Raw genomic sequence first — 72,089 nt, 5'->3', positions numbered from 1 at the left:
AAAAAAACAAAAAAATATTCCTTGTTTTCCTGCCTCTCCTAAACTAGTTAGACAAGTTTACAGGCCTTGCTGTATCCTGGGCTGTGTTGTAGTTCCTGTGTTGTCCATTGCCTTACTTGGATAGAAGGAAGTTTCTTAGCTCACCAGTGGGAGTGGGGAGCCTTGAATAGCCTACCTGTCCTTGAGGGAAGTGACCTCAGCACAAGAAGCTGTAGTAATTGGTCATTTTGGACCATTTCTAGCTCTTTTGAAGTTCCCTGGTTAAAATCTGCCTCTGGCATTTTAATGAAGCCATATTGCTCAGACACAGCTCCACGTGATCCTGTTGAGTCTTCCTGGCTACAGAGAACTGAAAAAAAGCGACTGCTTTCCTGATTAAGTATCCTGCTGTTTTTTATATTTGTTTTACCTTCTACTGCTTACCTAGAGCAAGCTTTAACTGTTTTCATAGTTATTTACTGCATTTTTTATTATCTGCACTTAAAAGTACATTTTAGTGAAATTAGTCTAATTCAAGTCGAAAGTGTTTGTTTGCTGTTTAATTTAATTGTTTGGCTGCCCACTAAAGTGTGCTAGCCTGTACTACTGACTTATTGCCTTTTCTGCATTTAGCTGAGTTGCCACTAGAGCACCATCGGGCAGCCGTTAAACAAGGTTAAACTATTTCTGGCTCCGTAAAGTCTGCTCTTCATTTTTCCCTTAGAACTGCTCTACTTGTAATCTAAACAGTCTATTCTCTATCTGTAAAGCTCAGCACTTGTTCCTAAAGCATTTTTTAGTCAGGTAAAGCACTTCTATATTATACAAAGTACTTCACTAGCTTAAAACCCCCTTGAGTACCCACTTCCCTATAGGTCCTTTCTGACTCAGTTACACAGCAAACATTTTCATTTCTTCTAGCATGTCAAAGGGTCCGTTGCTAGCGTCCTCTCCTGCTCAGCTGGTGAGTCTGGGAATACTGAGGCAATGTTACAATTGCCTCATGTACACAGACAACCCTCTCCTCCTCCCACAAGACACAAATACATGTGAGAGATGCAACTATATAGCCAAACTGGAGGCTGAGCTCTCTCAACTCAGGACTGGCAAAACCAGACAGGAGGAGAAGGTAACCACACACACTATAAACCCAGTCTCACATAGAACTATCACAACTACAAATCAAACACATAAACACACAAAGACATACTCAGAGGCACTGATCAAAAATCTACCAAAACAGCAGAGGCCTCTAAAGCAGACACCCAAACAACTGCCACCTCATGACATAACACAAGCAACACATAGATCACAAAGTCAGTGTGCAAATCAGTCACAGCCCTTAAGGCCAAACACAATGCCAGACACACTTGTCATAGGTGACTCCATAGTCAGACACACTGACGTCCCACTCACCAGACTGAACAAGGAGAGGGTCACAGTAAGCTGCCTGTCGGGCGCTGGAATCCGCCACATAACACAAGCACTCTTTTCACTCCACAGCAAGTACAAGTATGACTCAGTCATTGTCCATGCCGGTGTGAATGACCTGAGACGTACCTCCCTGGACTACATGAAAAGAGACATAAAGGAGCTCTCAGATTATGTAGCCCAGGCTGGTATGACCCTGACCCTGAGCAGTATCCTACCTTCACCAAGAATGATGCCACAATACAGAGACAAAATGATCAGTTTTAATAATTGGCTTAATTTCTGGTGTCATTCTAAGGGGATCCCATGTCTGTCTGCCTGGAATGACATGCTTGACAAGCCACGCTGCTTCGCAAGGGACGGCTTGCACCTGTCACCGCTGGGTTTCCGGATATTGGCAAAGGCTCTTGCCACCCCCATAGTGCCTTTTTTAGACAAGGCTCAAATTCTAAACCCACCACCCTAGAAAACAATAATGGAAAAAACTAAGGGTAATGCTGCTCAATGCCAGAAGTCTAAATCTCAAGATGCACGCCCTCGAAGCCCTCCTCAGTATGGAGAACATCAATGTCTGTGCTGTGACTAAAACCTGGTTCAAGGCTCCTGAGAGTACCCCGGCACTATCAAGTTTTACCTCATATCATGCCCGCCCCAAAACCCGGACCGTACCACAAAAGGAGGGGGTGTATCCATATTCATCAAGGATACCCACACCTCCAGGCTGGTGGCAACTCACGAAGCATCAGAGACCATTCAGGTGCAATTAACCATAGGCAAAACTGCTCTACAGTTTGTAGCATGTTACAGGCCACCCTCTCAAACTCAGGAACCCCACACAGCCTTCCTGAAGACACTGGAGAGTATAAATGTCTCTCCAAACACCATCATATTGGGTGACTTCAACTACCCAAACATAGACTGGAAACATTACTCAAGCCCCAATACCCTAGCCCAAAGGTTCCTGGAGTTCATAAACTCAAATGCTATGGAACAACTTGTCACCATTCCCACAAGAGGTGAAAATATACTAGACCTGATCATCACAAACATGGGGACAAAATGCTCCACACCGGAAGTATATCCCTCATTGGTGAGATCAGACCATAAACTAATCTCACTGGAGATCCACATCCCGCCCCACCCCCAACAAAAAGACCACAGTGAAGAACTTCTCAAAAGCCAACTTCACACTTCTTAAGACTGGTGTGGTATCCTTCAAGGCCCCTGAGCCATTGGAAACCACAACCCACGCTGCTGAATCCCTTACAAATGCTTTCTACGAGCACTTCCAGGATTACATGGATCAAGCAATCCCAAATAAAATCAAGACCCTTTCCACCAAAGGCAAGCGCCTGATCTGGTGGACCCCAGCCATAAACAAACTTTACAACAAGAGGAGAAAGCTACTACAAGATAGAGCAAAATCCCTAAAAGGGAAGACATCTCTGATCAATACTAGTAAAAAACTACGATCACTCATAAAATCATCCAAGGCCAACTTGGAGAGAAAAATTGCCAAGGACTCAAAAGACAATCATAAGGCCTTCTTTAGCTATGTTAGAAATCTGGGTGGAAACTCCCAGATATGCTCAGAATTAGTCCAAAATGATACAAAAATCACTGAACCCACAGACATTGCAAACATACTGGCAGACAGGTTCAGTGAAAATTTCTCCCCCCCCCCCCCAAAGGAGAAATATCTATCCCAGCAGAGTGTAGCCTCCCAATCATCTCAAATGCCCAGGTGAGAGCTGCTCTCTCTAAAGCTAAAAACACAGCATCAGTGGGACCGGATGGTGTCCCCGGCTGTGTGCTACACTAACTCAATGAGGAACTAAACCCACACATAAGGCTGCTGTTTAATCTTAGCCTTACCACAGGATACGCAAAAGAGTGGCGACGGCAACTGTGGTCCCACTCCACAAAGGCGGTGCTTCTACGGACCCTGGTAATTACCGCCCCATAAGCTTAACAAGCCTAGTCTGCAAAGCTATGGAGAGGATCATAATGGAACTCATAAATAAAGACATAGGGGACCTACAGACACTGGATCCTACCCAATTCGGCTTTGTCAAGGGCAGATCATGCCTCTTGAACTTGGTCGACTTTTTTGAAACAGTCACCAAGGCCATTGATGAGGGTAAGGCAGTTCACACAGCCTGCCTTGACCTTGCAAAAGCTTTCGACACAATACCCCACTCGGGTATCATAGAAAAGCTCACCAGCTTAAATGTAAACCCATATGTCACAAGATGGGTTGCAAACTGGCTCAAGGACAGAACCCACAGGGTTAGAGTTGCTGGTGCCATGTCAGACTCCAAGCCGGTCACAAGCGGTGTCCCACAGGGTCAGTCCTGGGCCCCCTCTTGTTCGGCATCTACTTTTCAGAAGTGCAGGCAAACATAGGAGGATTGTGGCTGACAAAGTTTGCAGATGACTGCAAACTGGGCCATAGTTGACAATCCATCAGACACAGTTATCCTTCAGAGAGATCTCATAGAAACGGATATCTGGTGCCTTTGCCATGCCCTTAAGCTAGACGACAGAAAATGTATAGTCATACGCTTTGGTAAAAACAAGGTAACCCCAAGTCACCACATAGGTGGCAATCCATTAAGCACAGAAGAGGTTATTAGGGACCTGTGGACCCAAGTTGACAGTAACGCTTCTTTGACACTCACATTGCCAAAGTGGTTAGGAGGACCTTCTACATTGCCCACCTAATTATGAAGGGATTCACATCCAGATCAAGGGAGGTCATTGTTCCCTGTACTCTTCACTTATCAGACCAATGATTGAGTACAATGCCCCATTCGAATGTATCTTACCCGACACCTGCAGCAATTGGAAAGACCCCAAAAGTTCCTCACCAAAAGGATAAAGGGGCTCAAAATATGCCATATGCTGCCCGACTGAAGAAACTCCAGCTCTATTCAGTCGCATACCGTCTGCTCAGAGGTGACCTGTGCCTGACATACAAGGCCATTTCCAACCCGGAATTAATGGACATGCTCCACCTCAAAAAATCCAAATCCACCAGAGCCACAAGAGCAAGAGACTTAAACCTCAACACGGATATAAATAGGACATGCTGGAGGGACAGATTCATCACCCAGAGACTCCCTATGCTGTGGAACAGAATCCCGGTCCATGTGAGACAGAGCACCTTGCTGGCTCTGTTCAAGAGGAATCTTGACCAGTGGATGGGAGATCGTAGGTTTACCCCGGGGATCATCTCTGTATCACTGTTGGACAGAGGCACGGCAAACTAATGGGTATAGTATTCTTCAACCTAAGGGGTGGTGAAAGCCACACAACTCTGGCTAGGCTTATAAATGCCCTAGGGCAGATAGCCTAGTATGAACCTATGAACCTATGAACCTATGAGGAGTCTCAGCCATAAGTGAGATGGGGGGGGAAAGTAGGAAGGCAAGAAATATTGTTTTTTTTTTTTATAGTCAGTGCTAGTACATGTACATAGTCAATGGGAGAACAGGTGTTGTTTCAGCAAAGTCTTAAAGCATTCAGGGGTTCTAGTAGATGTAACTGAAGGAGTGACAGCATTCCATCATTTTGCTATGGCATATGGGTAATGTGTTTGACTGGCGGATAGGTTGGGTTTTGCTACATTAAGAAGCATCTGATTGACTGAACACAGAGGTCTATTTGGGTGATACATGGTGAACAGAGAGGTGAGAGCAGGACAACTAGAAGGCTTATAGATTAGCTTATGAGCTGTGGTCATTTGCAGGTATATTAGATGTTGGGGAAGTTCTTGTCAGTATAGATGTTGGAGTGATACCCAGTGGTGGAAGGAGTGCTTGGTGCTGGTTACAAATTTTGCGATTTTATTGTAGCATGAGTCCTGTTTGGAGTTAAGAGAGGATTGTACATCAGTAAGGAGAGGTGCACCATAGAGTAAGGATGGAAGCAGAAAGGAAGAGGCAAGGGATAGTCTTGCTGCATAGGTGAGAAAGTATTTGTGCCTGTACAGGATGCCTAGTTTCCGATTTTTTTTTTTGATGTTTGTGTTAATATGCTGGTGGAAAGTTAGGTGTTCATCTACTATGACCCCCTAGATGTATATGGAACTACTTTGAGTTAAGTGTTGTTGAATGAGTTGATGATAAATTCATTTTTGGATAGGGGTGTTGTTTTTTGGGGGGTGAATAACATGAGTTCGGTTTTGTTAACATTTAGGGCTAAATATTTATTATACATCCAGGTTTCAGTGGAGGTGAAGGCATTTTGGGTGAGTGTAAGTAGTTGTGAAGTAGACATGGCCATACAGATGATGGTGGAGTCATCTGCATATTGAATGACATTAGCATGGGGTATGCTGTTATGGAAATCATTAATGAAAATGCTGAAGAGCAGTGGACCTAGTATGAACCCTTGTGGGACTCCATGACTGATGTTGAGGAAAGGAAAGAGGGATTGATGCCATCTGGTTGCTTGTTCTCTATCTGTAAGGTAGTTGGAAAACCAGCCTAGGGTAGGGGGAGATATAGCTAAATTGGAGAGTTTGGTCAGAAGAATGGTGGGAGACAGTATTGAATGCTTTGGAAAGGGCAAGAAATAGTGAGTAGACAGAGTATCCTGAGTCTCGGGCAAGGTTGACTGTGTCCAAGAAAAATATAAGAGCAGTGATGGTGTTATGACTAGGCTTAAACCCATGTTGGGTTGGGGAGAGGAGGTTGTGGTGTAGAAGCTAGTTAAGTAGTTGGCTATGGATACATTTTTCCAGAATTTTGGAGATGGGAGAGAGGATGGCAGTTGGACATAAGGTAGATATATCATTATTGTTTCCACCTTTGTGGAGATGGAGGATAAATGCCTTTTTCCAGATGGTGGGAATGAAGGACTCTTGCATGGATCTGTTTAGTAGTATACTAATGGGATAGGCTATAGTGTTTCCTGATTTCTGGAGGAATTCTAGTGGTAAGTTATCTGGAGCATTTGATCCAGGTTTAAGTTTAAGCAGATTTTTTTTATGATGTAGGTAGGTATAGGTATGACAGAGAAGTTTGGTTTTGTTGTAGTAGATGGGTCTGAGGGCAGTGGGTTGACTAGTGAGAAGTTGGCAGTGAGATTGACTATACTGTTTTTAAAGAACGAGTTAAAAAGTGAGGCAGTTTCAGCTGGGGTCATGTCTGGATCAAGGGAGGGATTATTGCTTTTGCCTGGGCATAATAGAGAGTTTATGGACCTCCAGAACTTTTTAGGATTCTGCATATGGTCATTTTGCAGAGTAATGTAGTAGTCTTGTTTGTTTTAGACAACAAGTTGCTTTACTTGATTATGCAGTTGTTTGTATTGAGCAAAGTCTGCAGGGTTTTTACTTGTATGCCATAATTTCCAGGCCTTATCCCAAGATTTCATAAATTGTTTGGTGGATTTGGTAAGCCAGTTAGCCTGGTTAGCTTTCACTCTCCTATGTCATAGAGGAGCAAGATTGTCTAGTACATGAGGAATGTTGAGTTAAAGACTTCACCAGCATCATTCAGTGGTAGGACTTTAATTGGATGCCAGTTGATATTTTGTAGGGTATTGTTAAAGGTAGTTGGGTAGAAGTGGGATAGGTCTCTGGTATGTGTATAGTGGTGTATATTAAGCACTGAGTTGGTTTGCACATTATATATGCCTGTAGGTGATCACTAATGCTGTTAGGCAGAGTGCCAGTGGAGGAAATTTTACTAGGGTTAGAGACAAGAACCCAGTCTAATACTGAGCCTTTGTTTTTGTTAGGTCTAGTTATGGCAGTAATGAGTTGGGTGTACTTAAATAGGTTGATACTGTTTGTTGGGTGTTGATGTATGATGTCTTACCAGTTAATATTCACATCACCAAGTATGATTATTTAGTTCTCTATATTTTTGGATGACCAGGCTAGTATTTCTTCAAGTATTGGGATATTGCTACCGGGGGATGGGGGTAGGATATTAGTATTTCAGCTGTAGAAAATGTGGGAGTGGGTTTGTTATATGGGACTATATTAAAAGTATTACTGTATATGAGAGCAATGCCCCCACCTTTTTATGGGCCTATCTGTTCTCAGGCAAGAGGAGCCTGATGGGAGGAATTCAGAGTTTTTAATATAAGGTTATAGCCAAGTCTCAGTTCCTGCTACAATATGTGGCTTATAGTGTTCAGTCTAGGCATGGAGATCTGTAATTTTGTTTCTGGTGTTTTGGAGGTTGATTATAGTGATGTTAAGGGTTTTGTGACAGTTCTTGTGATAAAGAGGGGAGTGAGTGGGTTTGGGATTGGGGTGAATGTCACTGCATAGCATTAGGTTGTGGGGAGTGTGTATGGGATTAGTGGGTTGCATTTTTTTCTTTGTGATATATTCATGTATGGACTTTAGTTTTATTTTAGTTTTTGCATGTAAAGTTGGAATTTTTAGCTTTTTAAGGAGGGGTACTTGTTGCATATAGAGAGGTTGTTATGTCAGGGAAGTGAGCTATTTTGGTCAGAAGAATGGCAGTTATGTGAGTAGGCTTTTAATATGCATGTATGGTTTCAGGAGAAGTAAGTAGTTGTAGAAAGAGAATGGCTAGAGAGAGACTAAGTAGTGCTAAGGTGGTAATGAATGGCATGTTGTGATGGAGAGGTATGTAGGGTAGTGAAGAGTAAGACTTGTTTGTAAGATAAACTGAAATGTGAAGACAGTGTGGTGAGGTATAGGGGGAGTGGGGTGTGAAATTGTCAATTACACAATTAGTAAAATAAGGGTGTGTGCAGTAAAGAATGAATTAGTAGAAGGTTATGAATGGGTGAGCAGTAGAGGTAGGTGGAGCTTTGGTTAGGACAAATGTAATTGATGTGGGGGTGGGTGGAAATGGGGGTAGGGTAGGGGAGTGGAGTGTGCACGAGCAAAGAAAGCGCGAATGGAGCAGGCAGAGCCAGGAGTGAGCACAGGAGCGACAGATCGCTATGCTTCAAAAAACTATCATTGGGACTTGCATTTAAGTTTATCAGTCAGTAGTACAGTGTTTAGAGTGGAGAGATTAGGTAAGTAAGGACAGATGTTGATAATGTATGGAGTGAGCCCTTAGTTTAGAAAAGAGAGGAGACAGGCAGGAAAGCCTTAGCCTTTAGCACACTTCCTAAAGTTAGTTAGATGCCAAAGTGATACAGTGACTAGGGAGAGAGATGCATACTCAGTGGGAGTGGAAAAAAGGTGGTAGTGGTGGGGGTTATTAAGCCAAGAAATAAGTGTGCACACTACAGCCTAGCTTGATTTAAAAAAGACAAAAAAATGCCTTTAACACCAGGTGAGGAAGAAGAAATTGGGACACATATGTATAGCTTGTGATGGTGTTTTCTTTCCTCCCATCTTTGGCTAGAGAGCAACAGTCCTTGTATCGGTTTCAGGGCCAGTAGATAGAATTTCAGCCAGGTGTGTTCAGGGTGGGGGTTGAGGTCACTTTTCTGTGTAGGTAACTAGTATAGCTTGTGATTGTGTTTTTTTCATTCCATCCTTGGCTAGAGAGCAACAGTCCTTGTATTGGTTTCAGGATAGGATTTCGGCCAGGTGTATTGGGGGGGGGGGGTGAGGTCACTTTTCCATGTAGGCGACTAATATAGCTTGTGATGGTGTTTTTTTTTTCCTCCCTTCCTTGGCTAGAGAGCAACAATCCTTGTATCAGATTCATACTTCACAGAAATTTGTTACTCATTTCAAGCAGCCTGTGATGTTTTCCCTATTAGGTGTCTGCAGTATCAAAACCAGTCTGTCATCACGTGCATTTTATTTATGTGGCAAATCATCATTTAGCTAAACTGTCCATGCTGTATGCAGAGTAGCATGAGAGCTCCTTATGTAGCAAATAGCAACTGGGGAAAAACAATATAACATACATGGCAATTTCCTTCCTTTTACCTGCACATATCATGTTGCACAAAAGATATTTTAACTTACTTTACATTTTACATTTACTTAAGCTATTCTGCCACGAGACAGTTTTCTAAGCACACAAAATTTTGAAAATTGCATTCCATGTGGTTCCAGATTTTCTTCTGGATACTATATCATATGTATTAGGAACATGTATGCAGAATATATATGCAGAAACTGCCTGGGTGTACCAGACGAGCAGAAGGATTTGTGAGTAAAAGATACTGTGAACTGTAGCATTTGTCCCCTTTATATTGATGTTTATTGTGAATTTTTAAATAAAAATGAAAAATAGGCAAATGAACAGTAAGTTGTAATGAAGCTCACTTATAAGTGCAAGAGACATGCACTTTTGCATAATGGCAAAAATTAATAAAAATAGTAAAAGAGGACATTATGGAGCAGCAGACAAGTCAATTATAAAGGAATTCCCAATACTATTCTAGCATGTCCAAAGGTCAGTTGTCAATCCCCTCTCCGGTCCAGCTGGTGAATCTGGGAATCTTGAGGCAATGTCACAACTGCCTCATGTACACAGACAACCCTCTCCTCCTCCCAACAAATTCCAAGACATGTGAGAGATGCAACCATATAGCCAAACTAGAGGCTAAGATCTCTCAACTCAGTACTGGCTTAACTAGTCAGGAGGAGAAGGAAACCACACTCACTACGATTCCAGTCTCACATAGGCCTACCACGACAGCAAACCACACACAAAAACATACTCGGAGGCTCTAAATAAAAATCTGCCTAAGCAGCAGAGACCTCCAAAGCAGACACCCAAGCAACCGCTACCTCAAAACAAAACACGTGCAACACATAGCTCACAAAGCCAGTGTACCGAACAGTCACAGCCCGTAAGGCTAAACAACACACCTGATACACTTGTAATAGGTGACTGTATCATCAGGCACACTGACGTCCCGGTCACCAGGCTGAACAAGGAGAAGGTCACGGTGAGCTGCCTGTCGGGCACTAGGATCCGCCAAATAACACAAGCACTCAGGTCACTCCAAGGCAAGTACAAATATGACTCGGTCATTGTCCATGCTGGTGTGAATGACATGAGACTTACCTTCCTGGACTACATGAAAAGAGACATAGAGGAGGTCTCTGAGCATGCAGCCCAGGCCGGTATGACCCTGACCTTGAGTAGCATCTTACCCTCACCAAGAATGATGCCACAATATGAAGACAAGATGATCAATTTCAACAATTGGCTTAAGTATTGGTGTCATTTAAAGGGGATCCAATGCCTGTCAGCCTGGGATGACATGCTCGACAAGCCATGATGCTTCGCTAGGGACGGCTTGCACCTGTCACCCCTGGGCTTTCGGATATTGGCAAATGCTCTTGCTTCTCCCATAGTGCCTTTTTTAGGCAAAGCTCAAAAGACAAACCCACCTCCATAGGTATCACAAGGGATAAGAAACTAAGAGTAATGCTACTCAATGCCAGAAGTCTAAACCTCAAGATGCATGCACTCGAAACTCTCCTTAGCATGGAGAACATCGATATCTGTGCAGTAACAGAAACCTGGTTCAAGGCTCCCGAGAGCACCCCAGCACTACCAGGTTATACCTCATACCATGCTTTTCGGCCCCAAAACTTGAACCGAACCACAAAAGGAGGAAGAGTATCAATATTCGTCAAAGATACCCACACCTCCAGGTTGGTGGCACAGCACGAAACATCAGAGACTACCCATGTGCAACTAACAGTGGGTAAAACTGCCTTCCAGTTCATATCCTGCTACAGACCACCCTCCCAAACCCAGGAACCCCACTCGGCCTTCCTGAGAACACTGGAAAATATGAAGATCTCTTCAAACACCATTATATTGGGCAACTTCAACTACCCAAACATAGACTGGGAGCATTACTCTAGCTCCAACACCCTAGCCCAAAGGTTCCTAGAATTTATAAACTCAAATGCTATGGAACAACTTGTTACCACTCCCGCAAGAGAGGAAAACATACTGGACCTGATCATCACCAACATGGGGACTCTATGCTCCAGACCAGAAGTGTAACCCTCACTGGTAAGATCAGATCATAAACTAATCTCACTGGATATTCACATCCCGACCCCAACCCCTGCCCAGAAAACCACAGTGAAAAACTTCTCTAAAGCAAATTTCACATTCCTCAAAACTGAGGTAGAATCCTTCAAAGCCCCCGAGCCTGTGTAAAATACGGCCCAGACTGCAGAATCCTTTATAAATGCATTCTATGAACACCTTCAGGAATGCATGGATCATGCAATCCCAAATAAAGCCAAGACCCAGTCCTCCAAAGGTAGACGTCCTGTCTGGTGGATCCCAGCCATAAACAAACTACACAATAGAAGGAGGAAGCTACTACATGATAGAGCAAAATCCCAAAAAGGGAAGGCATCTCTGATCAGTATTAGCAAAAAACTACGGGCACTCATAAAATCGTCTAAGGCCAGCTTCGAGAGAAAAATTGCACAGGACACTAAGGATAATCACAAGGCTTTCTTTAGTTATGTTAGGAACCTGGGTGGGAATTCCCAGATATGCTCAGAATTAGTCCAAAATGACAAAAAATACATCAAACCCACAGACATTGCCAACATCCTAGCTGACAGGTTCAGCGCAAAATTCTCCCCCCTCTCCCCACCAAAAGGGCAAATATCTATCCCAGCAGAGTGCTGCCCCCCTGACATCTCAAATGCTCAGGTAAGAGCCGCCCTCTCCAAAGCAAAAAACACAGCATCAATGGGACCAGACGGTGTCCCGGGCTGCGTCCTACATGAACTCCAAGAAGAGCTAAACCCAAACATAAAACTACTGTTCAATCTCAGCCTTACTACAGGATATGTACCCAAAAAGTGGCGTGCAGCAACAGTGGTCCCTCTCCACAAAGGTGATGCCTCAACGGATCCTGGAAACTATCGCCCCATAAGCCTGACTAGCTTGGTCTGCAAAGCTATGGAAAGGATCATCATGGACCTCATAAATAAAGATATTGGGGACCTACAGACACTGGATCCTACCCAGTTCGGCTTTGTTAAGGGCAGATCCTGCCTCTTAAACCTGGTTGATTTCTTTGAAACAGTCACCAAGGCCATTGACAAGGGAAGGTGGTCCACACAGCCTACCTGGACCTCGCAAAAGCCTTCAATACAATACCCCACTCGGGCACTATAGATAAGCTCACCAGCTTAAATATAAACGCCTATGTCACTAGATGGGTTGCAAACTGGCTCAAGGACAGAACCCACATGGTTAGAATTGCTGGAGCCATGTCAGACTCCAAACCAGTTACAAGTGGCATCCCACAAGGCTCAGTCCTGGGACCTCTCTTGTTCGGTATATATTTCTCGGAGGTACAGGCCAACACAGAAGGACTGTGGCTGACCAAGTTCACAGATGACTGCAAACTGGGCACCATAATCGATTCTCCAGCCGACACAAGCATCCTCCAAAAGGGCCTCATAGAAACAGACAACTGGTGCCAGAGCCATGGCCTCAAGCTAAACGCCAAAAGTGTATAGTCATCCCCTTTGGCAAAAACAAAGTGCCCACAAATTACCACATAGGTGGTAATCCATTAAGTACAGAAGAAGTAATTAGGGACCTGGGGACCCAAGTTGATAGCAATCTCTCATTTGACAACCACGTGGCCAAAGTGGTTAGAAAAACATTTTATATAGCCCACCTAATCATGAAGGGATTCACATCTAGATCAGGGGAGGTCATCGTGCCTCTTTACTCATCCCTCATCAGGCCCATAATTGAGTACAATGCCCCTTTTGGGATGTACCTTACCAGACACCTGCAGCAACTGGAAACACCCCAAAAGTACCTCACCAAGAGGATCAAAGGGCTCAAACAGATGCCATATGCTGCCCGGTTAAAGAAACTCCAGCTCTACTCAGTGGCATACCATCTGCTCAGAGGCGATCTGTGCCTGATGTATAAAGCCATGTCCAACCCGGAATTAATGGACATGCTGCACCTCAGAAAATCCAAATCCCATCGAGCTACGCGTTCGAGAGACTTGAACCTCAGCACTGAAATAAATAGGACATGCTGGATGGACAGATTCATAACCCAGAGGCTCCCTTCACTCTGGAATAAAATCCCAGTCCAGGTTAGGCAGAGTCCCTCATTGACTCTCTTCAAGAGGAATCTTGATGAGTGGATGGGAGATCATAGGTTTGCCCCGGGTATCACTTCTGTGTCACTGTTAGACAGAGGCACAGTATACTAACCTCGAAAAAAGGCATAGCAAAATTAATTTAAAATGGGTGGCGAAAGCCAAACACACTCTGGCTAGACTTATAAATGGACCAAAGATTTTTCAACCATAGGACACAGGTTTATCACAAAACGCCAACTTTAATAGAAGAAGCTTTCGGGTGCTCTACCCTTCATCAGCATATACAAACGTATTCTAACCACATTTATATAGAGGTTCAATCAATATCACATGTTTACACCAGCCACTAAAATCACATCAATAAAATTCTTTGTGTAAAACTATTTAGTTTTAAAATCAATAAAATTCTTTGTGTAAAACTATTTAGTTTTAAAATATGCCATATATTATATTCTGCGTTTAAGACAAGATAATGTCAATTTAAGCCATAGAACTAAAATAAAAATAAAAACATAAAAAGTATGTATATTCAAAATATACATTTATATATATTTAAACAAATCTGTTCATCACAAGTTGTCATACTGTCGTTTTATTTTTATTTTAGTTCTATGGCTTAAATTGACATTATCTTGTCTTAAACGCAGAATATAATATATGGCATATTTTAAAACTAAATAGTTTTACACAAAGAATTTTATTGATGTGATTTTAGTGGCTGGTGTAAACATGTGATATTGATTGAACCTCTATATAAATGTGGTTAGAATCTTGTATATGCTGATGAAGAGAGCACCAACTTCTTCTAAAGTTGATGGATAAAACCTGTGTCCTATGGTTGAAAAATCTTTGGTCCTACTAATATATTGAGAGAACAACGAACTTTATCGCAATTGGCGTCTGTAAGAGGTGAATACACCAGTCCTGTTTGTCCTGCATTATTTATTGAACTCTTTATCTACGTTACCTGGTGACTACTTAGAACTTTCTATTTTTGTTACCTGGACTACTTGAATTCGTATATATTCTGTGTAGAAAGTATGGCTTCTGCTATTAAACGGTTGTTGATCAAATCAAGTAATCCGTTGCTGGAGTTTCAAAAACAACCAGTAAAGCCTTCAAACCTGATTGCGGAGAATGAGTTAGATGAACTGCATAAACTGCTGAATGTGTTTGAAAAAAAGATTACTACCTATAAACAATTACAATGGCAGAGGTTCAGCTTTACGGCTTATCTCGACTTAGGCATAGCACCTCGAGGTCTACGGGTGCTGAAAATGCCGTCTTACGGCAACACATATGAAGAATTGTTAACAAAATGGCAACAACTTAACTTAGAATTAAGCGCCAGTTATATGCGCTTAATGAACGAATTCTTTGAGGGTATTGAGCATGCACTGTTGGATGAAATTATTACAATAGAAAGTAAAATTCTTGAAATTCTGAAAGGGGACAATGAAAATGATAATTATCAAATGTTTCTGGAGAAAATCCGCTCGTTGGATGGCAGAATGGAGGCACAAAAAAAGCGCAAATTAATCAGAGATATTGATGACTACAAGAATGGTCATATCTTCTCTTGGCCGAAGGCTGAGTACAAACGCCCCAATACACATACTAGTTTATTTCATGAAGCGGAGAGTAAAAATAAAAAAAGAACAACTCAACCACTAGATAAACTAGATACGTTTGAAATTCCCTCTACACCTACTGAGCGATTGGCGAATCAGCAAAAGGAATTACAACTGGGCGTATTGTCGACGCCTGAACGTCATGTAGAACTGCGAGGAATGGGAGAAACCTCAATGGCCGCATCTAGTGTAAATAATAAGGGTGCGACTGCCATTAACGCTGTACATACGGCATTACAGCAAGTGGATATACAAAAGAAGAGACAAACCGACATATCGGCTTTTTTGCCGTTTCGCCTAAACTGTCCGGAAAAGGTTTCAGTATACAAAGCAAGGACAGAAAGAAGTCCGATGCAGAGAACAGTACACCAATCAACGCAGGGAGCGAAAAGGAAGAACGACAGTCCGAAGAAAACGAACAAGACACCACGCAGGTGACAGATGCGGGTTTAATTTTAATCAAAGGTACTGTGAATCTAACTAGAAAGATCCTCCCTGATAATTATTTTGACTTACTGAATAATGGGTTGAAATTTATTCCATTTTCCACGGACAGTCTGGTGAATATGTTAATAGATCTGAGATTGTTTACTAGAAACTTGATGTTGAAACTACTGTTTCCTAATAGTATTTCAGATAAGAATGGTTATAAAAAACTAAGTGTATTTGTCCCACAATTGTCGCCAGTTATAATAGCATTCATGAATATTGTGGAAGTTGAATTAAGGGCAATGTGTTCTGGTAGAAGTGAAAGGAAGTATAACTTGACATACAATGAATATAAAGCGTTGACATCTTTAAAAAATGATAATGAGATTATCATTAAGCAGGCTGATAAGGGTGGGGCAACTGTGATAATGGAACGGACATATTATATGAATTCATTTCGTACATTTCTTTCTGATGAAACAACATTTCAAAGAATTTCTTTCGTAGAGGTGAAAAACCAAATAACGCAGGTAAATATGGAGATATATGAGATGCAGTTGAATGAACAAATATCTTTTGAGCTATTTAATTATTTTTCTATCCCTTGTCCTAAGATACCGCAAATCTATGGCATACCAAAGATACATAAGTCATTACCTAACCCTCCTCTTAGACCAATTGTGTCAGGAAGAGGATGGGTGACGGAGGCTATTTCAAAGTATTTACAAAAAGAGCTATCTAAATTATTATCCCATTGTACTACTGTTATAAAGGACACTATACATTTTTTGCATAAACTAAGTGATTGGTATGTCAATGTAAAGGAGAACAGTATATTTGTAACACTAGACGTTGAATCTTTATTTACAGTAATACCTATTGATTATGGGGTAGAAGCTGTGAGGAGGTTATTGTTGATGTACTCTGTAGTACAACCTAATGAGATTGAAAATCTATGTTCATTGTTAGAATTGGTGTTAACAAAGAATATATTTGTATTTGATGGTGTACCATACAAGCAGCTCACTGGTGTAGCCATGGGGACATCGGTGGCTAACACCTTTGCAAACATTGTTCTTTATTATTGGGAAAAGAATTATATACTGGATGATTCGAATGACCTAAATAAGTATGTGAGGTGTTGTGCAAGATTCGTTGATGATTGTTTTTTTGTCTGGGAGGGGACTGAAGATGAATTACATAGCTATCTGGCTTATTTAAATAGTACTACACCATTCTTTAGATTTAAAATGAGTTATTCATGTCAAAATATGAAGTACTTAGACGTGGAAATCTATATAAAAGATAAGAAACTTGAAAGTAGGATATATAAAAAAGACGTACAAGTGATGCGGTATCTGAAAAGAACTAGTATGCACCCGACACATATTTATAGGGGCATAGTTAAGTCTCAACTTATAAGGGTGAGTAGATTGACAACTGAGGATGAATTGTATAAAAAATAATTACAAGAAATGAGAAAAGAATTCAAGAATGGGGGATATTCAGATATCATGATAGGGAAATGTATTGAGGAAATAAATAAGGGCAGAGATTATGAATATAAACCAGCATTTAATCCTATGGGATATGGGGAATCAACTTCAATAATAGCACAAAAAAGGTTAAAAAACGATAAAGTGAGATATGTAACCACATATAATGGACATAGTGATGTGATTTGTAAGATAATAAAAAAAAACTGGCCAATTTTAATGGCAATGCCTGAAATACAGAAAATAGTAGGATCTAGACCTAGCTTTGCCTATAGAAATCAACAATCATTGAAAAATATCTTGTGTTACAAGGATTTTTCTAGACAAGAATGTACATCTCAAGTTAAACTGGGAACCTATAAATGCTATAATTGTAGCTGTTGTGATGATATTATACAATCTAATGAACCCTTTAGACACCCAATAAGTAATGTTAGCTATAATTTTAAATGTAGAGCAACTTGCAACACATCTCAATTAGTATATCTCGCTACCTGCAATAATTGTGAAAAATTCTACGTAGGTAAGACAATAAGAAGACTTAGAGATCGTGTGGTTGAACATAAGTCAGAAATTAATAGAAAAATTCAAAATAATGCTCTATATAAGCACATTATGGAAGAAACTATGCATAGATTTAAATTTAGATGCATAGATACGGTTGATTTGGGTGTAAGGGGTGGGGATTTAAACAATGCTTTGGAAATTAGGGAGTTACAATGGATAATAAGACTGCAGGCGGATGTGAATCCTGGCCTCAACAACGCCATTAGTATTAAACCAGTGTTAGTAAAACGACAGTATGACAACTTGTGATGAACAGATTTGTTTAAATATATATAAATGTATATTTTGAATATACATACTTTTTATGTTTTTATTTTTATTTTAGTTCTATGGCTTAAATTGACATTATCTTGTCTTAAACGCAGAATATAATATATGGCATATTTTAAAACTAAATAGTTTTACACAAAGAATTTTATTGATGTGATTTTAGTGGCTGGTGTAAACATGTGATATTGATTGAACCTCTATATAAATGTGGTTAGAATACGTTTGTATATGCTGATGAAGGGTAGAGCACCCGAAAGCTTCTTCTATTAAAGTTGGCGTTTTGTGATAAACCTGTGTCCTATAGACTTATAAATGCCCTAGGGCAGATAGCCTAGTATGAACCTATGAACCTAAAACTGTATGAGAATCAAAACAGCAGATTATATCTTCATGGGTAAAATATAAATAAAAGATGTGAAAGTGATTTTGCAGAAGAAAATGTTTTTGAAAGCATTTGTATTACAAAACAAGTACTACAGCATGATTTTATGTTGCAGATGTCTTAATGCTTATATAGTATCTTTTATACAAATGTATATTTATTTTTTTTATAAATTGTTAATTGTGGAATTATAATTAAAATACTTATTAATAATCTGATCATAAACTGAGTTCAAAGAACTTTCTGTGAATGTATTATAATAAATCATAAAGGAACTATTTTAAGTGATATTTATCTGCAATGATACAAATGACAAGGTAGTGGCAATATCTATGGAATTAAAAGCAGCAAACTGTATAACGTAATGCTGAAACAAATGGACAGAATGAATTCTGAGAACTAACTAGTACAAAATAGAGCAAACCAATTTAGGCATATTAGTGAATATGAATTTATGTGAAACATTTTACATAAATTACAACTACTTAAACAAAAGGACAGTGAGCAGCTGGAAGTGAAATAGACTTTCTTTGTTGTATAAAAGCAAACAGATGCACATTATATGACTATCCAGTATATAAATATGTTAGTGGTTTATAGCTACTTAAATGAACACAAAGGAACAATATGTGTTTTGAGTTAAGAATGCAGTTTTAATCTTGTATGTGCCTGGGTCTTAGCTGGAATGGGTCCTTCAACCAGTCAATCTACCTGGTTAAGAAGTACTAGAAGGCAGCTCCACTGAATTATCCAGTTCTAGACCAATAGCCATACTCTCTCCACTTGCAAAGAATATGGAAAAATGTATTCACAGACAACTCATGCACCACCTAATCCAGAATCACCTCAAGGCAGATACCCAACACGGCTTCTGTCCGCACCACAGCACTACTTCTAGCTTTCACCAACACCATAAATAATCGCAACAACAATCACATTTCCTCCGCCCTCTTCTTGGATCTTTCCAAGGCATTCGTGATGGTTGACCACCAACTTCTAATACACACACTGCAAACATTCTATCTAGATACTAAGGCCCTTCAATGGTTTACATCCTACCTGAATGGAACTCAGCAGGCTGTTCTTTGGCAGAAAAAACTCTCTAACCTATTACCCAACATCCTTGGAGTACCACAAGGCTCTATACTAGGGCCCCCGCTGTTTTCCATCTTCATTAACGACCTGTATACTGTCATCCCAAAAGTCAGCTTTATCCAATATGCTGATGAGTCCCTAATCTGCTCCACCACATCTCCAACAGACTTATGGTCTGCTACCCAGTCCACCTTTAACACTATAGAAAACTGGCTTTCTGAATGCTGTTTGATACTAAATCCCCAAAAAACTAAAATATTGTTATTCACACTAACAAAAAGGTCTCCTGCTTTTACCTTTACCATAAATGCAAATGATGGCACATTAATCTCCCCTGACCCCTCTACAAAACTACTAGGTGTCATTATAGATATCTAAAATTTGACCTATATGTAAACCAATCAATCAAAACCATCAATAAAAAAATAGGGACACTTTAAAGAATTAAAGCCTTCCTAACCCCTCCATCTAAAATTGTCATAGCTTGCTCTCACCTTCTCTCAACACTTCTGTACGCATCCCCTATACTCTCTAATATAAACAAGACTGTACTTAAACTCTCAACCTACTATAAACACATTGCCAGGTTTGCCACTGGGCTGCATTTTAGGACACATCATTGCATCAATCTTAACCAGCTTGGGTGGCTTGAACTACCCAGTCTAATTCAGTATAACCAACTGATCATGGCTTATAAAATCCTTTATAATCTGGATAATACTCCTGCACTTAAAAATCTTATGCCCTATCACAATCCGCAACTGCTTAGATCCTCTAACAGACTACTAATTCAGACAAGCAAAATTAACAATGCACCTGGTAATTTTCTCTTTGCAAACTCTGTAGGCAGATCCTGGAACTCACTTCCAGCTGACATTACTTTACTCTCCTCCCTAGGTCAATTTAAAACTAGACTCAAATCAACATCTGGCACTAAACTGGCTATGTAATTGTATCAAGCATGGCTAATTTTCTTGTAGATTTTGTGTAAAATCTGTTAATCAGCTAATGTTTAATTTACCCCTGGCTTTCACCAGGATTTAACTCTAACCCGTGGAACATGTTTATTATTGTTTGCTCATGTACTCCTTGTCAAAATTATAATTGTAACATGTTTTTAAGGTTTCTGTTTACCTTGGAGCTTTTCTCCCAGGGCCTCCGCTGAAAATGGACATGCATCCAGTTGGACTATCACGGTCAACAAATGTAAAATAAGTAAAATAAAATTAAAAAAAATAAAATATTAAAATTAAGTAGATAAATACTTTTGGATTTTACCTACACCTTACTGTAGAGGGGACTGGCAGAGTGACCAGTGGTTTGATGTACCGGCACCAGTAGAGCAGATGTTATACCAAACTATGGTGGTAAGGTGCGACCTTAATCATCAGATGAAGCTCTCAGTCTGCCAGCCACTTGCTATACCCATCCAAACCTATGATAATGTGCTTTAGGTAGTAACTGAAAGAATTCGATCATGAATACAAGAGATAGAAATTAGGTTACGTTACTCTACATGATTCACTGTCCATGAGATTGAGATGTTCAGCATGTGTGTAGAACATACCTCTCAATCTATTAGTGAAAGAATTCTGGAAAAGCCATAAATAATGGGGAATAAAGGCCCAAAATAGGGACAGTTTTTAAGTATTCTTCTTACAATTCATAGGTTCATACTAGGCTATATGCCCTAGGGCATTTATAAGCCTAGCCAGAGTATGTTTGGCTTTCACCACTCATTTTAAATTAATTTTGCTATGCCCTTTTTCGAGGTTAGTATACTGTGCCTCTGTCTAACAGTGACACAGAAGTGATACCCGGGGTAAACCTACGATCTCCCATCCACTCATCAAGATTCCTCTTGAAGAGAGTCAATGAGGGACTCTGCCTAACCTGGACTGGGATTTTATTCCAGTGTGAAGGGAGCCTCTGGGTTATGAATCTGTCCTTCCAGCATGTCCTATTTATTTCAGTGCTGAGGTTCAAGTCTCTCAAGCGCGTAGCTCGAAGGGATTTGGATTTTCTGAGGTGCAGCATGTCCATTAATTCCGGGTTGGACATGGCTTTATACGTCAGGCACAGATCGCCTCTGAACAGGTGGTATGCCACTGAGTAGAGCTGGAGTTTCTTTAACCGGGCAGCATATGGCATCTGTTTGAGCCCTTTGATCCTCTTGGTGAGGTACTTTTGGGGTCTTTCCAGTTGCTGCAGGTGTCTGGTAAGGTACATCCCAAAAGGGGCATTGTACTCAATTATGGGCCTGATGAGGGATGAGTAAAGAGGCACGATGACCTCCCCTGATCTAGATGTGAATCCCTTCATGATTAGGTGGGCTATATAAAATGTTTTTCTAACCACTTTGGCCACGTGGTTGTCAAATGAGAGATTGCTATCAACTTGGGTCCCCAGGTCCCTAATTACTTCTTCTGTACTTAATGGATTACCACCTATGTGGTAATTTGTGGGCACTTTGTTTTGCCAAAGGGGATGACTATACACTTTTTGGCGTTTAGCTTGAGGCCATGGCTCTGGCACCAGTTGTGTTTCTATGAGGCCCTTTTGGAGGATGCTTGTGTCAGCTGGAGAGTCGATTATGGCACCCAGTTTGCAGTCATCTGCGAACTTGGTCAGCCACAGTCCTTCCGTGTTGGTCTGTACCTCCGAGAAATATATACTGAACAAGAGAGGTCCCAGGACTGAGCCTTGTGGGATGCCACTTGTAACTGGTTTGGAGTCTGACATGGCTCCAGCAATTCTAACCATGTGGGTTCTGTCCTTGAGCCAGTTTGCAACCCATCTAGTGACATAGGGGTTTATATTTAAGCTGGTGAGCTTATCTATAATGTCCAAGTGGGGTATTGTATCGAAGGCTTTTGCGAGGTCCAGGTAGGCTGTGTGGACAACCTTCCCTTCGTCAATGGCCTTGGTGACTGTTTCAAAGAAGTTGACCAGGTTTAAGAGGCAGGATCTGCCCTTAACAAAGCTGAACTGGGTGGGATCCAGTGTCTGTAGGTCCCCAATATCTTTATTTATGAGGTCCATGATGATCCTTTCCATAGCTTTGCAGACCAAGCTAGTCAGGCTTATGGGGCGATAGTTTCCAGGGTCTGTTGAGGCACCACCTTTGTGGAGAGGGACCACTGTTGCTGTACGCCACTCTTTGGGTACATATCCTGTAGTAAGGCTGAGATTGAACAGTAGTTCTATGTTTGGGTTTAGCTCTTCTTTGAGTTCATGTAGGACGCAGCCCGGGACACCGTCTGGTCCCATTGATGCTGTGTTTTTTGCTTTGGAGAGGGCGGCTCTTACCTGAGCATCTGAGATGTCAGGGGGGCAGCACTCTGCTGGGATAGATATTAGCCCTTTTGGTGGGGGGGGGGAGAAGTTTGCACTGAACCTGTCAGCTAGGATGTTGGCAATGTCTGTGGGTTCAGTGTATTTCTTGTCATTTTGGACTAATTCTGAGCATATCTGGGAATTCCCACCCAGGTTCCTAACATAACTAAAGAAAGCCTTGTGATTATCCTTAGTGTCCTGTGCAATTTTTCTCTCGAAGCTGGCCTTAGACGATTTTAGAGTGCCTGTAGCTTTTTGCTAATACTGATCAGAGATGCCTTCCCTTTTTGGGATTTTGCTCTATCATTTAGTAGCTTCCTCCTTCTATTGTATAGTTTGTTTTTGGCTGGGGTCCACCAGACAGGACATCTGCCTTTGGAGGATTGGGTCTTGGTTTTATTTGGGATTGCATGATCCATGCATTCCTGCAGGTGTTCATAGAATACATTTATAAAGGATTCTGCAGTCTAGGCCGTATTTTCCACAGGCCTGGGGGCTTTGAAGGATTCCACCTTGGTTTTGAGGAGTGTGAAATTTTCTTTAGAGAAGTTTTTCACTGTGGTTTTCAGGGCAGGGGGTGGGGTCGGGATGTGAATATCCAGTGATATCAGTTTATGGTCTGATCTTACCAGTGAGGGATACACTTCTGGTCTGGAGCATACAGTCTCCATGTTGGTGATGATCAGGTCCAGTCTGTTTTCCCCTCTTGTGGGAGTGGTATCAAGTTGTTCCATAGCATTTTAGTTTATGAATTGTAGGAACCTTTGGGCTAGGGTGTTGGAGCTAGAGTAATGCTCCCAGTCTATGTTTGGGTAGTTGAAGTCACCCAATATAATGGTGTTTGGAGAGACCTTCATATTTTCCAATGTTCTCAGGAAGGCCGAGTGGGGTTCCTGGGTTTGGGAGGGTGGTCTGTAGCAGGCTATAAACTGGAAGGCAGTTTTACCCACTGTTAGTTGCACATGGATAGTGCTTTGCCACCAACTTGGAGGTGTGGGTATCTTTGATGACTTTTGATACTCCCCCTCCTTTTGTGGTTCGGTCCAAGTTTTGGGGCCGAAAAGCATGGTATGAGGTATAACCTGGAATACAGGGTAACCACAATCCAATGCATTTTTAAATAAAAAATTAAACACCAATTACCAAGCCCTTATTCACTTGTAATTTCCTATGTTTAAGAAAACATTTAATGTTAATAAACTTATCTGATTTAAGTTTGATTTGCCCATGTAGTTTCAGCTGCGAGAACAGGACACCACACAGCACTATGATGATTACCAACAAGGTAGGCATGCATGCCTGCCATTGTTGTAACATGTCGATTTATTTTATGCTGATTGTAAAACCAAGGGGTGGTTTTATAACCTGGTAGTGCTGGGGTGCTCTCTGGAACCCTGAACCAGGTTTCTGTTACTGCACAGATATCGATGTTCTCCATGCTAAGGAGAGTTTTGAGTGCATGCATCTTGAGGTTTAGACTTCTGGCGTTGAGTAGCATTACTCTTAGTTTCTTATCCCTTGTGATACCTATGGAGGTGGGTTTGTCTTTTGATCCCTGCCTAAAAAAGGCACTATGGGGGTAGCAAGAGCCTTTGCCAATATCCGAAAGCCCAGGGGTGACAGGTGCAAGCCGTCCCTAGCGAAGCATCGTGGCTTGTCGAGCATATCATCCCAGGCTGACAGGCATTGGATCCCCTTTGAATGACACCAATACTTAAGCCAATTGTTGAAATTGATCATCTTGTCTTCATATTGTGGCATCATTCTTGGTGAGGGTAAGATGCTACTCAAGGTCAGTGTCATACCGGCCTGGGCTACATGCTCAGAGAGCTCCTGTATGTCTCTTTTCATGTAGTCCAGGGAGGTACGTCTCAGGTCATTCACACCAGCATGGACAATGACTGAGTCATATTTGTACTTGCCTTGGAGTGACCTGAGTGCTTGTGTTATGTGGCGGATCCTAGCGCCCGAGAGGATGCTCACCATGACCTCCTCCTTGTTCAGCCTGGTGAGCGGGACGTCAGTGTGCCTGACGATAGAGTCACCTATTACAAGTGTATCAGGTGTGTTGTTTAGCCTTAAGGGCTGTGACTGTTCGGCACACTGGCTTTGTGAGATATGTGTTGCACGTGTTTTGTTTTGGGGTAGTGGTTGCTTGGGTGTCTGCTTTGGAAGTCTCTGCTGCTTAGGCAGATCTTTATTTAGAGCCTCTGAGTATGTTTTTGTGTGATTATGATTATGTGTTTGGTTTGCTGTCGTGGTAGGTCTATGTGAGACTGGAATTGTAGTGAGTGTGGTTTCCTTCTCCTCCTGACTGGTTATGTCAGTACTGAGTTGAGAGGGCTTATCCTCCAGTTTGGCTATATGGTTGCATCTTTCACATGTGTTGGAATTTGTTGTGAGGAGGAGAGGGTTGTCTGTGTACATGAGGCAGTTGTAACATTGCCTCAAGATTCCCAGATTCACCAGCTGGACCGGAGAGGAGATTGACAACTGACCTTTGGACATGCTAGAATAATATTGGGAATTCCTTTATAATTGAAAACAAGGGCCAATGGGGAGTGAGGGTGTAGTGCTTTTAATTTTTAGTGCTGACTTATATAATTGCTTTAGTGAGCAAGTGCCAGGTAACTTAAGTGCAATGTGTTACAGGTAACTTAAATGCAAAAATGACAAACAGTAACTTTCTTTCAAGTGAAACAAGGAAATAAGTACAGTAAGCAATGCAGATATCACTAGGGAGCCACAGAAGCACTGAGAAGCCGCGTTTAGGTGGAATTAGCATTCCAGGGAAATAACAAGCAAACAAACAACAAGCATACAAACAAAGCTAGATTCAGCAGGCCTGGATCTAGTCTATGCTACAGCAAACAAGGTGTACCAATTTCAGTAAGAAACAGTTCAGATATGCAGGCACTATAAAACTTTAACCAGAAATTCCCAGATCAGAAGGGCAGAGTCCAGCCTCTCCTCCCACAAGAGTGCAGACCACGAACCTTCTTAATGTAAAATAACTGGCCTGAAGCCCAAGTGCTTAAACCAGAACTAATACACTTTAAGAGTAACAGACACTGAGCTCTCAATCAGCAGTTCCGAACTTAGAAGTTGGGAGGGTGGCCTAATGGTTAAGGTGTTTGCCTTACAAACACAAGGTGCAGGATTTGAGTCTCACAAGGGATAATTGGCTTGGCTTAAAATGATCCACAAGGCAGTTAGCCTAGTACTAATCTATTATCATAAGCTATTATCATATGGATGAAAGCTGCCTGTCCTGCCACCACAGTGTATGCCACAAACCTTCCTAATGTAAAACAACTGGTCTGAAGCCCAAGTGCTTCATCCAAAAGACTTAGAATGATAGCTACACTTTAATCAAGTTACTACCAAGCAGTAATAAATACAATTGAATACTTTAAAGAATGCCTGGATTAGTGCTCAAGTTATACAAACAAAGCTAGATTCAGCAGGCCTGGATCTAGTCTATGCTACAGCAAACAAGGTGTACCAATTTCAGAAGAAGCAGTTCAGATATGCATGCACTATAAGCCTTTAACCAGAAATTCCCAGCTCAGAAGGGCAGAGTCCAGCCTCTCCTCCCACAAGAGTGCAGACCACGAACCTTCTTAATGTAAAATAACTGGCCTGAAAGCCCAAGTGCTTAAACCAGAATTAATACACTTTTAGAATAACAGACACTGAGCCCTCAATCAGCAGTTCCCAACTTAGAAGGATGTAAGCTACCTGTTCTGCCACTACAGTGCAGACCACAAACCCTCTTAATGTAAAACAACTGGTCTGAAGCCCAAGTGTTTAAACTAAAAGGCTTAGAATGAGTTACACCAAGCAGTAATAAATACAATTGAGTACTTTTAAGATGACGCAAAAGCAAAATAAAGTAGGAAGAAACACAAGTACAATAAAAGCAGATGCATTTTTTTTTTCAGAAAAGTAGCAAAAGCAGTAGTAAATACAATTCTCATGCAGTGCAAGCTGGCACACTTGAATATGTAGCAATATTAGTCCACACACAGTTTGAAAAAATGTAATTAAATTAAAAAGGACTAAATGCAAGTGCAGAAAGGGTTTATTAGGTAGAATGCGGTAAAGAGATGGGCCTGGGGGAGTGTCTTAGATCAAATCTACAGTGGGGCAGGCACTGCAAAAGCCACCAAATTTAAACTACAGCAAAGAACGGGGGGGGGGGGGACAGTTTCAACACAGATGTGAGGAATGTGCAAATTATAAAGTCAAAAAATATATACTGTTCTCTATATATTTGCAGAGCAGTAAGACAACAGATATTGAAGCAAACAATTTAGCTCTATAATACAGAATAATACAGAAAAATATACTCCGCTCTATATATTTGCAGATAGTTCTGTAAGGCTGTCTCTCAAACTAAGGTTCCAGTTTGATTGTAGAAAGTTGATAAATAACAGGTTTTGCATTAGAATGAATTTTCTGAAGGCTATGAAAACTAAAATTGAAATGCCTGTCAATATTTTCTGACTTTAATCCTCACCAATTTGCTAAAGATTGGCCAGAAAAATAAAATTTTATGAGAAACAGGCCAAAAATATGAGGCAAAAATCTGGACATTTGAGAGGTATGAGTAGAATTTCTGATCCCATACAATGAAAGGAGTTAGTTGAAGTGACTTTGGCACCTAGTAAGCAAGACTCTTATGGGAGTTGTACTACACACAGCCTACTAGAGGAAGGCCCTGGGGCAGATCCAGGGCATAATGGAGGAATTATTTATTTCTTCTTATCTAGGAATGCCTAGGGATCCTAAAGGATGAACCAGGCACTGTTGCTAGGGATAATTCTGGTCTACCCTTTCAGCTTGCTATCACCACCCTCTCTAAGGCAAGCAGTTTTGAAAATTAGAGGGATGGATGGAGACATATGCATTGGACAGATTGATAAATAAGACTATACAGAAAAGTAGTCTGATCATCAGTCTCTTTTTCTCCTTTAAGTTAAATAACAAATCCAGAAGTTGACATTTTTTATATTCTAAAGATTGCATTATATAAAATAATCCATTACAGAGTTGCAAAAATACTTAATTGGGCTACTTAATTTAAGAAGGAAGTAAAATAAAATAAATGCCATAACAAATCTTAAAACATGAATTACTGTTACTAACTACCACTAATAAAGGCCATCCCTATATACTCACTACTCATACAATCAAGCTCTGTATGCTTTTAAACACCTTATCTTTCCTTCATCTTTCACTAATAGATACTTCATGAAAATCTACTGATCTCTCTTCATATCACTAATTAAAGTTTTGTATCTCTCAATATTACTGATCTCATTAAATAAGTATTTCAAAGTAACATAAAATGCTACCCCATGTGCTACAGCACTCAGAATCCCTTCACTAGTTGCTCATCTAGCTACTTATCTCTCTCGCCTATCCATACCTCAGCTGTGCCACAAAATTAAATCCCCTTATCCACGTCAGAAAAAAAACAAACTTTGAAATATCTCCAGCAATCTTCAATACTACACCCCTTGATCATCTCACCCATAATATACTCCCCACTGATGTTACACTTCATATTCCCTTAGGTATCATAAATTTATGTCCAAATTCCTTAGCACTCTTGTAGACATAGCATCCCAACTTATGATAAGTGGAGACATACTTCCAAACCCAGGTCCCAATATTAAGCCCCTCCACCCACTAATACATCATCTCAGCCTCAAAGTATATTAAATCAGTATCAGGAAGGATCAGAGCTACTACTTCTAAATATAAACCTCAGAAGTGTTGTTAATAAGGTTCAGGAGCTCCATGTTACCCTCTCACTCTGCTCATCAGACCTAGCCCTTTTAACAGAAACCTGGCTGAAGCCACATATTGACAACAATGAGATTATTTCCCCAAGATATAATATTCTTAGAGCAGGTAGAAAAGGTGGAGGAGCAGCCCTAGTATTTACAAACATTTTTTTTTATACTGCAACATCTAAATCAAAGCATGCCAACTTTTAATCATGCTGAGATACTATTTACCAAGATAAAAATCAACTCAAATAAACATGTAATCATAATAGGAACTTATATTCCACCTGGAAGTAACCTTGCCACCAGAGAGCATATCCTCCACTGGATTTTAAAAACTATTTCTCATGAAACCGTTATTATGGGTGATTTCAATACAGACTGGTACACCTGTAATTCACAGAATCCCAGTAACCATATCAATCTCCATGGCTTCACGCAAATTATCCAAAGCCCTACTAGAATATATAAAACATGTAATAGATAATCTATCCTTGACTGGATCCTGACTAGCAAACCCTCTCTCTTTTAGCACTCTAGCTATCTTCCTGACAGCCTCAGCAATCAGTTACCTACCTGTGTACTTAGGCAATGTACCAGCCTTCTTAAGCCGTACCATTTATCGCCTAATCCAAAGTAAGAAAAACTTCAATTCCCAAACACTGGAATCCACCCTCAAACAATGTAATTGGACTCCTCTTAAGATCCTGCCCCAGATGCTGCCATTGAGTATTCCAGTGATACATTCATTAACATTATGAACAAATTAGCACCTACTAGGCAATTCAGGCAAAATCAAATTACACCCCATTGCTATCTATGGAAACTAGAACTCTTCTTAAACTAAGAGACAAGGCCTGGGAACTATGGTATGCTACTAAATCTCAAGCAAATTGTTTAGCATAGCAAGAACTCAGGAACAAGGCCAAATATCAAATTAGACAAGACAAAAAAATTACTACAGTAAAATACAACGTAAACATCAAAGAAATCCACAAACATTCTGATCCGAAATCAAAATGATGCTCCATCCTGGACAGGCATCAACTCCACCCCCTTCTGGTCCAAACACCATAGGCATCACCACAGAACAATTTAACAAATACTTCACTGAAAGGATTTTATCACTCACCAAAAATAACTGTCCCTCTCCACTAACTACACTCACAACAGCCAATAAGTTTGATAATTCCTTCTCCTTCCATCCCATCCCTACAGGTACCATACAAAAAATACATAGAAAACTCAAACCAACAAAAATAGCAGCAGATAACTTACCAGCTGAATTATTCAAGATTGCAGCTGATGTGATTTCCTATCCTGTTTCAATACTCATCAATCATTCTATTACTGAACAACATGTCCCACTGATATGGAAAATCACTCACGTAATCCTCTATTCTATTGCCATTCTAACTCTACTTTCCAAAATTCTAGAAAGGTACATACACTCTCATCTTCTGCACTACCTCTCAGTTAATAGCTAACTGGCTAATTCTCAGCATGGATTTCGACCTAACCATAGCACCACAACTGTCCTCTTGAGTTTCACCAATATCATCAATCAGTTTAAGAATGATGATAAAATAGTTTGATCTGTCTTTCTTGATATGTCTAAAGCCTTCAACACAGTCTCCCACTACAAACTTCTGTCCTTATTTTCTAAGTTAAATCTTAGTCCCTCTGATCTCAACTGGTTCCAAAGCTGTCTAACAGGTCGCCAACATGCAGTGAAATGGCTACAAGACCTCTCCCCCCCAATACCTGTGACAGTATGGGTCCCACAGGGATCCATCCTTGGTCCCCTTCTTTTTAATATCTTCACTAATAATCTTAACACTGTTACATATCTAGCTACCCTGATCCAATATGCAGATGATTCTACACTTATCTGTGCTGCCCTTACCATAGAACAGCTTCAAGACATAACACAAAAATCCTTTACTGCAATAGAATCTTGGTTCTCAGACTTACAACTCATACTTAACCCCAGTAAATCTAGGCTTATGGTCTTGCAACCCACTAGAACCATAGATGCCCCTCCCACCTTCTTTATCACTGACACAGGTAATACAATTATTACACCAGTAACTCAAACCAAACGCCTAGATGCAATTATTGATAATAATATGAGATTCAACCTACACATACCACAAACAAAGAAAGTACACACAACACTAGTAACTCTATATAGAAATAAACAATTCTTATCTGATAGTACCAGGGCAGCCATTGCTAGAACACATCTTCTCTCTGCACTCTTCTATGCCTCACCTATACTCACCAACCTTAATAATACAGACTTAGGAAAATTCAAAGTATGTTATAACAGAATACCAAAATTTGCCACTGTATCAACATATAGATCACACTACTGTCTAGCCCTAAGAAAAGTCTGTTGGTTAGAACTATCACAACTCCTATCTTATAACCAGCTGACAATGGCTCATAAACTGCTCTACCAACCCAAAAAAGTACCAGTTCTCCAAAACATACTTGAACCTTACTCCAATCAATGAATACTATGCTCCACTAATAAATCATTATTAAAAGTAACCAAATCTACCAATACTGCAGGACATTCTCTTTATTCCAGTCATGTAGCTAAAACTTGGAACACAATTCCACAAACCATTATATCCACAACCAGCACTGCTCATTTCAAAAACCTACTCTAAAAACTTACTCAAAAATCATTTAAAAATGTACTCAAAAATCATTTAAAAACTTACTCAAAAATCATTTAAAAACTTACTCAAAAATCATTTAAAAACTTACTCAAAAATCATGTATTTACTATGTGGCTCTGCTCATGCAATATTCCAGGTTATAGTATTTATAACATCTCTACCCAGTACAAATTCTCGGGTCAACCATCCACTACCGTTCCCACACAGAAATTCCCCTACCTTCCTTACTGTTACTAATACTTCCTACAAATCAGTATAAGCAATATAAGTTAGAAAAATGTATTTTGCTTTTTTAATGAAATTCTAACTAAGAAAAATATGTTAGTATTTGTATATCTACAACTGTAAGCTATGATTTTTAACACTTCTTATTATATATCCTCAGTCTATATGTGTTTATTGTACTGCATCCATACAAGTCAAATTATAAAATTTCTTACTGTTTTGTAACATAACACACACACACACTGTTTTGTAACATGTGTATACATAGCGACCTTCATGTCTATATGTTACACTGTTGTTTGTTTGATTGTATGTGGAGCTTTTCTCTCCGGGCTTCCGCTGAAAATGGGTATCTGCTGAGTTGGACAACCCCAATAAACAAAATGTAAAATAAAATAAATACATTTTCAAATTATTTGAATTTGACATAGTAGATTATATTGTAATGTCAAATTATAGTAAAATTAAAGAAATTTCATATCAAAAGCAAGAATGATTAAAAAGTAATACAAATAAAGTGTCTGATGCAAATAAGCTATGTCTCCTATGCCTGCTTTGTCTCTGTAGCTAATGACAGTTATTGAGTATTATAATATTCCCTAATGAAGTTTACCCAGATTTGTAATACTCCCTAATGAAGTTTGCACAGATTTGGGCATACCACTGTTGATTGACATGATGAGGATGTGGCATCATTGACTGACAGGTTGTCAATGAATGCTATTCCATGCATTTCTTCTTATAATAAATTACAGAATAGATTTGCTAGTATACAGTATGCAGACATGCAATGTGTACATAAATACAAAGTATCCATGTCTTTTTTTAAGCCTGAACTCTTCCACACATCCCTCCATCTATGCAGTAGCCACCACTTGTGATGTAAAAAAGTGTTGCACTCAACCTATGTTTGTTTGTGTGTGTTACATTTTAATTTGTAAGAGGTGGCACTCTAGCTTCATTCCCAAAAGAGTGTATGTGAATGCTTAATTTATTAACAGTATTAAAATGTTGGTGACAGGGTAAATATTGGTGCACTCCAGCTCCGTTTGCAAAAGTGTATGTTACAGTTTATTTTTTTCAAAGCTCACAAAACTATTTATGTTACATTTTTCTGTACTAATAGTTTGAGTAGTGTAATAATCCTTAATCAAGTTCACTCATGGATGGAGGGATATGTAGAAGAGTTCAACGTTAAGGAAAGGGCACTGGGGTAGAATCAGTGATTGCAAAGTTATCTGGCTCACAGTATAAACCACTGGTTGCCACAATCAGCTGCAAACGATGGTCAGAAAAGGCTCTAAGGTCAACAGATACTAGGGTGAAGACCTGGAGCTGACTGGAGAGAAAGTACAACAGTTCAAGGAATTACTCAGGGCTCTAGCACCCCAAGAAGAGGAAGAAATACAGTAGGTGCAATGTGTTTTTAAGAATATTTTTAGACTTGGGTAATTAATGAGCGTATAAATGGTGGTTGCTACATTGTATTTTGTATTTTGTTTTCTGAGGAAGCCAGTCCAGATGAAAGCATTGAAATAAATATTTTTTGCATGCTAAAATGGTGGTTTTTACTCTTTGAAGCCTTTGTTGACCATCAGGAACCTTTACTTTTGAGTGGTTTCCTTGCTGTGTTTTTGGTTCCATGTATTTTAGCAGTTTGGTATTTTTCAATTACGTGATTCTGATGGCCGAGGCAGTGGATCCTTTAATGGATATGACAGTGAATCCTACACCTTCAATGAGTGATACTGGGCTATTACATATTTTATTGGCCTCTATGACTGATATACAAAAGACTTTGAGGTTGCTGATGTCTAAACAAAGTGAGGTACCACAAAGTTCTGATGAAGAAAGGGCAACTGTGATAGATATGAGCACTTGTATGCAGCCAGTGGATACTGCTGTTACAGGCGAAAACAACAATAGACATGTTCAGTACAATGATATATGCTCAGTCCTTGACAACAGATATGATCCGTTTGTGAGAGCGGATTATAAAATTACTAAAGCTAAGACAGAGGAATATCGCAATAAATGTAACAAACTTTGTAAACTTTTTAAAAAAATACAGATCTCTTGATTTAGAGAACAAATATTTTGAGAGATGTGTAGAATTGGCAATAGTACCAAAGGGGCTAAGATTTTTCAAATGCCCCAATAGAATAATTGCAGCTGATCCATTTTTCAGTGAATTAATTAGCTTCTTTAATGGTGCTGGGTTACAGCTATTAAGGTTGTTAATGGACAACAATGGCAAAAAAGTTAGTATGTTGAAAGAAGAAATACTTAAGATAGATGAGGAAGTGACAGCCTTATCTAAAGATTTTAATTGTGAAGTAACGTATCAACAAGTCCTGAAAGAAGTAGAAAAACATGAAATGGATGTCATCATGTGCAAACACAATAAATTACTAAGAGATATTACTGCTTATGAAAATAACACAGCATTTGATCCTTTGATTCTACATTTAATAACAAAGATAAGAAATTGCAAGAGAATCAGAGTAACAATTTGCAGACTACTTTAAAAAAGGCATGAGCTAATGTTCCATGTGACAGGTCAACTAACCAATCAAAGCCCACAACTATAGTGATGACATTTTTCAGACTGGAAGTTACAAGTAACTCTTCATTGAAGGAGGATGGTGATTTCGTAGTGGTGGACGGAGACTCCAGAACAGCTGGCGAGTCAGCAAGCAATGCCTCAAGTTTCATTACAAATGGAATTGGAGCCAGAACTAAAGTTTTTTTTTGTCAAAAAAAAAGACAATAAGACAATGAGAATGAGGGGGCAGACAACTTCAGACTCATCAATGGACGAGTTATAAGATACAACACTGAAGATTTTAACATAATTAATTTGTCTGATCTTGTTTTAACTAATCAACATCACCAAGTTTTAAGTTATGGACTGAATTTTGTACCGATGAGGAGAGCTGAGTTTACTAAGACTGTTTTGGACTTTAAGCAATACAGCCGTAAATTAAATTTAGAGTACTTGTTGAAATATGTGAAAAAAGATGCTGTTAAATATGTTAAGCCGTCCAGTTTCACACCTTTGTTACATCATACCATTAGTGTATTTGAAGATGTTTGTTTGAAAGACCTAAAATGGTGAATTAAACAAAAATAACAAAAAATAGTATGATCATTTAAGAAGTGAGGAGAGAAAAGCTTTAAATAAATTAAAATGTAATAAAAATCTTTGGTTTATGAAAAATGATAAAGGTGGGGATATAGTAATCGTGACTACTGATCAATATAAAAATAGTATGATTAATTTGTTAAAAAATACTGAGGAGTATGAAAAAGTGACTGAAAGAGATATTTTTGATAGTTATAAACGTATACATGTATTTTTATATGACGCATTAATAAATGAAGAAATGGACTTTAATATGTATAATTTTTGTTTAATTGAAAAACCTACAGTGGGGGTGTTATTCGGTATCCCCAAAGTCCATAAAAATAAGTTGAACCCACCTTTTAGACCGGTAGTTTACTCACCAAATTCTATAACAGAGGGTATGGCCTTAGTAGTTGATTCAGTTTTAAATCCTATTGTGCAAAGTTTGCCAACATACTTGAAAGATTCGTGACTTTTTAGATAAATTCGGGAGTTTCTTCTTGTTTTTGAGTTTGATAAAAGCAAACATATTATTTTCATATTAGATGTAGTTTCATTATTTACATATATTCCTCGTCAGGAGGGGTTTGGAGCAGTGAGAGTTTTTGTTTAAAATGCTACCTTGGGTCAACAGAAGGTTATTTTTTATGTAATATGACTGATGAATTATTACATAATAATTTCTTTTTATTCAATGGAGAATTTTACAGACAATGAAAACGGGTGGTAATGGGGTCTCTGGCAGCCCCTTCTTATGCTAATCTTGTAATGGCATGGTGGGAGACCACTATTCTTAGAGAGCTTAAACAGAAGTTTGTAATACATTATTATGTCAAATTTGTTGATGATTTATTTTTTATTTTGGAAGGAACAGAAGCAGATGCGGAATTATTGATCATTATCATAAATGAAAAGTCCTGTTTTATAAAGCTTGTCAAAGGTGAGTTAGGCTATAGAGTGAATTTTTTGGACGTCTATTTAACCTGGGATTGTGAGTTAAAACAATTTGAAAGTGAGATATATACAAAGGAGATATTTACAAATGGGTATTTACACTATGAGTAACCATCCACTTTTTATTAAGAAAAATATACCTACAAGGCAGTACATATGCAGTAGTCGAATGACTACAAATAAAGCAAATGTTATAAAATAATTTAATTTCATAACTAGTCTGTTTTTGAAGAAAGGTTATGATAAAGAGTATCTTGATTTTTTTAAGTAATGATATTTTAAAGAAAAGATACACCTTCTACCCCCCCCCCCCATATTTTAAGGGCTCCTTTTAAATATAAAACTGCTGTTGTTTGTACCTTAGATATGACTACTGATTGTTCCACAATCAGAAATATAGTGCAGAGAAATTGGAAAATTTTGAAAGGAAATGATGATTTGATTAAGGTAATTGGGGACAAACCTAATTTTGTTTATCGAAATAATCATAATATTAAAATGTTGTTACAAAATGACCACACTAGATGTCCATTGGGAGTTATGTATACTAATAAAAAGTCAGGAATGTACAAGCATGGATACTGTAATTTTTGCAGATACATTTTTGAAGGTCCATATATTATGTTAAATCATGTCAAACAGACTTTTAAAGTTCTTGGACATTTAACCTGTAAGAACAAAGGAGTGGTCTGCATTAGTTTGTGTAGTGATTGTGATGCATTTTATGTAGGGATGACCACACACACCCTTATGGAACATATCAGAGAACATATTTACAGTATTAAGACTAGAGAATTAAAAATGCATTGTTTAAGCATAGTTTGGAGTGTAACAAATATAAGAATTTTTTTATTTTTCATATTAGAAGTAGGAACTCCAGATTTAAGGGGTGGAGATTTTAAAAAAATATCTCAAACAAAGGGAAACATTGTGGCAGTTAAAATTGGAAGCAGGCAAAAAAGCAGGTTTGAATGACTCAATTAACATAAAGTGCTTTTTAAAATATAGAAAATTAAATATACGAAAGGAGTATTGTAAATGTGCAATGTGTTTTTAAGAATATTTTTAGACTTAATTATTTTATTGGGTAATTAATGAGAGTATAAATGGTTGTTACTACATTGTATTTTGTGTTTTGCTTTCTGAAGAAGTCAATCCAGATGAAAGCATTGAAATAAATATTCTTTGTATGCTGAAGTGGTGGTTTTTACTCTTTGAAGACTTTATTGACCGTCGGGAATCTTTACTTTTGAGAGGAAATAGGTGGAGCTGAAAAAGAATGGCAGCACCAAAAAACTGCATGTGTGAGGACTACAGAACAGATATGTGGCCGAGCCAAGTATGAAAATAAGGCACACAAGGAAAGCTGGAGGTCCAGGAATTCATCAAAAGAAAGAAGATGTGCAGGAAAACGTGGGAGATAGAAATGACTGACCAGGCTAGGAATACTGGTTGGCTAACAAAGAGGATAAGAAAGGAGTTGCAATAACAAAGAACAGAGCAGCAGAGGCACTCTACCCTCTTATGGAAAGTGACTTAGTAGGTGCCACAAAGAAACTGTATCATGTTGCAAGACAAAGGCAGAAAGATAAAGAAGATTGTCAGACACCCTTCATAAAGGACTCCAGCAATAACATGCTCACCAGTCCACAGGACATCAAAGGTAGATGAAAACAGTAATTCTAGCAGCTTCTGGATGAAAAAAGCTGCACTGCCCTAGACACAGCCTACGATGAGAAAAGAAAAGGAGCCAACCCTAGAAAGAAGTAACAGCAGCACTAAGGAAAGCAGTAGGCACAAATGAGGTCACAGCATGCATGATAAAGATGCTGGGTGAGATAGGGGAGAAATGGCTCCTGAAGGTAGTCATAGCAGTGTGGAGAGAAAGCTGTATCCTGGATGACTGGAGAATAAGCATACTCATGCCAGTGTACAAGCACAAAGGGGACAGCCACAACTGTGGGCAGTACAGAGGTATCAAACTCCTGTCAGGTCTATATTAGATAAAAGTGAATGGTGATTAATCGACCCTATGTAAGCGGAAGCTTAAAATTTCGAACTGTCAGAGAACAGCGATTTTTTTTCCTAGGGGAAAGAAATCGCTGTTCCAAAAAAAAAATAAATAAAACATACTTTAAACATTACATTAAGTGGGGCACACCCCCCCCCAATGTGGGCAGCTGTGCCCCCACCCCCGTACTTAAATATACCAACTCCGAGACTACACTACAGCGCCTAAAACGGCAAAGTAATGAAGCAGCCAAGCTAATTCTTTCCCAGGGATAAAATTTGCTTAAAAGCTGCTTCAATATTTTGCCATTTCAGGCTTTTGAGTTCGTCCAAGACACATTCGAAAGAATGCGTCTTCGGTCTGCTAATAGGAAACCCTCCTGTCACATTTCTCCTGTCACATTGCATGAAAGTTTTGGAGTGGGTGATTGAAAACAGATACGCTGAGTAGCAGAAAGTAAGATGGGAGATGAGCAGTTCAGATTCAGATCAAGATGCAGCACAACTGACCCAATATTTGCAGTGAGATAGATAGCTGATAAGAAGGAAGAGATATGGATAGAATCCATTTGGGCATTCCTAGATTTGGAGAAAGCATATGACAAGATCCCAAGAAAGCTGATTTGGGCAGTACTGTGGTGGTTTGAAGCCCCAGAAATATTAGTAGAATTAGTGACAAGGACAAGGACCAAGCAACTCAAGTACGAACAGTGTTCGGTCCTACAGAGGGGTTCCCAGTGAGAGTCGGTGTGCATCAGGGGTCAGCTCTAAGCCCACTTGCTGTTCATACTGGTAATGGACTACATTACCAAATAGGTCAGAGGAGGCAGCTCAATAAAGTTGCTGTATGCAGATGAGGTGGCATTACAGGCAGACTATAAGCAAGAACTTCAGCAAAGTATAGGGGAATATAATGCAAAACTGAAGGCACATGAGATGAAACTAAGTATAGATAAGACAGTGGTAATGGCAGCATACTGAGGAAATCAGCAGAAGCTGATAATTGAGATAGAAGAGAAGATACTAGAATAATTTAATAGTTTCAAGTCTGGAAGGAGTGGTTGAGAAGGGAAGACTGAGTGATGACATCAAAGCTGGAATCAGAGGGGCTGAAGCCAACTGGCATAGAGTGTCAGGTGTAGTGTATGGCAGAAGAATGCCAAAAAAAGCTGAAATGTAAGGTGTACAAAACAGTGATGCAGCCAGTACTACTGTATGGTAAAGAAACCTTGGCAGTAAAGGCAGAGCAGATGGAAAAGCTAGAGGTGATGGAAATTAAGTGACTGAGAATGGTAGTAGGCTGTACACTGTGGAACAGATGAAGAAATGAGGACATAAGAGCAGAAGCCAAAGTGCCTCCAATTACAGAAAAGATCAAAGAGAACAGATTATGGTGGTTCAGGCACATGCAGAAAAACAGAAGACAATCTGATGAAGGAGATTTGGGACAGACAGGAAGAAGGTAAGAGGAAATGAGGACATCCAGCAAAGAGGTGGATGGATTTTGTGAGAGAAGCTCTGTGATAGTCAGGCATGAGTGTTGTAGAAGGCAGGATTGTGGCACTGAATGAAAAGAAATGGAGACAGTTAAGATTACCCCCCAACCCCCATGTAGAAAATGGGAAAAACGGGGTTGATAATGATGATGATGATGATGAATAGTTTATGACAGGTGTATAGTTCATTAAAAGCTGATTGTGGGCTTGATTTAGAGCTATTACCAGTGCCCTGTAGGTGTAGTTAGCTGCTGTGTGGGTGGAGTTTGCTACTGTGCATTTTGTGCGGAGGGGGAGTATTACACTACACAATGAATCTAATAACTGTCACACAATAGTTGGCAATGAAATGTGACTTTTTACCAGTTGTGCAGTGACTTTATGGTTAATATGTTTAGACTCTCAGGATGTGGAGCTACGAGACCACATTCCTCTGCAGTGCACATTTTATTTGTAATACTTTTATTTAATAACAATTCAACACTGAAGTATATTATGTCAGATGATGATGTTAGATTCATTGATATGGTATTAATTTTACTGTTATTCTTTCTTATGTTATGTACACAATTCAACAATCCCTGCACTGTACATCCATTAAGAAGCATTTGTGGCTTTGAAAATTCAACAGAAAAAGAAGTGTACAAATTCATCCAAGAAAGTGTTTTTATTTTATGGTAGCTAAAAAAAAAAAAAAACAGCAATTACACTCCCAGATTTTCATCTGATATATGGTTTTCGAAATTCACTTTTCAGATTTACATAAAACAGCTAGTTCTGGCCAGGTGTGAGTCATCTAGAGCTTGAAGTGATTGCACTTGTGGCATGAGGGTAATTGCTGCTGTTCTGGAGAAGATAAGGACTATTGGTTAGACCTTTAGCTGCTTGTCATAGGTCTTTTCATTTTCTGTCTTCATTTTATATTGTACAAGTGGAGGAGCTGTTGATATCTTAATCTATGACTCCAGGAAGCTGTACTTTTCTGCACAAACTAAAACAGTGACATTTTGGTTTCATTTTATCCAGTGACCAGAAAAGTACATTTATTTTACTGCCCTTAAAGTCACCTAGCTACTTAAATTAGCTTTGAGTGCTTTTGTCATTTTGTCTGCATTTTACAGTATGTTGTCTGAATTTGAAATTACAGCTACTAAAGTTGTTTTACAGTTTACATTCTATTTCTAGTGTATTCTGTGCTATTAAGTAAATTAATTAATCAGTGTTGGTGCATTTATTTGCTGTGTTTAAATCACTTTTCAAAGTTAAAGCAAATAACGAGTTTTGGCCAGGTATGTGAGCCATCTAGAGATTGTATTTATTATTCTAGTAGCATGAGCATAATTCCTGCATTTACAGGGAACAGGGGTGGCCTTTAGTCAACGGGTGCCCTAGGCAAATGGGTCCCATAATGCCCCCCCAAAAAAATACTCAGTGCCCCTGTCCTTGTCTACCTACACCATCCAAATTACTTTTCATTTTTCTCACAGTATGTCTTACTCTTCAGTTTTTCCTGTATTCATTCAACACATTTTAAAGAAACCATTTCTTTACTACAAAAGAAAAAAATAAACAAATAACTACTGGAAAAGCACCCCTGCTAGAGTGGTGCCCTAGGTGGTTGCCTAGTTGGCCTATGCCTAAGGCCTGCTATGACAGGGAAGAGAAACACTATTGTTAAGAGGTTTAGCTGTTTTTCATTGGTTCTTTCATTTTTATTGTTTATTTTATACTGCACAAAGCTGTACTTGGCATAGCATGATTAAACATGCACTCCATAGATGTAGGCACTTTCCACTGCAACTTAACCTAACATATGCACCTCCCCCAAATCCTGTCAGTAAATTGACTCCTGCTATGTACAGGTGCAGTGAGTTTCTTGTAGCTGCATTAATACACAGAGCCAAGCACCTAGTATCCAAACAGTACAACAAAGCAGCCCCTAGCAGCACTACATTACTTAACTTACCTCACAGCCCTTTCAAATCAGTTCAGCACTACTGTTATGCAGGGCTGCTGAGCTGTTTTTATCATGGCTGCATTGAAAACCAAGTCATATGTTTACCTAAATAGACACTAATGCGTAAGTACACTATCAACACTTTAACCAATTACTATCTCAATAGACTGTACATTTTTATTTTATTTAAGATCTGCCACTCTCTGTAAATCAAATCAAGGTTTACTTCACACTGGACAAAATCAAGGTCAGCCTGGTTGTGTTCCTACTGTTGCTAGACTCACATTATGTATCCCAAAGCAGTGTAGCAATTGTCATTTTCTCACAGATAATGAGCTATTACTAAACACAAATAACTCTCTGAGAGGTGAAATATTTATGAGATAGAGAAAACTGACTTTTGACCACCATATTGCCTCAGTTGTAAGGAAAGCTTTCTAGATGGTCCACATCATTAGTAAGGGTATCTCATCCAGGGACAAGGTGGTCATAACATCCTTGTATTCTTCCCTTATAAGACCCATTATTGAGTACAATGTCCTTTCGGCATGTACCTCACAAAGCACATGTAGCAGCTGGACAGACCACAGAGGTTCCTCACCAGGAGAATCCAGGGCCTCAAACATCTACCCTACACACATAGGCTAAAGGCCCTGTCCCTCTATTCAGTCTCCTACAGACTCCTGAGAGGTAACCTCTGTCTGGCATACAAAGCAATCTCAGACCTGCCTTAATGGGACTGCTGCATATCCGCAATCAAGCTACACTCGAGTAACCCACACGTGTGACCTCAACCTGGTCTGTGACATCAATAGGACTTGTTGGCAGGACAAATTTGTGTCCCAAAGACTCCCCTTCTGTGGAACAGACTCCCGCTCCACGTCAAGCAGAGTACCTCATTAATACTTTTTAAGTGCAACCTGGATAACTGGATTGAAAACAGAAAAATACACCCCTGGGATTCCACCTGTGTCCCTGCTAGACAGGGGCATTGGGTGCTGACTTTTTGGAACGTGGGCTAAATTCTTGGCTAGGTTTGTAAGAGCCTCAGGGCCAATAGCCTAGTAACTTCCTATGATCCTATGATCCTAAGATGTGGAGGTCTCACTCTAACAAAAAAGCAGACTGTGAGCATTGCCCTTATAGACTACATACTATGCACCCAGTTGTGACATATAATACAATGTCGTATGCTGATGCTGTAACTAGGAGGGATCTTCTTCTTGTTCAGCCTGGATGGAGGGCATCAGTATATCTTACAATGGAGTTCCCTGTGAGAAGAATCCCGGAAAGTGTGTTTGCTTGCCTTAGGGCCTTAGTGTTTGGGGCTCCACTAAGAGTGACAGTATGTGTGCTGTTAGGTACTGGTTCTTCTGAGTCCCTTTGGGCTTGTTGAGCCATAGTTTTGACAACAGGTGGTGTAGGTCATAGATTCAGCAGCTGATAGGTTCATAGGTGTGTACTAGGCTAATTGCCGTGGAGCCTTTACAAGCCAAGCACATAGAAGTGCCCTGGTATCGTGCCGCCCGATGTTAGTTCCCAGTGCCTCTTTCAAGTAGAGCCACTGGAGTGATCCCTAGGGTGAACTTTCTATTTCTCATCCACTCATCAAAATTTCTGTTGAAGAGGGCCAGTGAGGTGCTCTGCTTGACATGTATGGGAAGTCTATTCCAGAGCATGGGCAGTGTCTGTCTGTAGTGTGGAGGGATTGGGATTTTTTTTGATGTAGCATTTCTAACAGAGCTGGGTCAGACATGGCTTTGTAAGTCAACCAGAGATCGCCTCTCAGTAGACAATATGAGACAGAGAATAGCTGAAGTTTTTTTTTTTTTGAGTCTGTCCATGTAGGACATCTATTTAAGGTCTAGGATGCTCTTCGTGAGGTACTTTTGTGGCCTTTCCACCTGTTACATGTGTCTAGTGAGGTACATGCCAAATGGGGCATTATACTCGATGATTGGCCTAATGAGGGAAGAGTAGAGAGAGATGATGACATCTTTCTTCCTGGATGCAAAACCCTTGGTAATGAGATGCACCACATAGAAGGTCTTTCTGACCACAGTGGCAATGTGGTGGTTGAATGAGAGGTTGCTGTCAACCTGTGTCCACGGATCCCTTATAACATTTTCAGTGTTCAGTGGGCTTCCATCGATGTGGTAATTAGTGGGAAATGAGTTTTTCCCAAAGAGGATGATGGCACATTTTTTGGCATTAAGCTTAAGGCCATGGTTTTGACACTAGTCATTGGTCTCAGTGAGGCTTTTCTGTAGGATGTCTACATCACTTGGGGAGTTAATAATGGCTCCCAGCTTGCAGTCGTCTGTGAACTTGGCCAGCCAGAGTCCCTCCATGTTAGCCTGGACTTCTGAGAAGTAGATGCCAAACAGAAGCGGACCCAGGACCGATCCCTGTGGGACTCCACTCGTGACTGGTCGGCAGTCTGACTAGGAGTCCACTACTTTCATACTGTGGATTCTATCTGTGAGCCAATTTGCAACCCACCTAGTGATATAGGGGTTGATGACTAGTTTGGGGAGTTTATCAATAATTCTTGAGTGGAGAATGGTATCAAAGGCCTTGGCCAGATGGAGGTAGGCTGTATGAACTGCCTTGCCCTCATCCACAGCTCTGGTGACTGACTCAAAGAAGTCAACCAGGTTGAGCAAGCATGATCTACCTTTCACAAAACCAAACTGTGTGGGATCTAGTGTTTGGAGATTCCCTATATCCTTGTTAATTAGGTCCATGATGATGTGCTGTATAGCCATGCATATCAGACTCATCAGGTTAATGGGGCGATAATTCCCAGGGTCTTTAGTCGCTCACCCTTTATGGAGAGAGATGACTGTAGCAGTGTGCCATTCAGGAAGGACAAAGCCTGAGGTGAGGCTGTGATTGAACAGGGCACACAGATGTGGTGCCAGTTCACTTTGCAGTTCATGTAGAACACATCCAGGGATATTTGTCGGGTCCCATGGAAGCTGTATTCTTGGCCTTGGACAATGCAGCTTTAACCTGTGCTGCAGGAATGCTGGGTGCATGGCATTCCTCTGGTATTGTGATTGGTCCTTTGGGGGATGAGAGGCGTAAAGTTGGCACTGAATCTGTCGGCCAGTATGTAGGCAATATCTGTTGGCTCAGTATAGGAGGTATCATTGTGCAGTAACTCAGAGCAAACCTGGGTATTGCCGTGGAGATTCTTGATATAACTATAGAAGGGTTTGTGGTTGTTTTTAGTGTCTGCCGCAATTCTGCCTTTATAGCTGGCTTTAGAGGTTTTGATGAGGAATCTCAACTTTTTGTTGAGGCTAATAAAGGAGTTTTTCCAGTCTTGTGACTTCACCTTTTTCTGGAACAGTTTCTTCCTTCTGTTGCAGAGTTTATTAATGGCAGGGGACCACTAGATTGGCTTCCTTTTTTTGGAGGAGAGTGTCTTGGTTCTGTTGGGTATGGCTAGTTCCACGCATTTATGTATGTGTTCGTACAGTGCATTGGTGTATGATTCGGCAGTCATGTATCTATTTTCCATTGACATGGGTGCTGTGAAGTTAGCCACCTCTGTTTTTAGGAGCCCAAAGTCAGCTTTGGAGAAATTTTTCATGGTGGTTACCTTTGCAGGGGGTGTGGGTGAGATGTGGATTTCCATGGTGATTAGTTTGTGGTCAGATCTAACCAGGGAGGAATTGACTATTGGTGTAGAGCAATGGTTGCCCATGTTAGCAATAACCAGGTCAAAAATGTTGCTTCCTCTAGTGGGGGTAAGAATGAGCTGCTCCAGGGCATTGGAATTGATGAATTCTAGGAAGTGTCGGGCCAGTGTATTGGTGCATGAGTAGTTTTTCCAATTGATGGAGGGGTAGTTGGAGTCACCTAGTATGAAAGTGTTGGATTGAACCCTAATAGTTTCCAAAGTGCTTAGGAATGTGGAGTGAGAGTCTTGGGACATGGTTGGGGACCTATAGCAGGCTACGACCTGAATCGCCGTCTTACCCAGTGCTAGTTGTACCTGAAGTATCTCAAATGTGTTATGCTGGGCTACTTGTCTGGATGTGTGCATATCCTTTATGAATATGGAAATGTCACCACTTTTGGAGCTTCGGTCCATGTTCTGGGTCTGAAAGGTGTGGAATGAGTTATAGTCTGCTAGCACAGAGGTTCTTTCTGCTGCTTTAAACCAGGTCTCTGTTACAACACAAATGTCGGTGTTCTCCATTTTGATGAGTGCTTCAAGCAAGTTCATCTTGAGATTTAGACTTCTAGCCTTGAGCAGCATGACCCTCATATTGCATTTATTTATAGCTGTTACAGTGGTAATTTGGTCTCTGGAGCATCACCTGAAAAAGGCACTATAGGGGTGGCAAGAACCTTAGCCAGTATCCAGAAACTCGGGGTGACAGATGCAGGACATCACTGGCAAAGCATCGAGGTCTGTCAATCATGTCATCCCAAGCAGACAGATGCTGGATCCCCTCAGAATGACACCAGAAACTTAGCCAATTGTTGAAATCAATCATTTTTTGCTTTTACTGTGGTATACAGTGGTGCAGCGGTTAGCGTTGCTGCCTCACAGCAAGAGGTTCTCCGGTTTGATCCTCAGCTGGGGTGCCTTCTGTGTGGAGTCTGCATGTCCTCCCTGTGGTTGCGTGGCTTTCCTCTGGGTGCTTCGGTTTCCTCCCACATCCCAAAGACATGCTGTAGGTTGATTGGACACTCTAAATTGGCCCTATGTGTGAGTGTGTGTGTGTGCCTTCAGTGGAAGGTTGGACGCCAGGCTGGCAACTCGACACCGTAAAACTCCACTGCCAATCATGAGTGGACAAGGTGATCCGCTGTGGTGATCCCTAACCAGGAAAAGCCGAAAGAAGAAGAAGACTGTGGTATAATTCTGGTCAATGGTAGGATGCTGCTCAGGGCTAGGGTCATACCTGAATGGGGCACATAATCTGAAAGCTCCTCCATGGCTCTTTTCATGTAATCCAGGGAGCTGCATCACAGGTCATTCACACCCATATGGACAGTGACAGAGTTATACTTGTACTTGTTGTGGAGTGATCTGAGTGTGTGTTTTAAGTGTCGGATTCTGGCACCTGATAGACAGCTGACTGTTACCTTCTCCTTATTCAGCCTAGTAAGTGAGACATCAGTGTGCCTCACTATCAAGTCACCTATGATTAGTGCATTGGGCAAGTTGTTTTGCCTTAGGGGCTTAGGTTGAGGGGCACACTGTGTAGGTGAGCTATGTGTTTTGTGGTTTGTGCTGTGTTGTGGTGGTCAAGTGCGTGTCTGCCTTGGAGGTCTCTCCTGTTTGGGTAGATTTCTCTTGAGAGCCTTCATGAAGGTGGGTGTGTGCTTTGTGTTTTTATGTGAGAGCTGTGATGATGGGTGTTCTGGAGGGCTATGTGTTGCATGTGGTATGGTACAGGTGTTGACCTTCTCCTCTTGACCAGTTATTCCGGTCTTGGCTTGAGAGTGTATGCCTTCCAATTTGGATATATATAAGTGCATCTCTCACAAGTCTGAGTGTTGGGAGGTAAGAGGAGAGGGTTGTCTGTGTACATTAGGCAGTTGCTACACCACATCAGAATGTCAAAGTTCACCAGGTTAATAGGAGAACGTACAGGGAACTGACCTTTAGACATGCCAGGAGGGATGATCATTTTTGCTAAGTACTGGAGCTGTTTCCTTATATATTCTTTTTACAGGAAAATTTCACTCAAGGTGTCTAAGTCTGTACAGAGAACTGCCAAACACTTGAGGGGAAACTATTATGTAGATTGAAAATTTAAGGATGAAGTATTTAGGCAGATATTCTGAAGTTAGAAAGAAATCAGGCAGTACGTACTGAAAAATAAAGAATAAGCTTGTCAAGAATGATGAAAAAGGGGAGTTGCATGAATAGCTACTGCCTGGCTACAACTAATGCTGGTCTCAACACAGTTTCACTGTGTTGGGATACAATACTCCTCTGTTTCTTCTCTCACCAGAAGAGTCAGGAATTAATGCACTCTGCTCCTACTCTCACCAGGATCAAAATATAAGCACAGTTTCCAAGCTGTCACCTATAAAAAAGTTGATAAGCTTTCTGGTGATCAGCAGTCTCCAGGAAATAATGTAACTGCACTCCTTCTCTCACCAGGAGAAAGCAGATGCACTAATCCCAAGATGACTACTGAGAGGCAGAATGTGGGCTATCCAATAACTGCTGGTCTTGCAATAGATGCTTAAAGGTAAGATGAAAACAATGGTTTATCCCAAACACTGCAGTGTGCACTAGAGGAGTTAGATGTGAAAGTAGGTAAGTTAAGTTTTACCTGTCTAAAAAGTTAAGTTTTAGTGGAGAGTCACTATTTTTAAAACAGCAAGATATATTGAAAGGGGGTGGTCACTTTTGTATTATTCTGGTACTATGGAATACATTAGGATGGCCAATAAATTTAAATAGTTGAAGGGGAGTGATTTCACAAAATGAAAATTTTGTGCTTAGTCACACCAGCCAGTAAAAGCAGAGAGGAAATGAGATATATGGTCAAATTAAGAGCAGACAACTAGAAAGACAGAGTGGTATTTAAGAACACAACAATAACTGAGTAGGAGGGTGGGAAAATTTTCTGTCTGACTCACAAGAGATAGAGCTCTGGTCTCAGTTTTCAAGTTTTAATATACAGTTAAAAGCAGAATACAAGTAAAACACAGTGTAAAGAAAATAAATCACAGTATACAAAATAGAAAAAGGCAATAAAGTAATACAAAATACACCAAATAAAAAGCAAACTAACCTTTCCCTCACAGCAAACTGTAGTAGAGTCTGGGTGAGCCAGTTGTTTAGGGAGATTGTTTTTATGTGTCTCAGCATATGTTAGTCTGTGTATGCATTGTGTACCATGTGAGGTGGGTGTTCATAGGTTCATAGGTTTATACTAGGCTATCTGCCCTGAGGCATTTATTATAAGCCTATACAGGTGTTGTGCTTACATACCTTGTTTGAGTATACTGTGCCCTTTTAAAAGTTAGTTTTACTGTGCCTCTGTCTAATAGTGACAGAGTAATCCCGGGACAACAAAACGATCCCCATCCACTCATCAAGACTCTTCTTGAAGAGAGAGAGTGAGGTGCTCTGCCTAGTCAGAATTGGAATTTGGTTCACAGGCGAAGGAGCCTCTGGGTTATGAATCAATCCTCCAGCATGTGAATCTATTTATTTCTGTGCTGAGGTTCAAGTCCCTGCTGTGGCTCTAAGGATCTATTTAGATTTATTCTGGTGGGGATTTAGATTTATTGTGGGAGGGCATGTCATTATGTTCATAGATGACATAGACTCATGTTGTCGGGCGCAACAAGCTGAGAGCTTTGCAACTGCTTAGAGAGCAGCATTTTTAACCAGCAGCTGATCTTGATGTCCCTGTCTTTTTGGGGCTGGGTCTTTCTAATTGCAGGTCGGGGGTAAGGTACAGGTGTGGGGGTAAGGTATATTCTATGATGGGCCTGATGAGGGATGATATGAGACACGATTACCTCTCTTGGTCTAGATGCAAATCCTTCTTTGATGATAGTGGGCTATGTGAATGTGATTCTTTGGCTGTGTAGAATGTATGTTGTCAAAGGAGAGATTGTGGTTGACAAGGAGTACCAGATTCTAATTACTTTCTCTGTACTTAATGGGTTACACCACCTATGTGGTAATTTGTGGGCACATTGTTTTGCCAAAGGCACATTGTATACACTTTTGGCATTTAGCTTTAGACCATGGCTCTGGCACCAGTTATCTTCTGGCTCACTTCTTTGAAGGATATTTGTGACAGCTGAAGGTTGATTATGGTGCCTTGGTTGCAGTCGTCTCACCGAACGGTGAATATAGTCCTCCCCCCGTTAGCCTGTACCTCGAAAAGTAAATACCAGAAAAAGGGGTACCAGAAAAAGAGAAATACAGAACAGAGAGTTTGTGGGGACCTTTCCGAGTCTGGACACACCACGACAACTCCTGACTCTCTGACATGGCTCCAGCAACTTGACTCTGTGGTCTTGAGCTTTGAGGGTTTATATTATAGCTGGATAGCTTAGCTTTTATATATAGCTTGGGGTGTTGTGTGTCAAATACGCTGCGAGGTCCAGACTGGCTGTGTGGACCTGTTTCCTGTCCTACTGTGGTGACTGTTTCAAAGGCGACCAGGACCAAAAAGTCAGAGACTGCCTTTCTAGGATCAAAAGGCAGGATCTTTGGCTGAGTGAACCAAGTCCCCAATGTCTTTGTTTATGTCTGTCATGATGATCCTCTTTTTGTCCTACTAGGAGTTCCATGATCTTCCATATGAGGCTTTACAGGAGGTTACAGGGGCTTTTGGCTGAGTGGGACCACCAGTGCTGTCCTTCATTCTTGTTGCACATATCTTGTAGTGAGGCTGCAGTACAGCAGTTTTGCTTGGCACAGTTGTTCTTGAGGGAGTAGTTGTGGGGATGTTTTTTACTTGGGCATTTGGTCCCATTCAAGCAGTGGACAGATGTTTGGAGCAAACCTGGACACCATCCTCACATGAGAGATGCCAGGGTTTTTTGCTCTGAGCCTCTCTGATACTTGCTCTTTGCCTTTGGCTTTGTGGGGAGTCTGCCTTTTTGCATAATCTGCGGCTCTGTGATTTGATGATGAATGTGGGTGCCAGTTCATTCTTAGCATAGACTCAGAACAAGTCTGGGAGTTTGTTCCCAGGTCCTAACATCATAACCGGTCAACTGAGAACAGTTTTAGTCCTGTGCAATTTTCTCCTCGTTGAATTGTTTGGAGGATTTGATGGGAGGATTAATTTTTGCTAGTACTGATTGATTTGCTATCCTTTCCTTGTTTTTGCTTGCTCATTTAGTAGTATTCTTTCCTCTTCTGTTGTTTCCCTTATTATGGTCAGCCTGGCTGTAGATGCTTGGCCTTTGATTTTGTTGGGATGAGTCTTGATTTTGATGATCCAGACGCCAGTCCATGATGATTTGGAGATGGCTGCTTATTGGGCGTTTCGTCCATGATAGGGTTATATGCGATTCTTCACCAGAAGATTCCAGTTTGGTGAGAAGTTTTCAGTTTTGCCGGGTTTTGAACTGGGGAGTTTTGCCTTGAGGGATTCTGCACTGGGGTTTTTCTATCCAGTGAAATTAATTTATGGTCTGATGGGTGGGATGAGGATATGATTCTGGTATAATATGTATGAGTAGAGTTGGTTTTGAGATCCAGGTCTAGTATATTTATACATTGAGTCTTATAAATGACTATGACTTCCAGCAGTAGTGAGTTTTGATAGTACTCAGGTGACTTTTTGCTAGAGTTGAAGGGCTTGGTAGTACGGTGTTGCATGAGTGAGTATAAAGTCTGGTTTTTTATAATGAAGAGTCGAGATCTATTCTGTGTGAGAAGAGTCAGGAAGCCGGGATGAATTTAAAACTTTGAGTAGTCTTCCTGAATGGTCAGCTGAAACTGGTGAGCAGTCTGCTAACTGTCAGTTGCATGGATGGTCTCTGTACGCCCGTAAACTGATACTAATCCTCCTGGATATTGCACGCAAAGGTTCAAACTCCCCTCCTTAAATAAAAGGTATGTTTATAACTTTGATGATATTGGGTTGGGCTAGCTTTGTGGAAGCGTTGAACTTTGAGGTCGTAACCAGGTTCTAGTCGGTTGTTGGTATATCTTTGAGCTCCATACTGAGGCATCTTCAGGTTTGCACTTGCATCTTGAGTATTTAGACTTCTGGTTTAGCAGAGAGAGGTTTAGTTTCTTGTTGAGGGGTTTGTCTTTGAGTGTTGCCTGTGCAAGAGCCTTGGGGGTGTTTTAGCTTTGGAATTATAGCCTAGGGTGCAATATCAAAGCCAGCCCTCATTTTGCATCGAGGTCTTTAGCCCGCATGGTTGCTTGCATGGTTTTGACAAACTGATGTGCACTTTTGTGTGAGAGTTTAATTTCCAGTATCAGTGTATAAGTACACCTCTCACATACTGTATCTGCTTCTTAAGGATTAAGTGGTTGTCAGTAAACATGACACAATTGCTATGTTGTCCCAAGATATCTATATCCACCAAGTTGGCTACAGAGAAGTTAGGAAATTGCATATCCACATTGCCCAGTCCTTAGATTTGTGAGCTACAAAGCAATGGTGTATTGGGGTTAAAAGGCTATTAAGTGTGCCTTGTTGGAACAGATTATGCCAAACAGTACTAAATTCTACTAAGTATAATGTTTACACAATACTGAATTATACTAAACCTGTAAATATTGCGACTTGACTCCCAACTAGCTGCTCTAAGCTTGTCAGCACACAAGGTATTTGCGCTGTACTACTGCTTTACAGGGTGCAAAATTTATAGCAAATTCAAATAAAATAACTACAGCACCACGAGCACATGTTTAACAATTTATTTACTATTAAGCGCTCTGGAAGGAGGGCCCTCGAGGGCAGTGGAACACTTTGAATACTTCTAGGGGTTTCAGGGGGAGGAAAGTAAAGGGCAGGGGGAGGAGGACCATGCAGAACAACAACAATCTGAGGAATTAAATGATTTATCATAGTCAATTGACAATTGTCATGGACATAATGGGGGGGGAGGGGGGTTAGCAGCTTTAATGTGAGCAATATTTCTTTGTCATCCACACATTATTTCTTGCTAGAAAAAAGGTTCAGATTTGTACTTTCATTCAAAACTGATGTTACAAGATTATTAATTAATCTGAAGCTATATACTACAGTCTTGAATTTGAAAATGTTTTTTTTTTTTGGTGCTGACATTTGTGAACCTAATGTGTTAAAAAGGAAAAGTATTTATATTCCCCTCCCCCAACCCTTGTGCATTGGCTTTTGAAAGTATTTGTGAGCATGAGATTAGGAATCTTAATAAGAATCGTAAGGGTCAAAAAGACAATTTAACCCAGGATGAAAGTGTTGTTTTATATGAATTGTTTTGTAATATAGGCATTAGAGTTATGAAGCCCGACAAAGGTGGAGGGGAGTAACCATGAATTGCATTGAATACTTTTGCAAAATGTTTAACATCTTAAATGACATTACTTATCAAAGGGTTTTGAGGAATGAGAACAATATGGCATATGCTAAAACTTGATTTTTTTATTTGATGCTTTTATTTATTTATTTTACATTAGGGAAGTCTGACCGGGTGTGAGCCCATTTTCACGGAGGTCCAGGGATAAAAGCTCCACATACAAAATAGTCAAAATTATTACAAAGACAAGCTGGACAATTTGTAAAAAAAATTTTATAACTTAGTAAAAAATTATGCAGTGTATACAAGTACAGTGACGAACTAGGAATGTTATAGTTTAAGGAAAATACAAGTAGACTTTGTACCATTTTGTCAAGTAGAAGATTCAAAGTACAGTGAGATAGTAGTAAATAGGAATGTTGCAGTTTTTGTCATGGAGTTATTTCACAAAAAGAATTAGAATTTTTATAGTCAAAAACCCTTTTGTACCTTCTATATTCAGAATTTCCAAAATACATAAAAGCTAATACAACCCCCCTTTGAGACCTATTGTTGGCGCAAGGGGGTCAAAAACCAAACCTATAGCTGCCTATATTGATATCGATTGTAAACATATTTTGTCCTACAGCACTCATATATGGCATGATTCATGGCACTTGTTGGAATTGCTCAACTCTCTAGAGGTCAATATCGACACAAGCTTTATAGTTATTGATGTGGTTAACCTGTTTTCTGTCATACCCCATCATACGGGGTTGGAATTTTTTAATAAGGTATTGGTGCAAAATGGAAAATTGACAAGCTCTATGGTTAATTTTTTAATTGAATGCATAGAGGTGGTGCTCAATAACAATATTACTTATTGTGAATGGGGCTCTTCCGTCAAACCTGTGGTGTAGCTATGGGTGCCAAGTGTATTTATGCCAATATGCTATTAGAAGAATGGGAGAAGAGGTTTGTTTTTACATCTGTCTTTTTGACAACATTGTCTCATATTTTAGATTTTTGGATGACATTTTTATTATTTGGAAAGGAGAGCCAGAGCTAATCCCAAGTTTGTTAATTATTTAAGTGGAACCACCCCTTCCTAAAATTCACCTTCAGAATGGACAAAATTCAGATAGATTATTTAGATATTAGTATATGCAAAAGTGAAGAGGGAAGCTGGATTTTGTCTACTGTCTTTCATAAAAAGACTTTTTCCTAATTCATTTTTACATTTCAAGGGTTGCCACCCCCATTTCACAAAAAAGTGTTGTAAAAGAACAAATGGTTTGCTTGTCTAGGTTCATTTCTACTTCCATTTTATTTTTGGATGAGTTGGACAAGTTGACATATATGTTTATTGAAAAGGTTTACCCACCTGCTTTTCTAAGAAAATTTAGTAATGAAATAAAAAGGGAGATATCTGGGAGGTTTGCCCCTATTTTAATGATTGATGGTGCTTCAAATGATTTTATAACATCTTCTAGGGTCAATGGCAATAAAGCACGTGCTGTGATAGTACCTTTTAACCACAATGCTGCTCATATTAATAGAACTTTACGAATTACCTGGAATATGGCTTTTTCATCTGATGTTAAAGATAAACTGGGTAGCTCTGCACAGATTTTATACAGCAGAGGTAAGAATATTCAAGGATGGCTAGAGAGTAATTCCCAACTTAAAAATAACATGGTCAAATCCATGATGGTAAAGTGTGGTATCTGTAAGGTTTGTAAATACATAAATGATAGCCCATACATGACCGTCTATAACTATGATTGTACCATTGATTGTCTTGGGAAATGTAAGTGTAACACCAGAATGGTGATTTATCTTGCTATATGTATATCATGTTAAGCTTTTTATGTAGGTAAAACCGTAAGAAGATTAAAAGACTGTATAGGGAAACATATGAATGATATTAAAAACAAAAGGGTAGTCAGTGCTTTATTTAGGCAGTCTATTGACTATACAAACTTTAAGAGATTTTAGTTTTCATTATTGTCAAGGTCCTGGTCAATGAGAGAGGAGGTGACAATGAAAGTTTATTAGAGCATAAAAAGACAATATGGCATTTGAGATTAGATGCCACTAACAAACCAGGCCTAAATGTTCTTTGTACGATTGTTTGAACTTTAAAAATTAGAGCAGGAAGAGTTTAATAAATTAGTATAAGTATACATATATTTATTAATCGTTTTTCTTTTAATCTTGTAATTTTATTATAAATTTCATTTTTAACTATTTATTTGTTCATACGTGTAAGAATTAACTATATGATGTGTATATTGTGTATTTTTAATTTTTGGATAGGATTTATACTTGAATTTATTGCTTTTTGATTAATTTGGGTGAGAATTTAGCAATTAATCAATCTGTGTTTTGGACTGGTCTAAGGGTATTTAAGTTGTTTATGACTGTCTGATTTTTACCCTGAAGAAGCCCTTATATATTACTGGCGAAAGTGCTTAGTAGTAAATAAAGCTTTAAACACATGCTGGTGGTGCCTTCATTGTTTTCCTTTAAATGTGCATGTAATTTGTTTCCGCAAAAATTTCTAGCAGCACAGAAAAAAAAAAACAGAAAACTAACTAATGAGCTTTCTGGCCAATAAAATTACTACTCTATGAGTCCTTCTGTGTATTTCTGAAGTCAGACAGACAAGGCAAACTGGTCTTCTGCCACAAGATAAAGAAACCAAGTCCTTCTAATGTAAAAACACAGTAGAAAAGACCCACAAGTACAATACTACCACAGACCAATTAAACAACTAGCTGAAAGAAATTTCAAGACAGTCTTTCAGCAGTAACAGTGTGAGGAACAGCGATTTATTTAGAAAAAAAAGTCAGTGAGATGTACACACAAAAGCAAGAAATAGCAGTGATCACTCAAAATTACTTTAGTGTGATTTAGCGATTAAAGGTACTTACCTTTGCCTGGATACGAGTAAAACACTTCTGGAATGCAGGCTAGGACTCAAAGCTTTGCTGAGCTCCTGGAAAATGAGCAGGAGACAATATGTAGTAAAGAAGGTTTACTCAAGAGCAACACTGGTTTGCTGGGTGGGCACTCAGTATCATATCTCTATGGAAAACATTGATTAGGAAACGTACATAAATAGCTTATACAACAGTCAATACAATGAAAGAGGGGAGGAAGGGACTTTGCAAATCAGATTACTATGGTGGAGGCCAGAGACACAGCCTTATTATGAAACAACAGCAGGAAAAGGGTGGAAAGGTTGGGAAGAAAGAACAAGAAGGTTAACTACAGAGACATGCAATTAAGTAAAGATAGAAACCTTAGTTTAATATGTTGGGGAGGATGCAGCTTTAAAGGACCACTACGGGCAAACAATGAAAAAACATAATTTTTTTTTATCTTGCCATGATTTACTGCACCTCCTAAAGCTGCCTGCAGCAAAATATATACTAACTCCTAATTTTATTTTTTTTTACTCTTGTCTGCCCTCATGGGGGCAGACATTGTGATTCCTTTGGAAAGCTTAATCTGTCTCGATGCACAGACTGTGAGAAGAAATACCCTCCCATTTGTTGTCAGACTAAACTTCCATTCTCTTAGAATGGACCACCTGAAAAAAATGCCAAGTTTGAGAGTCTGCAGCTCATGTGTCATTGACTGGTATGTGCTGAGTTTTACAAATGCTGCTCCTATTGATGTACTACATATTCTCTGAAAGAAACTTACAAAAGTGTCAACAAATTATTGAGATAAAAAAGACTTTTCACAAGGAGCAGTTTTGCAAGTTTCATTTCCTGGCCAAGTTACTCCTCCCATCTCTCCTCCTTCAGTGGGCTACAGTCTCACATTTCCAGCTTGGGTAGATTCAACTATTTCGTCAGCTTTGCATGACAATAGACATAAAAAAATCACAGCCTGCCACTAAAACTGTTCCCTTATATGTTTCTTCACTTCTGAATAGCATTTCCCCAGAAAAAAACAAAAAAAAACAAAGCACACACATCAGTCCAGAGTTTGGGTCAATCTATCCATTTCTTAATGTGCACAGTAAATCATTCAGTTTATAATGTGTTCTGGCTGCTGACATGGTTATCTTTACATAGTTATTCTCTTATAGCATAACCTGAATTTATGGTATTCAATGCCAAGTTTTACAACAATTCTCAATTTCTTAACAATGACCTCCCAAACCTCTGATGTGACCCAGTACTTTGTCAATGTACTGTAAATACATAGAGTAATACAAATATTTGTGCACATATGACACGTACAATAATACACATATACCATTATTAAAACAAGATAAATGCAATATAAATCATATCAATATAGTTATGATTTCTAGTTTATGACCCTGTTTGTCTATGGAAATGTATTTTTGAATTTATGTTCAAGCAATTGTATAGTTGTTGTATATTATCTTGTTTAATTGTTTCTCAATATTCTAACCACTGTATGCTGCATCAATTGTAAAACTCTGATTTTACTCCTTTTATATTTTCTATGCACTTTATACAAAATAGCTATGTTTGTATAATTTATTTTTATTATTTTTTATAATTCTTTAGTATGTATCTGGAGCGTTTCTCCCCGAGCCTCCGCTGAAAACGGTCACATTGTGTCCAGTCAGACTAACCTGGTAAACAAATGGAAAATAAATTAAAAATAAAATATACTAAGAAAATCAATCAATATACCAAGAAAAATCCAAAACTTAAGAAAAAAACACAGAAGGAAGGAAAATGTTTCCTTGATGCTGTCATGAAAATCCCACTCACTTATTTAGATATTATGGGCAAACATATATATATATATATATATATATATATATATATATATATATATATATATATATATGTTATAACATATATAATATATTAGGCAAAACAATGAACCCAACACACTAGTCATAGGTGACTCTATAGTCAGGCACACTGATGCCCCACTCACAAGGCTAAACAAGGAGAAGGTTACTGTCAGCTGCTTGTCGGGTGCCAGGATCCGCCACATAACCCACGCACGCAGGTCACTCCACAAGTACAAATATGACTCTGTCATTGTCCATGTTGGTGTGAATGACCTTGGACGTACGCCCCTGGACTACATGAAAAGAGACATGGAAGTGCTCTCCGATCTTGTAGCCCAGGGAGGTATGACCCCAGCCCTGAGTAGCATTCTGCCATCGCCCAGAGTGATACAGCAGTACAAGGACAAAATGATTGACTTCAACAATTGGCTAAGCTTCTGGTATCATTCTAAGGGGATCCAGTATCTGTCTATCTGGGACGACATGGTCGACAGACCACGATGGTTTGCCAGAGATGGCCTGCACCTGTCGCCCATGGGATTCCGGATACTGGCTAAGGCTCTTGCTGCCCCTATAGTGACTTTTTTAGACAAGGTTCAAATGACAAATTCACCACCATAACAGGAACAGGCAAGCAAAAACTGAGGGTAATGCTATTCAGTGCTAGAAGTCTAAATCTCAAAATGCACTCACTCAAGGCACTCCTTAAAATGGAGAACATCGATATCTGTGCAGTGACTGAGAGCTGGTTCAAGGCTCCAAAGCACCCCTGCACTACCAGGCTATAACTCATACCACACTTTTTGGCCACATAACCTGGACCGGAACACCAAAGGCGGAGGTGTGTCCTTATTCATTAAGGGTATCCACACCTCCAGGCTAGTTGCTCAGCATAATGCATCTGAGGTTATCCAAGTGCAACTAACTCTGGATAAAACTGCAATCCAAATTGTAGCTTGCTACAGATCTCCCATCATGCCCCAGGATTCCCACATCTCTTTTCTTGATATACTGGAAAATATTAGGGTTCAAACACGCTAATAATGGACAATTTCAACTACCCCACCATTAACTGGGAAAACTACTCATGTAACGCTTTCTGGAATTCATAAATTCCAATGCCTTGGATTAGCTTATCCGCACCCTCATCAGGGGCAACAATATCCTAGACCTAGTCATTACCAACACGAGTGACCGGTGTTCCACACCTGAAGTCAACTCATCGTTGGTCAGATCCGACCATAAGCTAATCACCCTGGATATTCACATCCCGCCCCCACCCCCCATTAAAGAAACCACAGTAAAAAATTTCTCCAAAGCCAACTTCATGCTTCTTAAGACAGAAGTGGTGAACTTTGTGACACTCATGCAGATGGACAATACAGTTACGACTGCTGAATCCTACACAAATGCACTCTATAAGCACTTACATGAGTGCATGGATCGTGCTATCCCAAACAGAACCAAGAAGCTATCCTCCAAAAACAGGAAGCCAATCTGGTGGTCCCTTGCCATAAACAAACTGTACAAAAGAAGGAAGAAACTGTTGCAAAAGAGAGTAAAATCTCATGAGTGGTGGAGCTCCATGGTCAGCCTCAGTAAAAAGCTGAGATCCCTTATTACAGCCTCCAAAGCTAGCTATGAAAATAAAATTGCCACTGATTCTAAGGAGAACCACAAAGTATTCTATAGCTATGTCAAGAATCTCAATGGCAACACCCAGATCTGCTCTGAGTTACAGCACAACAGCATGAAAATTATAGAACCAACTGATATTGCCAACATCCTGGCAGATAGGTTCAGTGCTAACTTTACCACCCTCTCACACCCTAAAGGGCCCATATCTATACAGGAAGAATGCAGAGTCCCTGTAATCACAAATACACAGGTAAAAGCTGCACTTTCTAAAGCCAAAAGCACAGCATACATGGGACTGGACAACATCCCAGGCTGTGTTTTACATGAACTTCAGAACGAACTGGCTCCCCACCTAAGCACCATGTTCAGTCATAGCCTCACATCAGGCTTTGTGCCCACTGAATGGTGCACAGCAACAGTTATCCCACTCCACAAAGGGGGAGCCACCACTGATCCCAGGAACAATCGCCCTATTAGCCTGATGAGTCTGGTCTGCTAGGCCATGGAACATATCATCATGGAACTCATAAACAAAGACATTGCAGATCATGCATCCTGAACCTAATTGACTTCTTTGAGGCAGTCACCAAAGCTGTAGATGAGGCTAATGTGGTTCACACAGCCTATCCTGACCTCGCCAAGGCTTTTGACACCATCCCTCATTCTGGAATTATAGCTAAACTCACTAAACTAGGTATAAATCCCTACATCACAAGATGGGTTGCCAACTGGCTCACTAACAGAACCCACACTGTAAAAGTTGCAGACTCCAAGTCTGACATCAAACCATTGACAAGTGTAGTACCACAGGGTTCAGTCCTGGGACCTCTCCTGTTTGGTATCTACTTCTCCGAAGTAAAGGTTAACACAGAAGGCCTTTGGCTAACGTAGTTTATAGATGACTGCAAACTAGGAGCCATAGTCGAGTCCCCAAATGATGTGGACATCCTACAGAAGGTCCTCACTGAGACAGATGCCTGGTGTCAGAGCCATGGCCTCAAGCTCAATGCCAAAAAGTGCATAGTCATCCCCTTTGGTAAAAACTCTGTACCCATGAACTACCACATAGGCAGCAGTCTACTTAACACTGAATGTGTGATAATAGACCTTGGGACCCAGGCGGACAGCAGTCTCTACTTTGATAATCACATCGCCACAGTAGTCAGGAAGTCTTTCTACATGGAACACCTCATGACAAAAGGCTTCTCATCCAGGAAAAAAGAGGTCCTTGTTCCCCTGTACTCGACACTCATTAGACCCATTATAGAGTACAATGCCCCTTTTGGAATGTACCTCACAAGACATCTGCAGCAGCTGTAAAGGCCACAGAAGTACCTCACAAAGAGGATTACTGGCCTCAAACAGATGCCCTACACTGACCATCTCAAAAAACTCCAGCTTTACTCCGTAGCATATCGCCTACTCTGAGGTGATCTCTGCCGAACATATAAAGCTATGTCAAACTCAGAGCTGTTGGACATGCTACACCTAAAGAAATTCCAATCCCTCCGACCTACAAGCTCTCGGGACATAACCCTTGTCACTACAATAAACAGGACATGCTGGAGGGATAAATACCTGTCCCAGAGACTTCCCATACTCAGGAACAAGCTAACCATCTATGTCAAGCAAAGTTCCTCATTAGCACTCTTCAAGAAAAATCTTTGAGTGGATGGGAAATAGGAAATATACCCCGGGAATCACTTCTGTGGCTCTGCTCGACAGTGGCACAGGAAAATAACTTTCTTGGGTGGCATAAGCCAGGGAATCTTATTGGCTAGGCTTACTTAGGCCCTTGGGCTGATAGCCTAGTACCTACCTATGAACCTATTATTAGACTAAATACATTATTATGTAGCATTGAAATGTGCTGACATAAGGGTGACAGTTCATTATTTAGCCATAAAGCAAATGTCAAAGTGGAAAAGTTCAAATAGTGGATAAAGAGGAGGAGGGGAAGAGAAGAAAGAGTGAGGAAAAGTATTTGTTACAAGTAATAATTAGGGTAGATATGGGAGGCAGGAGAAAAAATGAGTAAAAGCAACATTACAAGTAAGAGAAATGAAACCAAGGAAAAGAAGAAATAACATGGACAACAAGATTTAGTGTGTGTGTGTGTGTGTGTGTGTGTGTGTGTGTGTGTGTGTGTGTGTGTGTGGTGTAAAAGAACTATAAAGCAAATCTGCACTGATACCTGCTTGCTGCACTGCTGAGGGGGGCACTTGTGCAAGTGCAGTGGACTGGCTCCAGTAGGAAGGGATGGTATAAGGCCATAAATAATAGGGGACAAAGGCCCAAAAATTGGGACAATTTATAAATACTGCACTTATAAACTTAGAAACTTGATAAACAGGTTTTGCATTAGAGTGAATTTTCTTAAGGATATGAAGTCTGAAAATCAAATGCCTATCAACTTTCTGACTTCAGTGATCAATGATTTGACAGTGATTTGACAGAAATCTGCAATTTTATGAAAAACAGACAAAAAATCTGGACTTTCTGCAGAAATCTGTACTGTTGAGAGATATGGATGAGAGCCCCGAACCAACACCCCTCAATCATTTTCATTTGTTTGCCAAAGCCATTACAGCAGTGTTTTGCAGAGAGGTGGGAAAAGCCTTACATTTGACTGGTATATTGTGTGGGTGTGGGTAGCTGTGTTTGTGGAAGGTGGGGGTGTGCCTTTGTAAGTGTGGTACTAGTGTCATGGATTATGAAATTAAGAGATTAAGAGTAAAATTGTGCTCAGTGAAGTCCCTAGCAATTTCATCACTACTTGATTCAAACATATACATTCCCCTGTGTTTGTCAGTACTGTGTTTGAGTGCATTGTTTTGGAGTGTGGTATCACTGCTACAGCTGCTGCTACTCTTTCAATACAAGTATCTGCTTTGGAAGTTTTCTCCAGGAGTCTGTTGCTGAGAGAATGAGAGACATGCTACAGGTATACAGCTAAGACAAACTAGATAAAGCAATAGTAAGAAAAAGTACTTGGTCACATCAGAGGCTTGGGAGGTCATTGTTAAGAAACTGAGAACTGTTGTAAAATGTATCATTAAATACCATAAATTCAGGTTATATTATACGAGAATAACAATGTAAAGATAATCATGTCAGCAGCCAAAATGCATTACAAGTTGAATATTTTACTGTGCGCATTTAAAAAAATGGATAGACTGGCCTAAACACTGGACTGATGCGTTTGCTTTTTTTTTTTTTTTTTTTTTTATTCCTGGGAAATGCTATTCAGAAGTGGAGAGACATACAAGGGAACAGATTTAGTGGCAGCCAGGCTGTGATTTTTTTTTATGTCTATTGTCATGCAAAGCTGACTAAATAGTTGAATCTAGTAAAGCTGGAAATGTGAGACTGTAGCCCACTGAAGGAGGGGAGATGGGAAGAGTAATTTGGCCAGGAACTGAAACTTGCAAAACTGCTCCTTATGAAAAGTCTTTTTTTATCTCAGTAATTTGTTGACACTTTTGCAAGTTTCTTTCAGAGAATGTGTAGTACATCAGTAGGAACAACACTGTAAAGGTGCATACCACTTAATGACACATGAGCTGCAGACTCTCAAACCTGGCAGTTTTTTTCAAGTCATCTGACAACAAATGGTAGGGTATTTGTTCTCAGTCTGTGCATTATGGGACAGATTTAGCTTTCCAAAGGAATCATGATGTCTGCCCCCATGAGGTCAGACAAGAGTAAAAACAAAATAAAATTAGGAATGAGTACTTATTTTGCTGCAGGCAGCTTTGGGAGGTGTAGTAAATCATGGCAAGATAAAAAATATATGTTTTCTTCATCAATTGCCCTTAGTGGTCCTTTAAGCATTGAAGCACAAACTGGAGCACAGACAATTCTCTCACCGTTGATCTTCTACTACAGCTGATGGCACTAACAAGATAGTGCAGAAATTTACCAGTAACACTGTTTGTAGGAAAAATGCAATGGTAAATGATTAAGGCCCCAAATCTGGCAGGAGTGCACAGTTTTGCCATAACTGTGAATTAAACAACCAAGACTTTGAGCCAGCAGTTTAAAATACAGATAGCATTTACAAGCAATTCTACTTGTGGAAATAGAAGTGCAGAATAATGCAAAAGCACACTCTTCCCACAATTGCTAATTAAACGTCAAAAACTAAGGTCCCAGAGCAAACTAAAAAAAGGAAACAGAAGAAACAGAGCAGAAAAGTACAAAGCAGTATTACCATACAGGTGACTATGAGTGCAATTCAAATACTTACGCAGAATTAAAATAATTACATTTAATTCTCTCTTTTTTTTTTTTTTTTTTGAAAAGCTAGTTACTCACAGTTCCACACCTCTCCAAGCCTTGGATAAAAGGCACTGGGTGGGCTCTGTACTGGAAATAGGAGGCAAGTTGGAGATCAAGCCAATAAAATAAAGGAAAAATACTGAAGCTCTTTCAGAAACTTTAGCGTAATGTCTTAGTGGGGGGTGGTGCAATGCAAGCAGTGGGGGTGGGGGTGGGGCAATGCAAACAGGTAAATGATAAGCAGAGTATACAAGCACTAAAGCACAAACTGAAGCAGAGACAATTCTCTCACAGTTTAAGGCACTACACGCCATATGCTGGTCAGATCAAGAGACTGACTCCACTACAGGATTAGATGTGGCCACACCAAGCTGAACATAAAGGCTAGAGTTGCTATCCTTTTTACTGTAAATTAACATTTAGCAATAAAAAGGGGACAGGCTAGGATGTAAAACAAAGGAATATAACTAAAATAGACCATATTATGCATACAGGAAAAAAACTACAAGTCATTTACCATCCACATAATTGTAGGGGCCTGAGGCATTCTTAGTGACTTCAATAGCTCTGTCAATAAAAAGGGATTCTGGGTTGTTTGGTTAATTACCTCTGTAATCCATTAAAATGACAAACTATTTGTAAAGTATAAGACACCTGACTATATTTACTTAAGTTAAAACTATTTTGTTGTTGAAAGAATTCCTTAAATGGGGGTCCACTTTAGTTCTATTTCTTTGTTTTACTTCATAGACTGTCCCCTGTTTATTATGGTTAAATGTTAATTCACAAACAAAAGGAAGCAATACTAAACTTGCTCTTCTAGCTTGGTGTGGTCACCTGTAATTCTGTGGTGGAGTCAGTCTCTTGATCTGACCACCATATAGCACAGTCAAGTTTAGAAACCAAAGAACTGAAGTGGCTAAAAAAATAAACTCTTCAAAGCATCCCTTGCAAGGTAATCTATGGAGCTGCTTTCTTACAAATTTACTGTACTAGTCTACAGTAACTTGTTGGAACATTTCTCCCCAGGCCTCCACTGAAAATGAGATTTTGCTGAGTCAAACAATCCTGGTAAACAAAAAGAATGAATGGACATTTTGATTTATTCAAGAGTAGCTAAGCAGTGTAAATGTTACATAACTAGTAAAATATGTAAACAGCTTTGAGCAAAAATAATAAACAATAATGAATGAGAGTAAAACAACCAGATGAGCGCTTTTGCCTTTTGTGTAAAGGCTTCCTCAAATCTAAAACAAGTTTGAAAAACAAATACTTTCTTGTATCTGTAATATTAGTAGAGGCAATCCAGGGTGTATGATGAAGACTGTGGGAAAAAGTAATGGCCAGTCTCCTATGGTCTTTCCAGGTCAGTAAACTGTCAGCTGGGCATAAACTTAACACTGAATTGACACAAGTGATAACTTTTCCACCACACTGAGGAAATCCAAATGGCAGAGCAGAGGGAAGAGACTAAAACCAGTTTTGTTGATATCAGCCTGGGGAGTGGTTGCCCCCTCCTACTGGTAAATGGGAAACTGTCGAGAGCTCTCCAGGTTTTCTCGTGTGCAGAGCTACTCTCTGACAAACAAATGCACTTGGCTTAGGATCCACGTAAAAGATTAGATTTAGTTACCTGTAAAACTAGCTCACCTGTGAAGTGTTGTTAAAGGGGAGAGAAACTAGCAAATCCATCCTTAATAAAAGTAAACAAGTATATAGTGAAGCTCAGCACTCCCACACTAGGGCTAGCATCTATCTTGAGTTGGTCAACTATAGACACCTAGTCAAGCTACGAATGGTGGAGGTTCTCTCTAGCCTATGGTATGGATGACCCTGAGACCCCTATAGTAGACTATAGCCAAGCTATCAGTAATAGTCTCTGTAAAACTGCCCCATTCCATAAGCATCGTGTCTCCATCTGAGTGCCAAAGTCATGCGTGATCTTCAGCTTCACATACGTCTGAAGTATGGATGATGGTTAGAAGGAAAGCTTAGGCTGAATTAACATTATGCATTCTCGCCCATAAAAATATGCTCTTGTCTAGGTTAATTTCTATCCATGCTTTCCAACATTGTTATAGTGCAAAGTGCACAAACTGTGAAGTCCAGCCTGTTTTATATCTAGAAAGCCTTTTCTGCTTCTGGCTGTGAAGCCACTAATTATACTTGGAGAGAAATGCAAAAGCCAGAGACTGCATATCTTCATGAGGAGATTATGAGATTTTGTTTCATGGTTCTAATATCTCTTTCCCTGTCATCCATACAGCAAAGTACTATATCTGCTGCTTTACTGCAGTTCAGATACACAATTTATTTGTTTATTTTTTAACACATCTATCATTTATTAACCAGGAACATTAGTTGGTCCATGGAGTGAGAGATATGAGAGATGCAGTAAGTGTAGTTGCTGAACCAGCATGTTTTTTGTAGGTGGGAAGAAACCAGCATCCCCAAAGAAAACCCATCCAGCCATGGAAAGATCATGAAAATGCTACACAGTGATCAGAGACCAGGATAGAAGAACAGACTGTGGAGCTGTGAGGTACCACTGAGCCACCATTCTGCATACCTGTAGAAATTTGGACACAAACTTACAAAGCTCAGCTGAAGTGCTGTGTACTCCTTGGCAGCTGTCTGTCCAAAGTACTTGTTGTAGGAGCTGCAGATCCAAACCTTTCTTCAGATGGTGTGGTAGGGACAGTCCTATGTTTGGGTAATTAAAGAGGGTCTCCAAATGTACACCTATTTCACCTGGCCTTTGGCTGTTGACATAGTTTGACAAGCAGAACCATTTTTTATTTTGCTTTTAATTATTGTATTTTAGACTTTTATAATTTTATTGTTGTATTTATTGGTTTTAATATTTGTATGGTGCTCAGAATTGAGCAAATAAATAAAAATAACTTGACATTATGAAAAACACTTGTTTAATCAACTTATTTCAGCCATCTGACATTAGTAGAAAGAAGAATCACATATAGCTCATTGGATATGCTCCTTTGACCGAGGATTCATGTTTATTCTTGTATGTTTTCATATGAGTATTGTACCAAAATTGCGCATTCCTTCTATGGTCATTTTTCACTGCCACCATAGTTTCACTCACCCATCTTTTGAGTGAAAGTTTTAAAAGCAGTTGGGGATTTGCCAGTATTGAAGCAGTGGGATTCAGAAATGACATTATACTGTACTCAAACCTTAAGTCACCTTTATAGGTTCCAAGATCATTAGAAGGCTTGCAGCCCAGGGAACCATTAAAGAGCTTAGCCCAAATTCCTAGTTGCCCCCAAGCACTATCTTGTTAAGTGACATACTCAAGGTCACGCAGTGAGCAAATGAGGGATGAGGGACTCAAACCCTGTACCACAGGAACTACAACTCACAGACTTAATCCACTGCACCAACTGCCAGACAATTTCAGTGTCAACATTCACACCAGGAGTACATTTCCCACTTGCTGATATCAGAGATCTCCTTGGACTGTTGGCAAGAGAGAATATAAATGTGCGTATCCTTTTATTACAGTTCTGTATAATCAGTTGTGAAGCCCCACACATTGATAATTGCTAGAAAAAAAAAACTTATTTTTACTTATGGGATACAACCTTAATGCGTAAGCTTTGAAACAATATCATAGGTTTCATTCATCTGCCTGAAGGATACATTGGCAGGAAGAGAGACAGAGACAGAGAGATGGGAGAAATTTAGACCATCAAGGACACCATGATGAACATGTCTTACAAACATGCTGTAGTAGTGGCCATGGCAACAGCTTAATTGTATACCTCTCCTAGCCTATTCATTTTTATGTGAGTGTTTCAGAATTATTGTTCACATGAAGTTATTACTTTTATTTTGCTTAAAGCCAGCAGTGCATCAACATTTTTCTATACAACAGTTCTGCAACTGAGATACTATACTTACACCTTTCAACTGTCATGAATTTTGCAGAATGTCCAGATTTTGGCCTTGCATTTTTGGTCTGTTCCTCAAATTTGTGATTTTTTTTTATTGTTTTGCTAAATCATTTAAGATTCTTCTTCTTCTTTCAGCTTTTCCCAGTTAGGGGTCGCCACAGCGGATCGCCTGTCCACTCATGATTGGCAGTGGAGTTTTACTGTGTCGAGTTGCCAGCCCGGCACCCAACCTTCCACAGAAGGCACACACATGCACGCAGTCACACCTAGGGCCAATTTAGAGTATTCAATCCACCTACAGCATGTCTTTGGGATGTGGGAGGAAACCAGAGCACCCAGAGGAAATCCACGTGTCCACATGGAGAGCATGCAGACTCTGCACACAATCATTTAAGATTGCAGTCACTAATTAGTGACAGATATTCGATTTGACTTTCAGATTTCATGTAATTTAAAAAAATGGATAGTACTGCAAAATGCATTATTCTAGCAATTTTATAAAAGACTAATATTTAAAATCTGTCACTGATTTGGGGCCTTTGTCCCCCAAATTGTTTTTAGCATTGTCCAGAATTCTTGTTCTAAGAGATTTAGAGGTATGACGTTACACATGGTGGTGCCTGAGTTGTGAAATTAAATTAAAGATTTAATACAACATGTGTTTATGGGTCATACGATGCAGTAAGATAATGCAGCTCTTATGTGAATTTCAGCCCAAAAAGACAAGGACTAGCTGTCATACAAGCCTTGAACATGAGCTCTAAAGAGTTTCAGACTGTCATGCTACTTGTCTCACCTAACAGAAAATGCCACTCCCAAGCACCAACAAAGAAAAGACCCACAACATTGATAGCCAGAATTATGGACATGACCTATCAGTTTGCTGGAAGAGTATTAAAGGCTTCATCCTATCGGTTTTACTGAAGGTAAACTGCCCAGACTTTAGGTCAAGTTCATAGATACATAGGAGGTTACTAGGCTAGCAGCTGTAGAGCCGTTACAAGCCAAACCAGGTTAAACCCAGGTGTCCCCATTTGTTCTTTTTGGGTAGTTCACAGAATGAATTTATGGACAGAGTGGGTCTGTGATCAACACCAGCTACCCCTGTCCTTGATGGACATGGATGCCACCCCAAGGGTGTATTTGTGGTCTCCCAACCAATTATCTAGGGTGCATTTGAATAGGGTCAGTGAGGAGCTGTGTTTTATATGAAAAGGAAGTCTATTCCAGAGAAGCAGCAGTCTCTGGGAGACATATCTGTCTCTCAAGCATGTTCTGTTACTGTCACAAGTTAGGCTGAGATCTCCACATTGAGTGACTCTTGTGCCATTTGACTCGCAGATGTGTAGCATTTCCATTAGGGCAGGGTTGGAGATTGCCCTATAGGCCAGGCACAAGTCATCTGTCAACAGCCATAACATACAGAGTAAAGTGACAGGGTCTTCAGCCTGTCCATGTAGGTCATGGTTTGGAGTCCCTGTATTTAATTAGTGAGAAACCTCTGAGGTCTCGCCATCTGCTCAGTGGTTTCTCACTAACAAAATACACGGACTGTTCTTGTTGAAGTAGAACAAGTGCCTTAGACCATTCCTAGTGTCCAGGCATTTCATATTCATGACCGTCAACTATTCCAGCAAAGATAATATGTTTAAAGCCAGACAACTGAACAGAAAATGTCTGCCAATGGGGCTACAATCAGGATATGCATGATTACATTAATTCAGTTCATTATAAACTTAAAGTGTTTTTGTTGTGTATGAGGTGATTTAAAGCGGCAGGCCTCCAATTTCCATTTCAGTTTCCTACCTTATTGCATTTTTAGTGTGATATCTCTCAAATTTGCAGAAGCAAAAACAACTCAGCAAGTGAATGTACAGCCAGAAGAAGAAGACCAAGAAACACAAGGCTCACATAGCGTCAGAGCAGTCCAAGCCAGTAGTCCCAAATGAAACTGCTGTGTAATATCAATAATTCACAAGCAGATACATTAAAAACTGCAGTTTAATCACACTTGAAATATGTAAAAACAGAATATACGGTGGAGTTATAGTTTAATCATTCGTACAGTATGCAAACTAAAACGTAAGGTTAAGCGCTTTTGTCCCATAGCTCGGAACTTCAACAGAAACATAAGAAATACTTCTACAAGCTTTATAAACAGAATAAAATTGATCATGTGATAAAGGACAGTTAACTGCATCAATTAGAAAGACTTTCACAATAATAATTTGCATACACTTACTAAACAATTCATTTAAAGATATCATCATCATCATCATCATCTTTCAGCTTTTCCCGTTAGGGGTCGCCACAGCAGATCACCTGTTTCCATTTCTTCCTATCCTCTGCATCTTGCTCTGTCACACCAACCGCCTGCATGTCCTCTCTCACCACGTCCATAAACCTTATCTTAGGCCTTCCTCTTTTCCTCTTACCTGGCAGCTCCATCCTTAGCATCTTTTTCCCAATATACCCATCATCCCTCCTCAGCGCATGTCCAAACCAACGCAATCTCGTCTCTCTTGCTTTGTCTCCAAACTGTCCAACATGAGCTGACCCTCTAATATACTGATTCCTAATCCTATCCATCCTAGTCACACCAAGTGCAAATCTTAACATCTTTAACTCTGCCACATCCAGCTCTGACTCCTGCCTTTTTGTCAATGCCACTGTCTCCAATCCATATAACATTTAAAGATATTTGCTTCTAAAAACATTGATGTAACAATGACTACAATAAGACAATTTTAAAATACAATGAAATAGCATGAAAACATTGTTAAAAAGTTAAATAACTAAATTAAAAATTAAGTAAAAATGCTTGTTTGATCATAATTCAATTATATTATTTATTTTAATGATTCTGACATTTATTAATTGGCTATGTAACCCATTTTCAGTGGAAGCCTGAGGGGGGAAAGCCCCATACAGAAACAAATACAAAAACAGTTACAAAAACAATTGCAAAACAGAGGATGACAGTAATTACAGGAGATTTTTAAATACATAGAATACACCTTAGAAGTTTGATTAAATACATAACATATGTCAGTAAAGGTATGTAGTTTGATATCAGATGGGTCTCGGTAGGTGGGGAAAAACATGCCAAAGGTAGTAAAAGGTGGTTACTAGATAGAGATAAGGTAGAGAAACAAGGTGTAGAGAAAAATGAGTTCATAACTTAGAAACCCTACGTTTAAGAACCGAGGTGCTCAAGAATTGTTCATTTATGCCAGGATATGACAAGGCATTTAATCTTAATTGCAATATAAGTTTGCAGTATTCGATTCTCATTTCCCAGGAACCTCTCCAGATATTCTGTGGAACCACCTCTAATTTCTAAAATGAGACTTTGTGCAGGTCAAACAGGTTAACATGTGTTTGCAAAGTGAATTATTAAGGTTGCATTTAGACATAGCATAAACATGTTCATAGGCCCTTCTCTGAAACTGTCTTTCTGTTTTACCAATATAGTAACATGAATAACTTGAACATAAAGTAATATATATAACTCCCTTGGTGGCAAATTTCCATCAGCAAGGGGAATTTCAATAACAGTAGAATCCAGTCCTGTTGCAACATGTAAGGACATTGGTTACAAGCACCACATCAGTGGGTGCCCTTAGTAGCTTTAGTCTTATTACTTCTCCCTTGGTGTTCTAAAAATCTCCTTAAAATTTGTACCTGTTTTAAAGACAAAGTTCAGTGTTTCACCAAGTTTTTTCAAAAATCACCTCATCTACCTTAAAAATGTTCCAGTTTTTATTCAGGATATCCTGGATCATTCTAGAATAAGCATTAAGTAACAACCAAGGTGTTTGTTTGTAAATGAACATTTATCCCTGTGTTGAGGGGGTGATGTGGAGGTGAACATAACATCTCAATAGTGGTTTATACTTAACACCCCAACAATCACAGACTTCTTCATGTATTTTAGAAACTAAGTTCAAGGGGTAACCCCTCTCCAAAAACATATCTGTTAACTCATCCCTACTCTCCGTCATCCTACTTCATCCTAATTCTCATCTCTACTATATATATTTACTTCTTCCTCTATTGCCTCTTACTCACCTCACATAACTGGAATTGCATGGTCTATTCCTCCTCAACACCTGCTCTCAATTCTTACCTAATTATGCTCCATTAATGCTCACTCCAATATAGTTTTATTATTTCATGTCCTGTCAATTTTTTTATGTCCTCAGTATACTATGTACTTGTTGATTTCATACTTTAAACTATGTGTAAGTGACAAACTGCTTTTGATGTCTACTGTGAAATATTAAGTTAAAAACTGTTTTTGATTTTTATTAATGAACTATGTATAAATTATAAACTAATGACTTGTACTGTAAAACTGAGATTTGTATTGTAAAACTGTACTAGGAGCTTTTCTCCCTGGGCCTCCATTGAAAATGGGCTCATTTGTGGCCCAGTGGACTTCCCACAAGTGGAGGGCACAAAATCTTACCTCCTGTGTAGTATAGCACTTCAGGATTGGGAAATGACTCTTAGTTATTGATTAACTCTTCAGGCAGTATACATTCCTTCAGAGCACAATCTTGTGACAGATTCTCTGAATAGGTTCAAAATGCAGGCTCACAAATGGATGCTTCATAGAGACATTGTTTCTGGACATTGTCCATTGGTGGGGTATTCATCAGGTAGATCTTTTTGCCTCTCCTCTGAAAAGGCAGCTTCCTCTATTCTGTTCCAGAGTACCATGTCGTCTGGCCTGGAAGATGGACACCCTAGCCTTTCCATGGAAGGGAGGTTTCTTTATGATTTCCCTCCTCTTCCTCTACTTCCAAGAGTCCTGCAGAAGATTCAGATGAACTCCCCAAAAATCTTGCTAGTGACTCCCTTTTGGCTGAACTGCACTAAATCCCCTTCTTAATGCATCTGGCCAGGGGTAATCATCACAAGTTACCTCACCAGTTGTATCTCCTCAGACAGAACAAGGGGTCTCTCATCCATCCCCACTTGTCTACTCTGTAACTGACATTGTAGGTGATAAGGTTTTGATCTCTTTCAGACACCTCTTTTCTGAGGACATGCTGTGGGTTTACAGGAGGCAAGGAAAACCTCAACCAGAAAATCTTATATGTCCAAATGGAAAAGATTTTTGGTATGGTGCCATGCTCGTAACCAGGAAGATTTTTCAGTGGGCTCTCTCTGGTCCTCTCTTATTTGTTAGAGTTGCTTCAGTCTGGCTTGGCCTATTCTTCTGTGAAGGCCCATTTGTCAGCTATTTCTGCTTGTCTGCCCTTGAATCCTCCTTTGACTTCTGTTTTTGAGGTCAAATAATTTCTTAAAGGTGTTCTGTGTATTAGGCCTCCAAGGAAACCTAATACTCCTCCTTGGGACCTTAATTTTGTTTTGGAGAAATTGACTCAGGCTCCTTTTGAGCCTGCTGCTTCTGCTTCTTTGCAACATTGAACCTGGAAGACTGTTTTTTGCTGGCTCTTAGTTCTGCTTGGAGGGTTTCTGAGCTCCAGACCCTTATGGCCATCCCTCCTTTTTGTTTTTTCACAGGGACAGGGTACCCCTTCATACTAATCCTTCTTTTATGCCCAAGGTGATAAATGAGTTGTACTTAAATCAGTCA

The sequence above is a fragment of the Protopterus annectens genome, chromosome 1.part1 (genome assembly GCF_019279795.1).
Source record: "Protopterus annectens isolate FY-2018-M chromosome 1.part1, PAN1.0, whole genome shotgun sequence".
Classification (NCBI taxonomy): domain Eukaryota; kingdom Metazoa; phylum Chordata; order Ceratodontiformes; family Protopteridae; genus Protopterus; species Protopterus annectens.
This window is presented reverse-complemented; position numbering follows the sequence as displayed.